General features: G+C 38.1%; 1 protein-coding gene and 1 long non-coding RNA gene across 2 annotated transcripts; one reads left to right on the forward strand and one right to left on the reverse strand.

Moving 5' to 3' along the window:
- Window positions 1-8,294: 8,294 nt before the first annotated feature.
- UFM1 (ubiquitin fold modifier 1) lies at window positions 8,295-18,379 on the reverse strand. The gene is made up of 6 exons (XM_060637295.3): window positions 18,257-18,379; window positions 18,112-18,168; window positions 15,358-15,415; window positions 11,775-11,814; window positions 10,538-10,570; window positions 8,295-9,041 (listed from the first exon to the last, which is right to left on the reverse strand). Coding segments are annotated over exons 1-6 (258 nt in total). The 5' UTR covers window positions 18,259-18,379; the 3' UTR covers window positions 8,295-8,973.
- A 15,306-nt stretch (window positions 18,380-33,685) lies between these two features.
- On the forward strand, window positions 33,686-53,725 carry LOC132680300 (uncharacterized). Its single transcript, XR_009610620.1, has 2 exons — window positions 33,686-33,865; window positions 53,425-53,725. It is a non-coding gene; the product is annotated as an uncharacterized LOC132680300 (long non-coding RNA).
- The last annotated feature ends 18,364 nt before the right edge of the window (window positions 53,726-72,089 follow it).

Genomic DNA, 72,089 nt, shown 5'->3' on the forward strand with positions numbered 1-72,089 from the left:
ATTTCTGATTGGATTTGTCAATTGTATTCACATAGGCAAGGATGGGGGCAGGCGGCACATTTTGTGCTTCGTATGTATATTTCACCTATAGCCTTATCTGGAAAGCTGCGACTGACCGGCAGCATGAGATAGGCTATCATAGGTTGAATTGCGTCCTCTTCTCCAACCACCTGCATAACAACAAAACAACCAAACAAAAGGCATGTTGGCACCCTAAGGTCTAGTCCCCAGAAGGTCATCTAATTTGGAAATTGGGTCATTAGATATGATTAGTTTGGTTAAGGTGAGGTGTTTAGTATTGGTCTTAATTCAATATACTGGTTTCCTTTAAAAAGGGCAAGTTAGGGGTGCCTGGGTGTTTCAGTCGGTTGAGCCTCCGACTTCGGCTCAGGTCATGACCTTCGTGAGTTCGAGCCCCGCGTCCAGCTCCGCGCTGACAGCTCAGAGCCTGGAGCCTGCTTCCGATTCTGTGTCTCCCTCTCTCACTACCCCACCCCCACTCTCTCGCTCTCTTTCAAAAATAAATAAACACTAAGAAAAAATAAATAAAAAGGGCAAGTTAGAATAAAGAGTCAGATAAACACAGGGGGAGGAAGATGTGAAGAGACGGGGAGCAGAGCGCTGTCGACCCGTCAAGGAGAAGGGTGGAATCCTTCAGAGCCATCGAAAGGGACCAGCCCTTCTGACAACTTGGTTTCAGACTTCTAGGCTCCAGAACTGTTTGTCAGATAATAAGTTTCTATTACGTAAGCCACCCAGTTTCTGTTGCTTTGTTACAGCAGCCTGAGCAAACCAATACTGTATATAGGCTTACAGTTTAAAATTGACATTTCTTACTTTTGACATCATCTTGCTACACTGATACTGTCACTCTAGTTATTACAAGAACAATTGCAGTTGAAAAATAATTGGAAGACACCATTATTCTACTTAGTGCTCATTTTCAGTGAAGTTTCTGAAAAGCATAACTATGTGCAGTGCCTGTATCTGTCCTAATAACACACTATTTTATATTAGCCTATTTGAACAATCTCCTAATGTGGTGCTTTGGTTCTCACCAGAAGGACTGAATGGATCAGGTCCTTGACTTCAGATTTCCTCCTGCTTCTTGGCTGGGACAGTAGTTGTGCCAAATTAAACTTCCGATTTCTGGGGGCACCGATTTCGGCTCAGGTCACGATCTCGCCGTTCGTGGGTTCGAGCCCCACACTGGGCTCACTGCTATCAGCCTGTCAGCACAGAGCCCACGTCAGATCCTCTGTCCCCCTCTCTCTGCCCCAACCCCGCCCCCGCTTGCACTCCCCCAAAAAATAAATATTAAAAAAAATTCTGATTTCTGAACACCCCCTGAGACACGTCAACACGAATTTACCCACTACTCTAGCCAGTTCATACCCCGAAATACCTAGCATGCCTTGACCTTTCCATTACCCACGGACTTTCTGATTCTTGACCAGTCATCCAGTTTAGAATTTCTAGTTCTATCTTAATTCCTGAATTCTAAGTTTTTACCTATTTTTGTCCCTCTCCTTTGGTTACTACCTTGTTTCCTGGCCTTGCCTTTTTTGTTTTACATACAGTTTCTTACCTTATCTCCAGACTCATGGACCTTGGCCTCAGGGCTCTTCTACTCTTTGCTGGACACCATTTAAATCATCTGGTGTAGCCTAAATTTTTGCGAGTAGGAAGCTGTAATGGGACTTTGTCAGGCCTTAAACAAAGGATGGGAACATCCAATCATACCTACGATGGCTGAAGTAGCTAGAAACTGCTGCCATCACAGCCTCTCTCCAAGCCTTTTGGAGCATGGAGCATGGAGCTGTGAAGGGCAGCGAGCGGGTCTTCTCCATCTTTGCATGCTTGGCAGATAAATGCCAGCATGGGGCACCCGGGTGGCTCAGTCAGTTAAGCCTCTGACTCTTGGTCTCAGCTCAGGTTCATGAGATTGGGCCCCATGTGAGATGGACCCCCCCCCCCCCCCCCCCAATCAGGCTTTGTGCTGACAGCGCGGAGCCTGCTGGGGATTATCTCTCTCCCTCTCTGCCTTCCCCCATTCATGCTGTCTCTATCTCTCTCCAAATAAATAAATAAACATTAAAACAAAAATGCCTGAATAAAGGAACCAAAGAATTTCAAATAGCTAGCTATGAAGCAGCAGGAAGAAATAGGGGTGCAATTGTATTCATGCCATCCTCCTTTTTCACTGGCTTTAACACAGAAGGGTTAACGAGGTCAAGAGAGTGAGGAAGAAGAAAATAGGCAGAAGAAGGTGGCAAGTGGGAGGCACCGGCTTTCTGGGTTTTGAACTACACTAACTCCCCAGGGCCCCAGTCAGAGGGGCCGTGCAAAGCATTGGCTAGGAGGGCATGTCCAGGGGCTGCATGGGTAAGGGTAGAGTTACATCTTCACTGCTTATTAGTTGTAGAACCTTGGGAAAATTACCAATCTCTGAAAGTTCTAGCTTTTTTTTTTTTTAATGTGTATTCATTTTTGAGACAGAAACAAAGCACGAGTGGGGGAGGGGTAGAGGGAGAGGGAGACACAGAATCAGAAGCGGGCTCCAGGCTCTGGGCTGTCAGCACAGAGCCCCATGGGGGCTTGAGCCCACAAACTGAGATCATGACCCGAGCCGAAGTCGGTCGCTTAACCAACTGTGCCACCCAGGTGCCCCTGAAAGTTCTAGCTTCTTAATCTAAAGTATGGCGAAAAGATATTATTGACCTATAGATTACAATGAGGATTCAATAAGCATGTGAAACATAAAACCTTGTGCCTAATACATGGTAAAAGCTCAATAAATATTAGTTGTCCAGATGCACTATTTTTTTTAGAAAGAAGTTAATAGTGATTTCTCCTTTATGGTTTAGGTTTAAGGCTCAAGGTGCCAGGTGGACCTTTCTCACATACCAAGAAAGCAAACAAAAAATGATTTAATAATTCAACAATAACAACAACAACAACAACAACAACAACATTTTTTAAGGCATTTTTGACACTATGCCACAACCAAAATGTCAAGTAAAATAGTCTAGCAGATAATAATGCATTTATGGCAGAAGTCACAAGGGATTAAGACCTCTGTGACTCACTCATTTATTCATTGCTGCGTAATTTGCACACTGAAGGAGAACTCAACGAGCCCTAATCCAGCCATACATTTATCTCAACAATCAGGGAGGCAAGTACTTGAGACGTCAAAATGTTTGTCGCACTGACAACAAATACCACATACAGTTTATTTCTAAACAGCTCATCAGTTGTAAATTGTGCATTTAAGACATAATTTATTAAACCCAGTGTTACACAGCCAAACAAATATTGACATGATGTATCATCACAATATGCTCTCAATAACAGTTTTTACATTGCTAACGAGTTTTGCCAGAAAATCAGAGATTTATGCCAAAAACTGGCTCTCTGTGTTTGTCTGCCAAAGTTGGCCGCTGTTTTGCATCCAAAGACAAAATTACAACACCCTCTATATCGCAGAGTAGATAATAGAGCCATAAACCTGCTCCTCAAGTGTTCACAATTCTCTTTGTTGTGTGCATATGTGTGTACACACACACACTAAAAAGGAGTCTGTGTTTATACGGATTATGGAATGTTAAATTTCTCCAGCAAAGTGAGATCACAGAAATGTTCAAAAGCAAGCAATGAAGCCCGTTCCAGAAGTATCCTTTCTCATTTTAGAAAAATATTTAGTAGAATTCTAGGAACGCGATAGCAAAACATGTAATGATTTGCAAGTTAGACTTTATGATCATAGAGCCTTAGGAGCCAATCTCATTTTGACTGGGGATACATTAACCTAACTCTTAGCTTTTTTCTTCTTCTTTTTTTTTTTAATGTTTATTTTGAGAGAGAGAGAGAGAGCTCACAGAAGCACACACTTGTGCGAGTAGGGGAGGGGCACAGAGAGGAGAGAGAGAATCCCAAGCAAGCTCCATACTGTCAGCCCAGAGCCTGACGCAGGACTCAATCCCATGAATCCTGAGATCATGACCTGAGCCGAAACCAAGAGTTGGATGCTTAACCAACTGAGCCATGCAGGCGTCCCTAAGTCTTGGCTTTCTTCACAGTAAAGAGAAAAAATTAAAACCAGAATTTTGCAGAGATTAAGGATTAGATGAGATGATGTGTGAAGTGCCTAGCACTGTGCCCAGAACGTTAAAAAAGGGCCTGATGCACATCTTCACTTCCATCTAATTACTTCTTCAGTGGATTTACAGCAAAATTTGGAAGAGCCAAAGCAAGGGAAATGAATCTTAATCATATTTCATCTCCAGTATTTGTCAATTGCCATGAGATACCAATAATCAATATATATTTGTTAAAAATAGAATGTTTTCACTTTTAAGAGAGTGATTAATTCATTTCTGAGTCAGTAAATTCTCTGCTACAAGAAGTGGTGAGAAATGTATTTATTTACCAAATATTCTAGCTAAAGAAGTTACTAGACATGAGCCACAAATAGTTGCAATTTTCAAAGTTTTCATTCTTTTATGCAGTCTTTCAATCATAAAGTACTTCTTGAGTATCTGTTATGGGCAAGATAATTAAATGTATACTTTAAATCAGAGATAAATACCATAGTTCTGTCTCTAACAATTGCTATAATGGGTGAACGTACAAAATGCAGTGGTTGCTTAGACAGTTAAACACCTAGCTTGGCTTGGGAGGACTGAGGAAAAGCTCCAACGGCTTTTAAATTCGAAGAATCAATCCTAGGTTTTTCAGGAAGACCAATGGGGAAAGTAAAGGCATGGAGGTGTGAGACCAGCACAACAGAGATACTAAGTGTTAGGAGTTCAGTGTAGCTGCATTGCGAATTGGAGGAGACTGTAAGAGAGTGATGGTTAACCTTTAATCGATGACTCTAACGAAGACCAGTTCGTGAAGGGTCTCATATAGAAAGTACAGATTTTGATTCAGTAGGATTTTGACTAGTGGAACCACACGATCATACTTCCATGTCAAGAAGCTCATTACAAGTGTGAAAGGGGAAATGGAGAGACTAGAAGCTTTTCTAATAGTATTTATGAGACGATGAGGCTTTTCGTTATACTAGGTCTTGAGCTATATTTCATAAATGGAATCAGTAGAACCTTGTGATTGGTTTGCTATGGCAAAAGAAAGGGAAAAAAGATCTAATGAGTTCCAAATACCTGGCTTAGGCAGTTTAGAGGAAGTAGCTGATAGATTGTATAGACTGCATCTCTTGAGATTATTTCAAATAATGGTTTAATTACATAGCCTGGTTTAAATGATTTATGTATCTCCTGCCTTATCAGAGTAGTTCCAGGACTTGTGTACTGGAAGGGCTTATGGGCAACAGTCTGGTCAGAAGAGCAGGTTACCATCTCATAGCTGCGTCTGCGAGATACATAAAATTATGAAAACATCAAGTGTCTCTTGGCGCTGATGAATACGGGGCCACAGTCCTGCTCCCACTACGCCACCCTAATGGAGTAGCACCAGAATCATGATTTGATGGACTTTTACTTAATGTCCTGTATTTTACCATGTTTACCCTATCAAATTTATACCACATCTTGAAAAATAATGCCATTCAGGATTACTATACACAGATTCAGTACTCTGAAATAGGAATTGAAGGCCTACACATCCCTTTTGTATTTTTAAATTTATAACTCAATATAGATACAAATTTGGTATATTGTGGAGAAAAAAAAGATTCTAAAAAATTCTCCTGGTATGATCTGGAGGGTTCCAAAGTCAAAACAAAAGGGGCTAAAATTCAGATCTCAACTACTGCAGGTCTCATTCTTTTTCTGTAAAACACGGATACTTTGGAATTGTTGTGAAGAATGAGGTAAGTGGAAATAACTATCAAAACATTTGACACCTAGATGTTCAATACATTTCTTTTGGGTGAAATGTATGTATGTGTACATACATACATACATGTGTACATATATATAATCACAAACTACAGAATATGTAAATATACATATGCATATACACACACATGCATATATATAGTTTACACATGTAATTTGCAGCTTTATAAACAGCCCTGGGAACACTTAGCAGTCAATTTAGAACTGCTCCATTAAAACAGATTAATGCTTCCAAATTCAAAAATGTCTTAAGGTCCTGGAGCACCTGGGTGGCTCAGTTGGTTAAGCGTCCAACTCTTGATTTCGGCTCAGTGATGATCTCACGGATCATGGGTTCGAGCCCCACATCAGGCTCTGTGCTGACAGCATGGGGCCTGCTTAGGATTCCGTCTCCCTCTTTCTCCCCCTCCCTGCTCATTCTCTCTCTCAAAATAAATAAGAATAAACTTAAATATTTCAAGGTCCTTGGGAAAAGACATGGTAGATATTTTTACTATCTCAACTTGGGGAGAGGGTGGCTTAAATGGGACTGAATTTTCTTCCCACTAATTTTTCTTTCAACTAATGTTAAGTAATAAAATATCCACAACTATTGCACTTGAAATACTTTAAAAGGAGGCTTACTACCGGTGAGAGACTATTAGCTAGTATCTCTGCACTTAGCTGCTAGGGAACCAAGAAGTGGAATGTATACTTTCCAAGACCTAGAACTGTGTCCCCTTGGACTTAATTTTGTCCATCTGCAAAGTGAAAAGGTGGGCTTATCATTCATTCTCAAACACAGCTGCACAACAGCAATCACCAGGACTGCTTCAGTAAACAGATATCCTTACACACCTTGTCAGATTTAATGATTTCAAAACTTTAGCAGTGGTTTCCAGACATTCGTAGTTTTAATTCTTTAGGTGGCTCTGATAATCAGTTAGGTTTGGAACCTAGACGATTACTTACTCTCTTTTGTGCTCCTGAAAAAGAACTGGCATTTGGGAGCATACACTGATTTCTAGGACCTGTGGCCATTAATCATCTTGCTTCCCTCCCCGTTTTGCAACATTTATTATACACCAGCTCTACAGGTGTGTTAAGAGCTTTAGTAATGAAGTAGCAAGAGAAGACAATACAGTTTATGGTATGATAAAATGTATTTTTGTAAGATATTAGTTATGTACCAACTATGCATTTACAAAATACGACACTTCAAAACATTCTGCATACAGAACTTACAGACCACATTTATTTAATAACAAGATGTCCAGATCCTTAGGAAAATGTATTTAAAGACTTACTACAACAAAATTTCAAAATCAAAGAACAAAAATATTAAACAAATTACTTCATGGCACAGGACATCATAAACTTGTGTAACACAGCAGGCAGATTTTGTTGTAGAAACAGGATGGAGGGATATCTAAACAAAAAAAAATTCAGGGAACGGGTATTCATAAATTTCTGGTTAACTGAAGCTTAATAATATTAAGAACCAGGGGTCTTTGAGCATCAATTTTACTTATAAATATATAAACCTCCCAAAACATTAGAAGTATATTCTCCTACCTTTACAATTCTGAATGATGTCGTTCATTTGTTAAGTATCTGACAATATCTGGTTAATTTCCTAAACTTAACTAATGATGTCACCCTTGAGATGGCGACCCTGTTGCGTTTCCTTGTACGTTTTTTCTCTAATAAACCTAGGGCTTATGACAGGAAAGATAACTGAAACACACTTCAGATAAAAACTGGTCTGAGATACTTCATTCATGAATAACTCAGCAAGTATTTATTGAAAGCCTACTACATCTCCAGGTCTCAAAAGAGCAAGACAGACACAAAGCCTGCCTCCAGAGAGCTCACCATCATGAATATCACAGGCCAAGCACTGTTTCTGAATCGCTATGAGCCTTTCATCTTTTAAAAGATTTGCATAGATATTGATTTGCACTACTGACTTACCATAAAGGGAATTCTGAAGTTGTTGTTGACACAGCCTACACTTTGCTTTCTCACTTTGTCTTTTGCTCCTTCTGACAATGTCAAGTATCTTCTTTTCCTCTTCAGTACTCTACAGCATACCCTCTGTGATCCAGGTGGCTTTTTCTGTGACATTTGCTACAGCCTTCTGTTCCCCTTCACGGCTGTCTTTTGTTCTTTCCTCCTTATTAGAAAAGTGGTCACTGGGGCTTCCCCAAGATTCCCTTCCTGACTTCTTATTCACTTGAATGACTAAACATTTCCTTAAATGTTGGGTCTTTAGTAAGTATAATAACCAGCATTTCCAATTAGCATTTCCCAGAGCTCTGTTACGAACTCCAGATCTAATACTCTCTTCCTGAATGCTATTTAGAAATATCATCCTCAGTAAGACAAGAGTTTCTTAAAGGATCCTGTTTTAAAGGCTGTATTCAAAGAGACTGATAAAGGATACATAACTCAGCAAAGGACACTTCTTTATTCTCAATTTTTACCATTACAAGTATTGGATTCTGCAAGATCATAGTTAAAACTGTTTGGTGCGGGTTATCAATTTTACGCCTAAGGGCTAGATCAAAAAAAATTCAATTTGGGGACTTCTGACATAGTTCAAAAGTTAAAAAACATAAATGATAAAAAGTTAAGATAGCTAAGTATTCACCGGTATGTCTATATCCTTTGTCATAAACCACATACAATTAAGAATTCAACTATTTTTAAATCTGCAAGTCAGATGCTATCAAGCAAACTGCCACGTACGATCCATAATCCTTTAGTTTTTAACTCAAATAGGAAGATTCAGTCAACTTTAATTTTCTAAACGATCTCAGAAAGAGTTCTCAGAAGCATCCACCACTTACAAAACACAGCTGGATAATCCATTTACCCCAAATGAACTACGTGTGTGTGTTGTGAGGTAGCAACAATAGACTATGATCTTCTGTGGAGATGGCGCCCTCTGTGCACAAGCAGCCCCTCCTCAAAGGAAGAGTCTGGATAACAGGAAGGGACAGTCGCCCTTCATTATTTCATCGACTACTGGTGTTCTCGTAGTGTTTCAAACGCTTGATTTCACTTTCACGATGATACCAATATTTATTTATTTGGAAAGGTAATCCTATGTTCCGAGTAGCAGGTATTAACAACTTCCAACACGATCTCTAGGAATAATTCGCAGTTCGGAACCGTGCTTTAGGAAAACATTTCCTACACAAACAAACAAAACATAAAGTTAGGTATTCAAAAAATGACAAGTTGTCTTAAACGTTGCAACAACTATTGTTAATACAAGAAACAACGCAGTACACAGTAAGTCGGTCTGGAAGCTCAAATATCACCAGAATCTAACTCCATGCTTCCTAACGCTCGTTCCCATTCCTCTGAAATCTTCACAACCCAACCAAATATCTGAAAATTTTAAGTAAGAAACACTAGCCACGAAAGTGCTAACACAAACACTCAGCAGACAACAATGTAATTTAAATTAACCATCGAGACTTGCTAACTGAACACACGCTAAAGTGTCTAAGGACAGAAAAAACAGTAAATCTAAATTATAAATTACCACAAATGACAAACGTTTAGAAACCTGATCTGACCTATCTCTGCTCAACTGCTTGTGGAAATTTTCTCCACGCTCCATGAAGTGTACAATTCAACTTTTAAGAGTAATACATCAGGCAACAAGTTAGAATAAGTGGCAACTCAAATTAATATAAACTGCTGAACATTTACAGAGTAAGAAAAAATAAAACCTTTAAACCTAAGTTTAAAGGCATCTACACAATAAAATGGCTCATGATTTTCGATAAATGACCTTTTTAACTTCATAACACTATATACTTAAAACTACCGATTTAAATAAAAATAATTACAATTTTAAATCCCTCTTCATTTTCTCTATAGCTGAGTTTCAATTTCAAAGCCTTATGAGGGCAATATAATTTTGTGATAATACATTAGTACTTTAGTATATAATAAACCGAACTACTACTCAAATTGAGATCACACTGATCACATCAGATTAAAGCATGATTAATTTTAAAACACTGTAACTAGACTATACACCAAAAAAAGGTACATCTGGATTAGGTACAATTAGATGCAAGTAATTAATTATAGTTAAGTAATTAATTAAGGTACAATTAGAGTATAAACCAAAAAAAGGTACATCTAAAAAGCATAAAACTACCTGTTAAAAAGTTCAGGATTGCTTTTACTCTGCTTGCTTGTTAGGACATCGACACATAGCCTTGTAGAATACTAAGCTTGAAGCTCTGAGTGTGAACTAAGTCCCCTGAAATTTAAATGACTGCACTTCTTTGAACCAGTAATAGCCAGCCCTTACTGAAGGCTTCAAACTTTTAAGTGCTTCCCAGGTGCCATCTCACCAGCACCTTATACAGGTGGGTCGAAATCATTATTCTCATAAGAGTACAATCTTACCTTCAGACTCTTCGTTCAATGTATCAAACACCTTTAACGCTTATTAGTGAGGTTTTTCTCTTGTAGCTCAAAGCATATATAGCTGACACCCACAATGAAAGAAATTATTTCTCAGATACATAGGTCAAGACTGCTAGATAATCCCTAAAAAAACAGCTATTAGCCTGGAGAAAATCTAACCAAGTCTCGTTAGAAGGAGTTACCAATTGACAGACAGAGCCCCACCCACGTCTGCATGGTTTCAGACAGATACTCACCAGCAGTCTGTGCAGGATTTACTCCTATTCCATCTAGAAAATAAGTTGTTTTATTTCTAAAGATAAAATGGTTCAGTAGTAACAAGTAGAGATTTGCTGCTACTGTGTATACAGGCACAAGCCGAACAATTTAAATCCAAAAACATGAATGACCAATCTTTCAGGTAAGTTACCCGTTGAAATCCATTACTATTATGCGTTTACATACACTGTTGGATTAGGTAAGAACATCTGTCAATGAGACGATCCTGATGAATTCCACAGAAAAGAGTTTATTCTATCACACCACACACAATGTAAAATAAAGTCAAAAGCACCTTCGATATGTCATTAATCATTTTCATATTGCTCCTGAGGCAGACAATCTTAGGCCAGAAGAGCCCACAAAATCATTTAATTCAAGTTGCGGTGACACCTGATAAAGCACACAAAGCACTTTCGTAACAACTATTCATTTGTAAATCTAAAACTTTCTCAGGAAAATAGGCTAGCTTTCTTTTCAAGCAGAGCAACACTTCAATGTGACCACAGGCAGAATGTTTCAGAGTGAGAAATTCTGTGTATCTAAACTAAATCATGCTGCTGCACATTAAACCCATCTTCTCTTATTAGGCTGTCTTAACTGTCCACGAACCATCGGCCAGCACCCATAAGTATTACCTTCTACTTTTGCAAGATAGTGAAAGCCTTCTAGCAATCTTTACTCATCTTATTTCAGTATTTTCTCGCAGGGCTAGTTCCATCACACTTCTGACCAGTACTCTAAGGTATTCAGAATTTAAACTATACATCTAACTGAATAAAATCCTCATTATTTCCGCCTTTTCTAAAAGAAATAGTGTGCTGTCAGGAAAGCAGTAAAAAGCTATAGACAGCAAAGGTATATCCCCCACCTAACTTCCCATATTCTAAAAGCATCTACAACTTATTAAACAACAACACACCTTGTTAAAAAAAAAAAAAAAAAAAAAAAAAAAGAAAAGTTATTTTTAGTAATAATCTGGCATGAAGTGGTAAGGACACAAGACACTGTAAAATGCTATACAATACCAAAAGCTAAAGAAACTGAAAAGAGCTCATTATAGACAATAACCTTGACTTCGTGTTTATAATCATGTATATCATTTATGTTGATATAAATTTTGTTTTTTTGTATTTAACTCGATTTTAATTAATTTAGCCTTTTAAAACAATTTGTATAGCTCTCAGGTAATGAAGTTTTAAAATGAATTCTTACCATTGGTAATAATTGCACTTGTTGCTGCAGGAACTTTAAACTAAAAGGGAGAAAAAGGAAAAAAAAGACTTCATACATACATGCACAAATGTATATAAGTAAAAAATACACACACACACACACACACACACACACACACACACACATATAATCTACAAAAGATGGTTAGCAAGGATGAGGTACATATAATAAATTCTATTATCCTCAAATGTGATTTGTATTTTAGGATAAGCAATGTCACCAAAGAAAACACTGTAATTTTGTTTTAGTTTTAGTGAACAGTATTATTTTCTAAATACTGCATTTCACTGCATCTAGGACACCATGGATCGCAAAATGCTTATTTTATGCAGTTAAATAACAGGAAAAACACTGTCAATGAATTTATGACCTGATGATTATCTACTCTTCCAGATTTAGATACATTACTTTTATCATACATAATTCTCTTGCATAATCAAAAATAAAAGCAAAACAATTGCTCAGAATATTCCTAAAAGTTATTTGTAGAAATAGTAACGTCAAATAAATGCTCTCTTGTGTTTAATGGAAGACCAAAGTTCAAATTCTTTCCTCAAATTCTCTGTATTTAATGTATTGCTGACTTAAATTTCACAGGATTGCAATAGTCTAATTATGTCACCAGGAAATAACAACTAAGTTCAATTTGGTGTGCAGGTGATGTCAGGTAGACAATTATGTGACTGCCACTTGGCTAATAGTGACAGGAAGACTCTGCTGATCTACTTCCAGAGGTGTAAAAAGGTGTGTTTTCTGAATCAATAAAATGTGGTATGGAACTTATTGGTAGCTAAAGGGAGAATTCTTCCCTTAATGTTCTGGAGACCAGTAGTGGTCAGAATGTGTTCATATACTCATAAGTTCATTCATTTATCTAACAAATATGTATTAAGCACTTCTATGCTATAGATTAGTTTTACAGATATTACAGTTGAGTTTTGTGATCAAGTAAGTTTGGAAAACACTAAATTAAATAATATAGTTTATTTAGCTCCAAGAAGGAAATGGTGAATGAAGTGTTTCCCACACTCTTTCACTGATTCTAGGTTTTCATGGGTTTGTTTGTTTTTGGTGGTTTGTTTTGGTGGTCTGGGAAAAATACTCTAGGAAATGCTGTTCTGGGTATTTATAATGGTCACATATGCATAGTTAAGAAAAAAAACTAAATGCTTATTGTAATTTATAAATTAAAAACTGAATGCTTATTTTAATTTATAAATTAAAAACTTAATGATGCATAAGGACAACAGCCTACTACTGGATCACGTACCTAATAAACACTTAACTTTACTGTCCATATGGTACATTCTTAATTGTAAATGTCCTTTCCAGAATTTAAAAAATTTAAATAAACCTCACTTAAAGTAACTTCAAAATATGCTTTAATACGTAAATATTAGAACACCTCAGGGGTGCCTGGGTGGCTCAGATCGTGATCTCACGTTTCGTGGAATTTCAGCCCCGTGTCGGGCTCTGTGCTGACAGCTCAGAGCCTCAGACTACTTCAGATTGTGTCTCCCTCTCTCTCTCTCTGCTCCCCACCACCCCCCCCACCTCACTCTCAGTCTCTCCCTCTTTCTCAAAAAATGAATAAACATTAAAAAAAATTAAAAATAAATAAAATAAAATACCTCAAAACTTATTTACAGAGATTGTAATACTTAATAAAAATTTGCACAAATACCCAAATCAATTACAGGGCATCTCAGATTTCTAAAACTTTAGGTATTACAAAGTTTTAGTTACTCTACTATTTGTCTGAGTCTTAGATTATGTCCATTTTAAGATAAGCTGTGCATTTTTAGTTATATCCATATAGCAGCAGCATATTTATGAACATTACAAACCATAATTTTTCCCTTCTTCAGAATGCAGAAACGACAGTTAAGCAGTTAATCTGGGGCAACAGCACCCGCGATATAAAATTCAGCAACTATTACGTTCGTTCTACATTACTGACAAGTTTTCTTCTGTGTGTAGGATGTACTCCATGCTTCTAAGTTTTCATTTCTTTTCTTTCTCAGACCCTCTAAGTCTGATTTAGGATGTTAAAAGGCTATTCTCAGTTTTTGACAACTCACTACTTAGTTAAATTCATTCTTGGTTATTCTGGGGAATTTTCTTATTTTTTAAAGAGATTTGACTAGGGATTTAAAACAGACTCTCAGTTTGTCAAGTCAACTCTTGTTCTCACTAAAAGATCCTACAATGTCTTATCTTGTGAAAGACGTTCTCGTTACTGCTTGAAAGTTATAACCTTTTTAAATGTGGAACATCCATGATTCCTAATAGTTACAAGGTATCTTAAAACCTTAATAAATATATGCAGCTGTGTGAAGTTTGTAAGTGTATTTTCTATTGCATGTCTGTTATGAATTTATACTTTCACCAGAAGACCAAGTTCACAACAATGCCTGTGCCTTACAAAGAACCACATAACTGCAAAACACAAGAATAAAATATTAATTATAGCTCAAACGGATCTACTTCTTAAGGTCCCAGTTTGTGGGATCTGCTATACCCCAGGACCAGGAATATTTCCTACAAGTGATCTGTGCAGCAAAAAGTAACACTGATGCTGTATTCACATTTGTTTCCTACTTTTATTTTACTTATTCAATATGGGTGAAGAATAGATTAAAATGGACTGCAAAACAAGTACTACCACTTTTCAGTTTAATTCTGAATGAGTGATAAATGATGTCAGTGGTCCCTGACAAGACCAGCGCTGACAGGCTGGCTGATCACCCATGAATAACAAGTTCAGGGCAGGATTGAGGAGCAAGCTGATTTCTTACTTAGTTACTAAAATTATTTTTCTGTGACCATAAACTTTTTTGAGATTGTGAATCAAAATGTTTGGATTTGAGTTACTCCAGATTTGTACAGAACTTTTAACTTCAAAAACTATTAGTAAATGTTATTATATTTTTATTCAAAATCACTTAATTAGATAGAAAGGACAGATGTTAACCACTCTCATTTTGCAGATTATAAAATTTGAAGAGAAGAGAAACTGAGAGGCTTGCCCATGAGTTAAAATACGTTTACAGAATGCCGTGTAAAATAACGTTGCTGTTTAAAAATATTCCCCTATTGGGGCACCTGGGTGGCTCAGCCCATTTAGCAATCGACTTCAGCTCAGGTCATGATCTCGTGGTTCATGTGTTCAAGCCCTGTGTCAGGCTCTTTGCTGACAGCTCAGAGCCTGGAGCCTGCTTTGGATTCTGTGTCTCCCTCTCTCTCACAAAAATAAACATCAAAAAAACAAAAAAAGAAAGAAAAAAAAATTTCCCGATCACCAAACCTTCCAATTTCAGTAAAACTTCTCCTGAATTTCCAATGGTTGCATTAAAATACATGTGTCGATTTAACTCATTCTGTATCTGTGTCTTAACTTCCACTCCATTTACATCTGGTAAGTTGGGCTTAACTTTTTGATACCATAAACCTAGTAATGAATTCACACAGAAGTGGCAGGTCAAAGCGCATGCAAAACATAAAGACTTTTGAGAGACACTAAGCTGCATTCCATACAGGTTGTTCCAATTTCTATACTTACTTCCTCTGCCGCAAACTTTAAGACTGCTGTGAAAGGTGTACTTTCAGGAACACTAAGTCTGCAAAAGAAGAATTAAGAAGAATTTTTTAAAAAGCTCCTGGACAAAGCGGTCTAGTGAGGCTAAAGGCTGTCTATTTTGATTGTACATGATGTTCACTAACTTTACTATTTTTTTTAGTCTTTATTTAGAGACAGAGACACAGAATTCGAGTGGGGCAGGAACAGGGAGAGAGGGAGACACAGAATCCAGAGCAGGCTCCAGGCTCTGAGCTATCAAAACAGAGCCCAACACGGGGCTCACAAATCGTGAGATCATGACCTGAGCCGAAGTCAACACTTAACCAAGTGAGCCACCAGGCGCCCTTAAGTGTCCAAATCTTGATTTTGGCTGAGGTCATGATTTCAGGATTCATGGGAATTCACTGCTCTCCACACTAACAGCTCAACATGTAAGCTCTCTCTCAAAAGAAATAAATAAACATTAAAAAAAAGTTAAATATTGTTTTCCTACAAATTTTAAGAATTTCATTTAATGGTACCCAAGTACTAGTTACCCTTTATTTTGAAAAGAAACCAGAATAATTACCCCTACATACACGTTATACATATTTTACAGACACACACACGTACATGTATATATTATATATACATGCACACTACATACACACCGAAGAGTAGGTATGCCTATTAAATCCATTCAGTTACCCATATTAACTGAACTGGTACAATGTTCCAGGCACTCTTACAGATACTACTACTGTCCTACTGTCCTTTCCCCCTCCCTTCTTCTCACTTTTCTTCTAGAATATTTACACATGGATGAGAATAATCCAGCATAAAGGGAGAAACCAAAGATGATGAGAGAGGGATCTCTGGAGTCTATCTACTTTAATCTTGAGAAGACTAAAATAAATGAGATCCAGAGCCCAAGAATTACAACAGCTGGCTTTTCACAGGAACAAAGTCATGTTTTCCTTTGTAATAAGATGGTGGACAGAAACTATGGGCTTATACATACGAGTAGGTTTTGTCCATGTGGTGATGGAAAGATGAATTTTTTCTGATGGCTTCAGAAAAAGGAAAAATAATGTAGAAAATGTGAATAGAGGGGCGCCTGGGTGGCTCAGTCGGTTGAGCGTCCGACTTCGGCTCAGGTCACCATCTTGCGGTCCATGAGTTCGAGCCCCGGGTCGGGCTCTGGGCTGATGGCTCAGAGCCTGGAGCCTGCTTCCGATTCTGTGTCTCCCTCTCTCTCTGCCCCTCCCCCATTCATGCTCTGTCTCTCTCTGTCTCAAAAATAAATAAATGTTAAAAAAAAAAAATTTAAAAAAAAAAAAAAAAAGAAGAAAATGTGAATAGAAATTTCTTAAAAATCCTTGCAGAGAATAAAGGAAAACAAGCAACCTTGGGACATGTAGTACAGTGTTAGGTACTACTGGGCACAGTTAGGAACTTTACATCAGGCTAATTGTGTAATTTCCTCTAAAAACATTCAGCTACACACAGAGAACACAGTGGTTGAGTTCAGACTCGGCGTGTCACCAAGCAAACCGTACTGGGAAGACGAAGACACCAGAAGTGATGGGAATGGACCACCAGGGAGTGACTAGACCACGGCCTCTAGGAGAGTAAAAAGGAAAGGAGTGGCGTAAAGCACGGGGGAGAGGGTAGTGACAGATTTAGAAAGAAGTCTGATCAGTGAATTAAAAGAAACATTTTTTACAGAAGAGAGATACAAGCAGAGAGTGTGGTCAGCCACAAGAGAAGACTTGAAGGTGCCACTTTAGAGCTGCAGCAGTTACTGAAAATCTTAAGGTGCCAGGTTGTGGTCATGAATATTTAAGACAAGGTGGGGAAAAAAAAAAAAAAAAAAAAAAAAAAGAAAGAAAAGATCCATCTGGAACTGAAAGGATCCAAAGAGCTTAAGGCCAGAAGCTGCATGGGTCACAGGTAACTAAATGACTCAGGACGATGACAACTGTTACTGTTCAGTGAGGTAGACCCTGATATTGATTGCATTAAGTATGCTTAAAATCCTATTGAAGTCTTGGCTTTTGCTGCATTTTATGAGGCTCTTTGTAGCAATAACCTCAATAAGGTTTATCGAAAATCATAATAAGTTCCCGGCCAGTATGTAGTTCAACCTGGGCCAAACCATCCTACAACTGCTAAAGGAGAAAAAAGGGCCTCGCATGGACAAACTGCCCGGGTTCTGCATTTGCCACTCCTGCTGATTATTCTTTACTAAATCCCAACATACGGACTGTATGATTTGAGGCTCATTACTTTGTGACACCCGATGGCTGAGTCACTCACACACTGGAGATCAGCAGTCGGACAGTAATAAAACGTTCAAGTAATTTCCGAATCGGGATTGGGTTGTCTTCCCTACTTCCTGTAACAGCTGGTCAAAGTGGTAAAAGGCTTTTCCAATCATGAGTTGACAGGCACTGTTTAAGGACCCCAGCAGATCATCTGAAGCCCGTCTTCAGTCCTCCCGTTCCATCGCCCAGCCGGGGAGTCCCTAGAGAGGTCAACTATCGGCGGAGTCGTTCCCGTCACACAGCCCGGCGGCCTCGCGTCCGGGCGAGCTGACACTCGGAGGACCGGGCACGGGATCTCTCCTCTCAGGCTCCAGGAAGAGCGAGGGCGAGGGCAAGCGGCGGGATGCAGCCTGCTCGGGTGGGAGAGGATCTGAAAACTCGGACCCAGCCAGCCTGGTCCCGCCCGGCCCGCCCCGGCCCCGCTACTCACACTTTGTAAGGCAGCCGGGGGTCCGACGTCAGCGTGATTTTAAAGGAAACCTTCGACCTGAGGAGGAGATCCGGAGACAGTTAAAATCGCGCAGCGGGACCAGAGATTGGGATTGGGATTGGGATTGGGGTCAATAAACACTTACATGGTGGAGCCGGTCCGGGGACCTCCCGCCAATTCCGCCGGGTATCCCACTTCCTCCGCGGTGGCGCCGTCGCCACCTCCCCATTCAGGGCCACGTCTCCCTCCGCAAACCGGGGGCCTCCAAAGATGCTGTTGTCCAAGGCACTGCCTGAAAATGGGCTTCTGTTCCTCGTGCTAGGTGGAGCCTCCAAGTTACAAAGAGCTACTGTTTTTGCACTTAAAGCTCTAAGACTAAGGAAGGGATGGTATGGAGGAAGAATTTTCTAAATACAGTTATTTTCTCCTGTAGTTTCAGTCGGGCAATGTAAGTGTGGGCAGAGGCGGTGGGGCTCTAGGTCCCAGCTGGCAGGATGGGGCGGAAGTAAGGGCAAAGAGTAGGAGGGTGCAGAGCGACGAGTCCCGAGGGGCGGGGAGGTGGGCGGGGTTGGGAGGGCGGTGTTCCACCAAGCTGCTAAAGCAACCTGTTCGCGGAAAAACTGGTGTGACGAGTTCAAGAAGCTGGAATCATCGCCCCGCTTTAGTGTTAATATTCTTCTGTCTTTCCAACAATTCAATACTGTTACATCTTATATTTCCATTTTTTCCCCATTGCACTTTACAATACCGACGTCTGATTAATTTCAACAGACAAGAAAGTAATCAACTTGGTGAGAAAGACTAGATCCCTGAACTAGAAGAACTTGGATTGTAGGTGGGAAAAGCAATCCAAGAACGGAATTCCAATAGTTTGTTGTGTGATGTAATATGATTACACCAGGGAGCTAGATTGCCGATCATCAGCATATTTATTCAGTTTAATAACAAACTCTGAATCCTTTCTATGCAGCAGGTACTAGAGCTAAACGCCGGGGTTGCTGGAATGAGTTAAGATAGGTGCCAACCCTCTACAATGTAACAGAACTTCTTGTATAGTGAGGACAAAGACTGTATGTCCTCTAAAATTTACTACAAATCTAAGCATCTGTGTTTGCAAAATAAACATCCCTTTCACAATGTCTGTAGTGCCCTATTTAAGAAATATTGCAATGAATGACAAAATAGGAAACAGGTAGGTACTAAAATAATGAGGAGGTCTAGTTTATCTTTAGGATATTGTGTTAGGTTTTTTAAGGAGAGATATCCAAGAGAAACAGGGAAGCAACTGCAATACGAATGTTAAACACCAATTTCTTCTTTGCCATAATTTTGTTATCAAAGTGCTCTTCCGTGGGGACATCTCCAGGCAGAGAGAGTGCTGACTCTTGACTTAGGAAAGAAAGGCTTCAATGGTCTCATGATAGTCATTGTCTTCTTCACTTATAAAAATGTGGATCTTACCATAGAGAGATAGAGGCAAACGTTGACTGATAGATTTGGGGATCCGCAGGTATAGCATTAATAGCTGAAGCTATGGGATTATTTAGTATGACTAAGATTTTTGAGAATAGCAATAAGGAGACACTACTGATTCTGTCTACCTGGTGTCAGATAGTCAAACATTGAAGAGATCTGAGTTCATACTTACAGTCTCTAGTTCTAAGAATACATGTCATGTAATTTTAAACAATATTTGCAACTTGCTATTTATAGTTTTGTTTCTGTTCATGTATAAAAACATGTGGCAAAATCCTGAAGAGAAAAACATATTTTGTTTAGACAGTATGACTTCGGTACTTATATTCTACTGCCTCTTCAGAAAACATATTAAATATATATATTTTTTTACCGTTTATTCATTTTTTGATAGAGACAGAGAGTGAGTGGGGGAGGGGCAGAGAGAGAGGGAGACAGAATCTGAAGCAAGCTCCAGGCTCTGAACTAACAGCACAGAGCCCAACGCGGGGCTCGAACTCACCGGCTATGAGATCATGACCTGAGCTGAAGTTGAACGCTTAACCAACTGAGCCACCCAGGCGCCCCAGAAAACAATATAATATATCAAAAGAACAGGGGGAAAACACTGTGCTCAAAAAGATATTGAAAAACACCTATTCCTAAATGTCTAGTATTCTTTCCTGCCTCAATACCCTAACTCTCTTACCCATATATTTATCTCCTCAGAGTCATAGCATAATTTCTAGAGCCTAATGAGTTTTATTTTTCTTGATACGAGAAAAGAAATGATAAATAGATTCATTTTTACTTACTATCTTTTGTTGTTGTTTTTTTTAAACTTTGCTACGGCATTTAGCAAAATTTGGCAAATATAACAAAAGAAGAACCTTATTTACTGCAACGTTGACATGCTGAGGTACATTTAATGACTGTAAACAAAAGCAAACTCTGGATTTTAGGAGGTAATTGGCAAATGCAACATTTTAAGACAACAAACAGCATAAATGGCCTAATGTGTTTTGGAAGGAATCCAATTTGTATCATGTAGAGGCAGAAATGATTGTAGAGTGCACAGTGTGACCATATTAGAACTCATTAAATATAAATGAAACATATTAATGTTCTGTTTGAAAAAGCATATTAATTTCTCATTAAGATTTGGTCACTGAGACACTTTGAAAGTATTAAAACCAGTGTCACATATTAATTATATAAGAATTGTATCAGGGGCTCCTGGGTGGCTCAGTCAGTTAAGCATCTGACTTTGGCTCAGGTCATCATCTTGCAGTTTGGGAATTTGAGCCCCACATCTAGCTCTGTGCTTACAGCTCAGAGCCTGGAGCCTGCTTCAGATTCTATGTTTCAGTCTCTCTCTGCCCCTTCCCCTCCTGCACTCTGTCTCTCTTTCTCTCTCAAAAATGAATGAAAAATTAAAAAAAATTACAAATTGTATCATCACAGGACCATAAGAATATATCAAATCATTGATAAAGGTAAATATACAGATAAAAATAATATGTTATTACTATAATGGCAGTGGGTAAATTCTAAGTCTACTATAAAAGTCCAAAAGAAAAGAATTAAAAATAACTATAAATAATGTTAATGGATACATAATATAAATAGATGTAAATTGTGAAAACCAAAGCAAGAAACAGCCAATGAGAATATTCTCTTACATTTTCATAGCATTTTGTTCTTTTTAATGTTATTTTGAGAGAGAGAGTGTGTGTGAAAAGGGAAAGGACAGAGTAAGAGGGAGACAGAGGATCTGAAGTGGGCTCTGTGCTAACAGCGGACAGCCCGATGTGGGGCTCAAATCCATGAACCATGAGATCATGACCTAAGCCAAAGTCAGATGCTTAGCTGACTGAGCTACCCAGGCGCCCCATATTTTGTTATTTTTGAAGTGGTTTTACATTCACTGCCTTATTTGATGTTTATGATAAACCATACAAAGCATTCAGAATGGAAACTATTATCTTTCTTTTAAAATAGGAAGATAGGGCATGTGGGTGGTTCGGTCGGTTAAGCATCCAACTCTTGATTTTGGCTCAGTCATGATCTCAGTTGTGAGATTGAACCCCATGTCCAGCTCTATACTGACAGTGTGGAGCCTGCTTGGGATTCTCTCTCTCTCTCTCTCTCTCTCTCTCTCCCTCTCTCTCTCTCTCTCTCTCTCTCTGCCCATCCCCTGCTTGCACTCACTCTCTCAAAATAAATAAGTTAACATTAAAAAAATAAAAATGAGAACCAAGAAGAGGTATGGTTAATCCCAAGATCACACGCATGGTTTGTGAGAGAATAGAGAAAAAAGGAAAACATAGTTATTGATATCTCTTTACAAAATTTATCCTAATTTGATCCTATACGATGTTTATTTATAGTATCAATTATCTACATACAAATCATTGCATTGATAAATTCATTTGATGAGCTTCTCAAGGAGTTCTACTCAGTTTTTATTTCCAGTACTTAGAATAGTATCTGGCATATAGCACTACTCAATCACTATTTTTTAGTGAATTAAGATTAACTTAAAAATGTTAGAGACTGGTAATGCGTCCTAATTGCAGTCGTGTCCTTAAATTTTATTACCTACAATCCTAAATGCTCTTAATGTAGTAGATTATGCATTTTGATTCTTGCATTGTTCTTGAGGCTTATCTATTCAAAGGACAGGACTACTCAATTTAGTGCTACTGGTGAAAGCTGAGGTTAGACAAGGCTAATTAAAGATTCTTATGCAATATGATGATGTAAAGCCATTCAAATAAAAAAAAAGTGTGTGAATATCCTCACGTGTTCCCTCACCATTACTTTGTGTGACCGTGTTTATTCTGAGTCAGAGACCCTGCATTAGAAATCCCATTATTGACCCTTCTAGGAGTGTATAGTTCTTCGGGATGAAGGATTGCTCTTTGATATTAACCTTCCTTGCAACTTTCATGGTGGTGGCGTGTAAAGCGGGGTAGTGAATGAACTAATGACAAATTGCCATGGGGGGGTTCTGGGTTTGGTCTGTACAGGGCAGGGAAGCAAGTGTTCTACTTGGTGCAGATATAAATGGCTCGTTCCTGTTACCCTCGTCACATCTTCATGTGTTCTCTTCACCCCCTGTAGCCATTTGAGCTGGTGACCCTTGGTGTAAATAATATGATTTAGAGGAAGCATTCGTAGTTGTAATTCCATTGGCCAGAAGAACCACATGAATACTTAAAATATGTTTTGAAGTTATAATGTAGAGATTCAAAATCTTAAAGGCCCAAATAACTATGTGAAAACCTAACCTATTGTCCAAGAGTTACGTCATGAAGAGGATTTGCTTTGAAAAGTTTGACTTGATAGAAATACTGTAGATACTAGAATGATCTAATCTAAATTATTCTAAAATTAATTGCTACAGAATTTAAGTGTTCCAAGTAGCAATTTTAGAAATCTTGCTAAGGGCATCAGCTGCCTGCTGTGACCACATTGTCATTGCCTGCAATTCTGAGTGCCTTTTAGGTATGTCTGTTCACATTGGTTTAGTTGATTCTATCCAAAATCTACACTAATTCCTTTAATATTTCCTTTTGTTCTCATTCACAGCTTTCTCTTGCTTTCTGAGGCATTAGAATAACTTGTATCTTAAAAACTTTTAATTTTTTAAAATTGTGTGTGTGTGTGTGTGTGTGTTTGTGTTTTATTTTTTGTTTTGGGTTTTTTTGGGGGGAGGTTCTTTTTTGGGTTTGTTTTGCTTACTAGTTTAATGGTGGACTTATGATGATAAATGAACAGGTCACAAACTTGTAATTGATAAGGATTTTTTTCCAGAAGCTATCAGACTATTATAGAGAAGTAGAATATTTTTCCTGTGTCGTAAGCAGTAATCGGGAATATGATCTCCTTCATTTACAGGAGAATGAAATATAGTTCCATCTACATCCTACTTATTTTGTGACTACCAAATAAAATTTGCTCATAAAGTTTTATTTTTCCTACCAGCAAAAACAGTCATTACTTCCTAAGAGATTTAGTATATCCTGGCTTTTTTTTTTTTTTCCCCTTTTTTTTGGTCCTGACTCATTGTTAACATGAACTTAAAATTTCTGTTACAAGAAATATATGCCATTCTATTAGATATTTGCATAATGTAATTTTTCTCCTGCTCACTTCTAGGTCTCTTCAAATAATGCTCATGAATATAGTAATTTTAATTTAACTTCTAGGTAGCATAAATGTTCAGTTAAAGACATATCCAATATATCTTGTCATAACATAAAATTCAAACACTGTTCATAATACATTAAAACATTTCTTACAGGAAGCATCATATGGAGTGTTTTATTTATAAACTAAGTGATATCAGAGAAAAGTATTAACTTCGATGCCAATTATAATGGTACAAGCTTATTATTATTGTCCACCTTCCTGGACTATTTCTCAATCCTCAGGTTATGCCTCAAGAGCTATTAAACACACATTTATATTTCCACTTGTATTAATCATGTTTTCTGTTTTCCATATTCTGTGATATTTTGACATCTTGAAAGTCTTGCTACTCATGGAGCCCTTTCAGAGCTAGCCAATTCTTAAAGCTAGCAAAGGCCTCAGCTGGGAGCACACCTCTCATCTACAAACCGGCCAATCCCCAAGAGCCTATACCCCAACCAACCCCTTATCCAGCTCTTAACACACCAGCCACGGTATGCTGTGCCCTAAATCAGCCCAGGTACCGGGCAACTAGAGACGACCTTTATAGCCCAAAGTAGCTAACTCTAACCTGTTTGCCCTACCCTGCCTTGCCTTTCCCGTAGAATCCCAATAATGGCTCTGGCCTAAGCTTTCTCCCTTGCTCCTGCTTCTGCCTCCTGCCCCAAATCTGGTATTTTCCATGTGGTCCTGCATAGCGTGATATGTCTCCTTCTCTTGAGAAATGTAGTAAAAATCTTTCAATGACATTAGCCTGTCCATGTCATCACTCAGTCACCTCTAGAAGTTAAAATCCTATGGGCACAATATTGGGAACACTGTTTGCTAAATAGGCTCGTTTATATTTTCTTTAGTAAAGGAATAGCGTAGTTGATTATCTGGTAAAATTTCCAAACTGGATTTCAGAATGGATTTCAAGAAAGTATAGTGTTAACAATCTCTAATGCAGCCTCTTAATTTTCTGTGAAAACACTGATGAAAGAAGGCATAACACAAAACGGGAGTGATGACTGCACAGCAATTTCACTGGATACCAGTCAACAGTAAGCATTCTGCTTTTCTTAAAGATGTTGCCTTAGTCACAGAGCTAATGGGGGTTACAATGATAAATACAACCCATGGTTTGTGCCTGCTGCACGTCTAAGCCAGAAGATACAAACAGAAGCAATAGGAGGGGGGCTTAGCCCATTCTTCTATTTTTTCTTAGTTGTTAAGGAGTTAGCTAGGTCCCTGAGCATTTAGTTGTTTGATGTCTGTACCAACTGTCAGTTATAGAAATCTGTCCCCTCTGCTGCAATGTTACTATGTTTTCTAAAGGGGTGTTTTCCTTGGGAGAGTAAGGAACCCACATATTTTCTCTCCTAATACCAGCCCTAGAGAAGGGATTAGTCTCTCCTACCTCCCTCATCTCTGATTTGAAAGGTATTTGCCTCTATTTATTTCTTCTTTAAAATTGTTAGCTTAATCCTACAATTGGTCCAGACTGTCACAAAAGATAGGGGGAAAAATGCATTGTTTTCAGGAAGCTTCTGTTTTCAGCCCTGTAGTATAAACCATACCTAAGACAAGAGAGCACAAGGTCCTAGCTAACATCTTAGAGGAGAAGAAGGGAGAGTTAGGGGGAAAAAATAACAAATAGAAAAACCACCAATAATGTACTCTGCCCCAAATGTATAATTAAAATTTGCAAATACTGGGACTTACTCTTCAGAATAACAGGAACCAGAAACTCTGGCTACTGTAAAGTCACCTAAATAATTTGGATGGCTTGTGATGAAAAATTACTCTTGAACTGGATCAAGATCTTAGATCACAATATCTCTATCCATATCTGTATCTATATTTATCTATATAGATATACACACATACGCATTTATGTAATGTTTGTATATTATGATATCATGTGTTTCATGTGTACGTGTGATTAGACACAAACTCACATAAACGCCATCCAGGAACACAAGCTGTCTTGTCCTTGGAGTACAGTTGAAATCTCCGAGGAATCTCTGAAAGGAAGAAAGGGTAGAATGGGTAACGGAATCCAGAGCTCAAAATGTGCCCATCAGTGTGCTGTTGCTAAAGGAGATGGTTTAGAAGTATCCCAAAGCTGGAGCTTGCAATGAGCATAAGAAGCATGGAGCTTCGCAGCAAGCGATAGAGCCAGTGACGGAGGAACCAAGCAAGGAGCATAGGGTAAGGGCACCACCCTCTTCCTATGGAGAATTGAGTACAGGTTCTTAGGAGAGGCCAGGGGTATTAACTTAGGGACTGGGAATACCAAGCAATGATGGAGAGATCTTAGGCTCAGAAGACCTGTTCTGGTGCAACCCATCTATTACATCCTACCCCAACCTGAGCCACTGGAGAAAGTCTTCAATAAAAAAGTAAAGCACTGGGTGTTAGATGTAAGGGATAAATCACTGGATTCTACTCCTGAGGCCAAGACTACATGTATGTTAACTAACCTGAGAATAAAAATAAAATAAAAAGATAAATCACTCAGAAACAGTCTAAACTACAATCCTGATACAACAGAGATTTAAAAGAGAGGCATCAACCTCGACCATAGAAGGAATCAAACTTAAATAAAAACACATACATTACTTGCATGGTCCAGGACTCCCTCCTGGGCACTAGGACTCTTGAATGAGGTAAAACCAATCATCTTTGGACACATGGCTCTTAATTCAGGGCACAGAGGTACTGATGGAAAGAAAGAGGCTGTTAAAATGGCCTCACAAAATTATAAGAGAAGGAAATAAGCTACCAGGAGTGAAATTCAAAAAGAACAAGTCAACAGCCTCTCAAGAAATGGAAGAGTTAGACTAAGCAACAACAACAACAAAAATCACTCTAACTCAAAAAGAATAGTTATGCACAATGAAAAGAGAAATTTTGGAAAATACAAATAATGAATTCCAAAAATAAAAATTTACTGATTAAACTGAATTTAATAAAAATTTACTGACTAAACTGAATTTTTAAAAGAAAGGAAAATAGAAATAAAATCAGTTGAAATCATAATTAGTTAGCTAGAACTTCTGCTTCTGATCATAACAGAATAATAGGAACCAGATCTATTCCTGTGAATTAAACAACTAGAAAACTAGATAAAATATATAAAACAATGATTTACAGGTATCGGAAAACAGGGAGGGTTCGTTCTCTGGTTGCCACAGCTTGCCACTTCTAAAACACAGCATAGGGAGAGGAACTCGAGTAGATCCCAGTGGTCTCAAGGAGCTCAGGAGTCAGAGACCAGAATCCAAGGAGTCAGAATCCCTAAGATCTATAAAGGGTCTTTCACTGAGTTCTGATCTGCACAGGCACAACCAGAAATTCCTCAAGGCTAGGAAGAGGGGCAGAGGGGGTGTGGACTGAAAAGCGATAAGCCTAATAAGTGCCTGTGCTCACAAAGAGCTGAAAGTAAGCAGTGTTCCCACCTACCAAATGGAAAGAGTTTAATACACAGTCCGTTAGGTAGAATCTTCCAAAGGGTTATGCCTTAGTAGTAGTTCTAAATTAACTTTAGATTAAATACTGAACTTTACCCACATCAACAATCTTTAAAAGCAAACATCAAAAAGATTGAATTGATTCCAAGTAATTTACTTATATGCCACAACATCATCCAGGATTATTAAAGAGTATAGCCAAATCTAGCACCCAGAAGGTTCAGCATCCAATAAAAAACTAACAGGCATTCAAAGAAGCAAGTGAAAAAAATCAGTCAATAAAAACAGACCAAACTAGCAGACATAATGCAATTGGCAGATCATGATCCTAAATACTTGTTACAGGGGCGCCTGCGTGGCTCATTTGGTTAAGTGTCCAACTTCAGCTCAGGTCATGATCTCACGGTTCTCGAATTTGAGTCCTGCATTGGGCTCTGTGCTGACAGCTCAGAGCCTTGAGCCTGCTTCAAATTCTGTCTCTCTCTCTCTCTCTCTCTCTCTCTCTGTCCCTCACATGCTCACTCTCTGTCTCTCTCAAAAATAAATAAACATCAAAAAAAAAAATACTCGTTACATGTCTGCATAAATTCAAGAAGATAGAGGAAAACATGAATGTGACAAGAAGAGAAATGGAATATGTATCTTTCTGTCTAACTATCTGTCTGTCTTTCGACTTCCAGTAGCATGATAAATAGTTCTCCATCCCCTCACTTTCAATCTGAAGGTGTCCTCAGATCTAAAATGAGTCTCTTGTAGACAGCTTATAGATGGGTCTTGTTTTTTTTTTTTTTTTTAATCCATTCTGATACCCTATGTTTTTTGGTTGGGGCATTTAGTCCATTTACGTTCAGTGTTATTATAGAAAGATATGGGTTTAGAGTCATTGTGATATCTGTAGGTTTCATGCTTGTAGCGATGTCTCTGGTACTTAATCTGTCTGTCTTTCTATCTATCTCTCCAGATGAAACATCTGGATGAAAATGACAATATCTAAAATAAAAATCTTACTGGTTGTGGTTGACTGATTAGACACTGCAGAAAATGTAGCAAAATAAAGCACATAAAAAATGAATAAAACATCTGTGACCTATGGGAAAATATAAAATATATATAAGAAAGAGGGTGCTATCCAGAAGGTGATGGGTACAGAAATTTATTTGAAGAAATAATGGCTGAAAAGTGTCCTAAACATAATGAAAATTTTAAGTCCAGGAATCCAACAAGTTCAAAAACCCGAGTAGAAGAAATAAGGAAGAAAGAAACAAAAAGCAAGGTACAGAAAAATCAAAGAGCTGCAAACCACAAATAAAGAAAATCAATGTTAAAAGCAGTCAGAGGGAAAAAAAAGGGCACATTATATGCATAGCAACACGGATAGGAAAACCAGTCCACTTTTTGTCACAAAGTTTGAGAGCCAGAACATGATGGAGTGGCATCTTGAATGTACTGGGAAAAAAACAAAAAACAAAAAACAAACCCTGTCCATTAAAATACTGTACCCAGAAAATTCTTTCAAAAATGAAAGTGAAATGGTGAAATGGAGGTTTTTTTCAGATAAACAGAAGCTGCGAGATTTCATGCCCAATAGTCCTGCATTCCAAGAAATACTAAAGGAAGTTCTCACAGCAGAAGTAAAATAATACCAGCTATCGGAATGAAGTTTGGATCTATACAGAGCAATGAAAAATGCCAGAAATGATGGGTAGGTGGGTCAATACATGACAGTGTGTCTAACGTTTAGATATTCTTTAAAAGCTATTTGGTCAAAGGAAAAACAATAAAAACTTGTGGTGTTTGTAGCATATTCAGAAACAAAGTCCTTTAGGACAATGAGCGGTGGGTAGGGAACGGAAGCATAAGGCTCTTTCAGTATAAGTGAAAGGGATATTACTTGAAGGTAGACTGTGATAAATGAAAGAAGTATGTTGCAAAAGCTACAGCAGCCACTAAAACAAAAAATAAAGAATTATAGCTAATGAGCCAATCGTGGAGATTAAATGTAATTGTAAAAATTCAGTAAACAAAGAACAGATGTGACAAACGGAAAACAAATAATAAGGTGGTAGATAGAAGCCAAACTATTGAATGTAAATGTCCTAAACATATCAATAATCATGCAGAGATTAAGATAAGCCCCCGCTGAAAATAAAATGGGAAAATTTGAGATTACTATATAGCAACCTGCTGAAAAGAATTCTAAAAGAATTCTAAAGGAATTGCTAAATGTATACGAGAGACTATAAAGCCCTAATATAAGGCTATTTAGCTCATGAATGTTGTTTAAGATTCTATTTGGGAGGAATTTACACAAATGTTAGAGAATGAGAAATCTGAAAATTTGGAAGGAATGCAGTTGTTGTTTTGTTTTATTGTGATTTCCAGCATCATAATGTGTTAAGGATTGGGTGGTGATCATTTTTATAATTTTAGATTTTGCCTGTAGCTAAGCGGGAGGAAAAAAGAAATAGTTCATCTGTTCCATTGTTGGGATACTTTCCAGATATGTTGAATTTCCAAGCAAGGCTCTTGACTTAGAATAGCTTCTAAAATTGAAAGTTTTTGGACTGTTGAGAATTTCTTGACCAGCTGCTTGGCAGCTAATGGATGATAGATTCAAAGATTTTTCGAAGGATTTTTTCTTTTTTCTTTGTAGCGAAGTAAACAGATTTAAACATTTGGCTAAATAGTATAGTTTGGACTGAATATAAATGACACAGAATGAATCTTAATTGGTTTTATATTCTGGGAGCTATGGAAGTATGGTCTAGCAGTCTGAGATTAGGAACACAAGCCAAAATTATTAAAATTCTCTGGCTACAAAGATATTAGTTACTTTGCCTTCTAACACTTTCTTACTTGCATTTCCTGAATTTTTATCTTTCCTGAACATCATACAATTTTGTTTCTTAATAGTTCATCTGCCCTGATAAAATCCAATATGGATGTATATTGCAATTCCAAATGTTCTTTTCTCAAAATTTTAAGTTTCTCTCCATTTTGGAGTCTTAAAATGAATCACAATTTTCAGAGGAATGAGACTTACACTTCATGACTTGTTCACAGCGTTTAGAAAGCTGTTATTAAGACGTGTCCTATTTACCTTTTAACTACTTTTTATTTTTTTTTCATTCTTTTTTTTTTTAACGTTTATTTATTTTTGAGACAGAGAGAGACAGAGCATGAACAGGGGAGGGTCAGAGAGAGAGGGAGACACAGACTCGGAAATAGGCTCCAGGCTCTGAGCTGTTGGCACAGAGCCTGACGTGGGGCTCGAACTCATGGACCGTGAGATCATGACCTGAGCCGAAGTCGGCCGCTTAACCGACTGAGCCACCCAGGCACCCCTTAACTACTTTTTAAATTCCCTGCTATTTGCCAGCTATTAATTAGGTACTGGTAGTTACACCTTGAAGAATTGTTACAGCCATCAAAGATGTTACACTCCTTGCAATGACCTCTTTAGGACATTGTAAGACATGGGACACCACTGTCATAGGCAAAATGAGTTTTGAAAATGATTTTCAATCCTTTTTTTTTTTTACACGTAAATTCTACAAGTGAGTAGGCTTTTAATTATGTTCTTAATTTTAAGAAAATGTACCATGTTTTCACTCATGCTTGGGCTAATTGCAGCAAGATCATAATAAATCAATTATTTAAAGCTTTAGGGGTAAAATCAACTTTTAGTAAAAAAAAAAAAGAACAAACAAAAAAACCATGCAGGGCGCCTAGGTGGCTCAGTTGGTTGAGCATCTGACTTGACTCAGATCATGGTCTTGCAGCTTGTGCGTTTGAGCCTCGCCTTGGGCTCTGTGTTGACAGCTCAGAGCCTGGACCTGCTTCAGATTCTGTGTCTCCTTCTCTCTCTCTCTCTCTCTCTGCCCCTGCTTGTGCTCTCTCAGAAATAAATGAATAAACATCAAAAAAAAACATGTTATTTAACTTTGGGTGAACAAACTACAGTTTTCTGCAACACACATTCTAGCAAATATGATTTCCTGTAACAAATATTTTTGGAGACAAGTTTCAAGTAGCAGTTCTTGGAATCCTCATTACAAACTATGTTACAGGAAATACTTTGGCTTTGGTGGTGAGCAGACATCGACATATGGACTCAAAATGTATATTTTTAGATGTATAGTATATATAGCCACACATATTACTTTGTTAAGGGAAAATTAAAAAATAATTCTGCAAGTCTCAGTCTTTAGCGCCTTGATTAAAAGGAAAGTAAAAATGAAATAAATAGCTTTGGCAACTGGTCATCATCTATGAAGTAAAGTTACCGCAAAAATCAATTTAAGTACATGTTTCTTTAGTATTTCAACTGACCAGCTTCTCTTTCCGTGTGAATTGTTTTCACCCAGTGCAAAGTGACAACAGTGTGATAAGATGACACTTACTAAAATGCTTTCACTAAAGAGACTGTTTTTAGGTACCTGGCATGTAACTTTTTAATGTCTAAATATGAACAAACTTTTTGCAATCGTAAAGTATGAAAAAGTAAATAATCAGTTCATAAAGCACATGCATGATTATTTTCTCTCATACATGATAATGTCGATGTTGTTCTCATTGCTTTTTTTATTCTTCAAGACATTATAAGAAAGTATAAAACTAAGTTTCTTAGATGGCTTCCATGATTTGTCATCTTTTTTAGCAATTTAATTGAGGTGTTTCTGATCGATTCAGATTAAAGAAGAAAGAAAACAGAGTTGATTATTCTTCAACTGGCAGGACATCATTGTAGAAGACAAAAGACAAAATATAAGTAGATTTAAATGTATGCTAATATGTAATTATTCACTAATCTTTTTCCTAATTGGTAACAAGGCATAATGGCTAAGTTAGTGATTATTTTCTGAAAAAAACCCTTTTAATACTTCTTAGAAAATAGGGAATCATGGCTTATAGCCTCTGGCTTCAGTTTAATGTCTATCTGTGACCAAATTAGAGAATATGAAGTTCATGAATTCCTTTTCCTCACTGCTGTGACTAAGATGACAGCTTCTGGAACTAGACAACTAGCTGCAAAGTCTTGTCTCTAGCATACTGTTTTTCTAAACCCACTAGCACTCATGTGAAACCTATCTAAGAGTAATGTTTTTAAGCATGTAAAATAAAATTTATGGGATTACAAAAGGAATCAACTATAAAGACACAGAGATACAAAAGCTTTTTCGAAATGTATTCTATTACATTGCATGTGCTTCCTGAGTACATTATGTAACAACGCAGTGCACTTAAACACATGCGGGATAAAATTAATTTTATTTATTGATGCACAATTTGCATATAAAACGCATAGATTTTAAGTATGAAGTTCAGTTAGTTTTGATAAATATATACATTTGCGAAACCAGAACCTCATGAAGATATTAAATAGCTTAGCCTTTGCTATTGTAAATTGGAATTATATAGTATGCTCTCTTTTGTTCCTGTCTTCTTTTGTTCGGTATAATGATTAATACTTGCTATCAGCATATTGCTGGGTAGTATTCCATTGCACAGATATACATGATTTGTCTACCTATTTTCACTGTTGTTTATGAGCAATTGGGTTGCTTCTAGTTTTTTGGCTATTACAAATAAAGCTTCTGGGTGCCCGGGTGGCTCAGTCAGTTAAGTGCCTGACCCTTGATTTCAGCTCAGGTCATGATCTCCAGATTGTGAGATTGATCCCCAGGTCAGTCTGAGTGAGAAGCCTATTTAAGATTCTTTCCTTTCCTCTCTCTCTGCCCCTCCCCTGTCTGTACACTCTCTGTCTTTCTCAAAAATAAATAAATAAAAAAGAAAGAAATATAAATAAATAAACCTTAAAGTTTAAAAAACCAATCAAACAAGGCTTCTATGAACATTTTTGTATGCATCACCTTGGTCACATGTATTTTACAGATCCTGAGTAAATTTCTAGTGGTAGAATTGCTGGGTAGATATAGGGAACTTAAAGGAAACTGCTTAAGAGATTTCCAAAGTGGTATTGCCATTTTACAATCCCATCAGCAAGTATGAACTGCAAATTATTTCTTCCCCCTGTGAACACTTGACATCGTCATTAAAAAAACTTATCCATTGTAGTAGTTGTAGAGTGGTAACTTATGGTGGTTTTAATTTGCATTTCCAAGATATCTCGTGAGTATTTCATGTGCTTGTTGTCCAATTGCATATCTACTTTAGTGAAATGGCTATTCAAATCTTTTGCCTATTTCCTTATTGTGTTATTAAGGTCCAATTTTTTTTCTTATGGTTTTTTAGCTGGTTTAAGAAACCTTTGCCTAATCCAAAGTCATGAACATGTTCTCCTGTATTTCCTCTTAGGAGCCTAATAGCTTTAGCTTTTGCATTTAGGCTCAAAGCAATTTTTGTGGGTGGTTTAAAGCTAAGGTTGAGGTTAATGCTTTTTCATAGAGGTATCAAAGTGTTCTCGAACACCTGCTGAAAACAAAACAAATTAAGGGGGAAACAATAACCACCCTCTTCCCCATTCTATTACCTTGGCGACATGGCTGAAGACCAATTGAATGTGTATGTGTAGGTCTACTTAGGGACTCTCTGTCCTGTGCTTCTGTGCTCTGTGTCTATCACTTTGTCAAGTGCCACACTGCCTTTATTACTGGAGCTTTAGACTAATTCCAAAATCAGATGGTGTAAGTACTCCAGCTTTTTAAATTATTTTTCAAGATTGTGTTGGCTGGTTCAGATGTTGTGGATGTCAGTGTAAATTTTTACATTAGCTTGGAAATTTCAACAAATATCTCACTGGAATCTTAACTGGGGTCGTATAGTCTTAACAGGAGTGTGGGGAGGAATGGCACCTTGTTAATATTGAATCTTCCAATCCATGAACACAGTGTCTCTCTCCACCTTTTAAAGTTTCTCCCAAAAATATTTTAAAGTTTTCTGTATAGAGATCTTTACATTTTTGCTGCATTTATTCTCAGATATTATTTTGAAATATTTATTTTATTATTTAAATTTTAAGTGCAGTTGTTTGTTGTCAGCAAATAAATATTCAGCTGGTCTTTGAATATTGATCCCATACACTGTGATTTAGCTAAATTTACTGATTAGATCTTGTAGGATGTATTTTTGTAAATTCCTTGGGAGTTTTTATAAACACCATGTTCTTTATAAATAAATCTAGTTTTACTTCTTCCTTTATGATTTGTATGCCTTTTTTTCTTTCTTTCATTCATTTTTTTCTTTTTTCTTGTATTTTTCTTTTTTTCTATTTTTTTTTTTAACATTTCTTCATTTTTGACACAGAGCGTGAGAGGGGAGGGGCAGAGAGAGAGGGAGACACAGAATCCGAAGCAGGCTCCAGGCTCTGAGCTGTCAGCACAGAGCCCCATGCAGGACTCAAACCCAGCAACCGCGAGATCATGACCTGAACCGAAGTTGGTCGCTCAACCCACTGAGTCACCCAGGTGCCCCCTTCTAACAAATTTTTAAATTGTACTTGCCAGGGTATCCCATAACATGGTAAATAAAAGTGCTGATGCTGAACATTCTCACCTTGTTCCCAATTTTAGGGGAAAAACATTCAATATTTCACCATTGATTTTGATATCAGTTATACAGATTTTGCAAATACATTTCATTAGATTGAGATAATTCCCTTCTCTTCCTATTTAAAAATAATTATATTGCTGAAGTTTCCTTCTCTTTCTAGTTTGTGGAGATTTTTTTTTTTTCCCTGAATGAATATTGCGTTTTCTGCCTCCATTGAGACAATCATATGGTTTTTCTCTTTTATTTTATTGATGTGGTGAATTATGCTAATTTTCTAATGTTGAATCAGCCTCTCATTCCCGGGAAAACCTCTGCTTGGTCATGGGGCTTACATTTTGTGCAATTCAATTTTCTAACATTTTGTTGATGATATTTGAGTTCTTGTTCATAAAGTAAATTGGTTAGATATTTCTTTTCTTATAAAGTACTTGTGAGGTTTTGGTGTCAGGGTTATTCTTGCACCCGTAAAACAAGTTGAGAAGTTAATATGCACTTTAAACATTGAGGTAGTTTTGACAAAGCCACATGCATGTCGTATTGGCCATTCAATTCATTTTTGTTTAGTGTTTACATGGTTACATGTGATGAAAATCCCAGTTTTGGGGGCATCTGGGTGGCTCAGTCGGTTAAGCATCTGACTTCAGTTCAGGTCATGATCTCATGGCCCATGGGTTCAAGCCCGCATTGGGCTCTGCACTGACAGCTCGGAGCCTGGAGCTTGCTTCAGATTCTGTGTCTCCCTCCATCTCTGCCCCTCCCCCGCTTGTACTTTGTCTCTCTTTCTCTCAAAAATTAAAAAATTTAAAACAAAAGAAAATCCCAATTTTCAAAGGCATGTAAATAAATTCTTATTTGTTCAATATAATCCAAATACCTCTTCCTGTAGTCTAGAGTAAATGAATTTTTTATTAGGAAATTATGTGTTTTTTAATAATAAAGATATATTTGAAATTTGAGATATGATAACCTGTCTAAAAATATGTCTTGCACTCACTGCCTTTGAATATCTGAACCGTAATCTGTGAGCTTTCTAAAAAGAATAATTCTAGATTGATAAGAGACTAGCCAGTGAGAGGATCTATAACCGAGCAAATTTGGGGACCCTGCTGCCACTGGACCCAGCTCACCTTCCATTCCATCACCTGCCTTGTTCAAGTGGGCTGGGAGCTAGCATTTTAAGTGTTCTAACTGATATAGTCCCATAGTAAATATATATTTAGACTTCTTTCATCCAGAATGGAAGTTTCGGAGCCTGGGGATAAATACAGGATGTCGGTAATAAAGGATGGATATGGCAGATATTAAATAAATACAAATATATTACGTAGTATAAGGGTAAACATTATCGTAGCTGGCCAATTTGAATTTTTAAACAGAGACAGTTATCCTTTAGAGATTTATATTACTTGATGGAAAATGTACAGTTTTCATGAGTACCCTTTGTATCAACTGTGTAGGGTTTATGCAAAAACAAAAACAAAAACAAAAACAAAAACAAAAACAAAAAACACCAGAAGTTAAAATTTTTAGAAAACAGGACTAAAAGAAGGAGGGAAATGATTGTGTGACTTAATCTTTCATATGCAATCACTTTATTCTTTCATTGATACAATACACCCTCTTTGAAAACCTGCTATGTTCAGTTTCTGTGCTGGTATTATTAAAACACCCACCCCTACCTCCTCTATGCTCAAACACAAATAGAAACAAAAACAAGAATCTCTTTATTTTAGGTTCTTGTCAAAAAAAGCACTTGAGCAATCTCACTACCTCACTTCCTATACATCCAGAATAAGAGCTATGAAAGTTTTATAAAAGTTTTCTACATTACGTCATAAAAGTTATAAAAGTTTTCTACATTACGTCAAATGTAGAAATTCTACTAACTTTTGATTTGTTAATATAATTGTATTTGATAGAGCATATATACTGATTGAAAATATTTACAGTTCTACTCTTTCAGATCCCTAAAAAATCAGGACTCTAAAAATCATGTGAAAATTAGGGGTTCCTGGGTGGCTCAGTCGCTTAGGCGTCAATCTCGGCTCAGGTCACGTTCTCATGGTTTGTGGTTCGAACCCACGTCGGGCTCTGTGCTGACAGCTCAGAGCCTGGAGCCTGCTTCCAATCTGTGTCTCCCTCTCTCTGGCCCTCCCCCGCTCATGCTCTGTCTCACTCTCTCTCTCTCAAAAATGAGTAAACATTAAAAAAAATTTAAAAACAGTATGTGAAAATTATATATTGAACATGTGTTTGCAACATTTTTCTAGAATGAAAACCATGACGTATTAGATAATATTCTTGGGCTTAAAAATTACTATTAGTTAGAGATTCAAAATATACACACTGCTTTTTAAATGATGGACTAGTTATCCTAGTCTGACATTACAAAGATTCTCTTTGTCCCTTCTTCCTGGATTGCCTCCTTCTTTTCGGCTCACATTTACTTGTGAAATTATTTCCATCACTCAGATTGAGAAAATGACTGTCACTCCAAACAGCATTCTGGCATGTTCTATCAGAAGTTGCTGCCTCCAAAAAAGCATTTTGAGACAATATGAACATTAAGTGCTCCGTCTGCCTTTTTTTTGTGTGTACACCTTCAATCTCACTTTTTTCCAGTCCCTAATCCCAGCCCGTAAATGTTCTCAGAGCCCTTTTGTTCTTAAAAAAAAAAACAATTATCCTTAAAATTTTCCCAGAGCATGCTGTTTTCTCCTTCTCCTCCTCTCCCACTTACTCTACAAAGTCTTTAAGGTGGGTGCCAGATACTTCTTGCTTTCATTCCCTCTACCCTCATTCATTCTTGGAAAAGTGTATGAATTTTGTTCTAGCTTTTCTGTTGGAACCCTTCTCTTGAAGTGCAACAATGATCTATGTTATTTGTGACTTCTCAGTCACACAGGACGGAAGCTCTATTCACCTTAGAAACTATATTCACTTTATAGGTGACAGAAGCTCTATGCACCTTTCTTAAAAAATATGCTTGCAAACGTGAAGGGTCCATCAGGGTTAAAATGTGGTCCCTGTCAGGAAATCTTTCTTTATTCTGTGGCAGGGTGACCCTTGGCATATCACAATTTACAACATCTTTGCAACTTTCAAATCCCAGAGAAGGAAAAAGTCACATTCCTGACGGCAATATTTCAAACTTCTTCATTATTATATTTTTAAGGTGATCTGTGACCATTGATCTTTGACGTTACTGTTGTAATTGTTTGGGGCACCACAAACCACCCCTACATAAGACAGTGAACCTGCTCGATCAATCTGTGTGTTCTGACTGCTCCACCAACCATTCCCTTATCTCCTTCCCTCTCCTCAGGCCTCTCTATTCCCTGAGACACAACAGTATTGACATTAGGCCGATGAATAACCCTACAATGACTTCAAAGTGTTCGTGTGAAAGGAAGAGTCACGTATTTCTCACTTTAACTCAAAAGCTAGACATGATTGAGCTTAGTGAGGAAGGCACTTCAAAAGCTAAGATAGGCCAAAAGCTAGGCCTCTTGTTCCAGACAGGTAACTGAGTTGTGAATGCAGAGGCAAAGCTCTTGAAGAAAATTCCAGTCTTTTAGGGGGCCTGCGTCTCCGGTCCCTACTTCTTTCCCTGGCTCTAATGCTCCTAATCTGTTTGAACCCTGAATTTTGTTGACTTTATCATCCCACTCACTTGGGTGAGACAGAAAGGCTAGAGGGAGCTGAAGAGTCAAGAATTCTCTTCTGTCAACAAGAATAAGGCTGTGGCAAAGTGTTTTCCCCTAAAGAGTAGATGTTTGTTATGGAGAAGTTTCTAGGAGTATATCTCACAATGGTTTCCTTCTTCTCCCTCAGAGATAGGCAGAGACCTCTGGAGGGTAGATCTTCACCATGAAAATCTGGTGAGATTTCTAAACATAAACCCCATACAAATGTAGGGGATCCCTAGGACTGTGTCCTCCAGAAGTTTCTTGCTGCCAAGCTAGTCTATACCTAGTTTCCAGCAATTCATCAAAATTACCAGTTAAGTGTATCCATCATTGTGTGGCTCCAGCAGCTTTTGAATTAGTAGATCTCATGTATGACTCTTGATAGACTCTTGGGATGTCTATCCCTCTAGAACTTTCTTAGGGGGGGGAATTTTTCTTGCAACCTGAGTTCTCAGATGGGTCCAAAAAAATAGGTGACTTTCAGTTTGCTTAGCTTTATTTATTTATTTTTTTTATTGCAAAGATGGGAGTGAAGGTGTTTAAGTTCTTCACATATCAGAGCAGAAACTGGAAGGCTGCAATTTACTTATGGACTTTTTCATAATCAAAGCAGGAAAAAGAAACTCAAATTCTTTTGTAGATTGTATATGTTTATGATATATCATTAATGGAGGCCTTGTCTTACATTGTTTGTATCTCCAATACCTGGAGTAGTAATTGACCCATATTTTGATGATTCGTATATTAGAGTTGACTATATAATCTAGATAATGAGTTGCTTAGTTCCTGTTGACCCCTCACAGTAAGCGTTTTCTTTTATTAAGAGAGACAAACCGCTTTCCTAGAAATGAAACTAGGGAAAAGGTTGCTCATCAAAAGATAATTGAGTAACATAATGGATGGCAAGTTGAATTACCACTTTGTACCTATTTTTGAAATACACATTTAGGAGACATTTCTTAAATCCATAGAGTTTGCAAAGTAAAGCTGCATGATAAATTTTTATTCAGTCGATACTATTTCTATAGAACTGATGTAATCTGTATGTATTGCTTTCTGTAACTGCTAACATGTGTAAAAAGAAAATGCTGGAAAACTTCAAGTGGATGAACAGGTATCAGCATCACCTGGATGTCTTGTTCAGGAACACATTCTCAAACCTAATTTTCAGACTAGGATTCAGTGAAATTAGGAGGAGCGAGACAACCTGCTTTTTTATTTAAGAAGCACTCCATAAGGAGCTGATACGGGTCACCTACTCTTTTAATATGGTGCCCCGGAGAAAGGCATTGTTCCACGGTCGCACGTATTGCCTCATGTGGTTTTTAGACAGAAGCTGGAGTCAATTAATAATTGAATTTTGTGTGGGGCGCCTGGGTGACTCAGGTGGTTAAGCGTCCAACTTGGGCTCAGGTCATGATCTCCAGGTTTGTGAGTTCGAGCCCTGCCTTAGGCTCTGTGCTGACAGCTCCGAGCCTGGATCCTGCTTCAGATGCTGTGTCTCCCTCTCTCTCTGTGCCTCCCCTGCTCACTCTCTCCCTCTCTCTCTCTCAAAAATAAAAATTAAAAAAAAATTGAATTTTGTGGCAGTAGTCTGAATTTCCAGTATTTTATACTGTTGATTATGTTATCATGATTCTAAGACAAGCTGCATGGGAGGCAGAACAATCATCTTATGATGAGCACAGAAGGGGCCCCATGCGTGTGGAGTTGGAATACCTTCCCTTTCTGGAGGGAGGTGGGTTACAAAGGTGCTTGACATAGTCAAGACACTTGTTTCCCTTTAAAATTTACCTTACATTTGTGCTTAAACACAAGTAAGAATTCATTTAGCATATTTAATATCTGTACTATATTATATATTTCCTGAGAGAAATGACTTTGTCCTGAAACAACATAAGGGTAAATGTTACTCTTGCCTTTACCGGAAATTACTTTGCTTATGGGCTGAATGAAGTAAGAAAGAATGGAAATGCAGGCATATGAGGGAATTCATTACCATAAATTCAAGTCTCATAGAGAATTGATGTTATAAAGCTTGAGTGAAATAAGGAAAATTTCTTTTGTAGGGAACAGGTTTCTGGGAACTGGTGTGTTTTAGTCGGAAAGAAACCTGGGATTTAGAACCACTTGGTCACACATTTAAATCTTGGCTCCGATAATTAGGACATTAGCTGTTTACCCTCTTGTGTCTTAATATCTTTGCGTTTCATCTTTTCATTGTTAAATAGATAATAATAACATAGCTTACAGGGTCAATGTGAGGATCAATATTTTTGTTAACAAAGAAGAAAGAGGAGAAAGGGAATGGAAGGATTTATTTTCTTCTCCATCATTTATTTCTCTGCTTCTTTTCTTGTATACTAATCTTTTCTGTTTTTTATTTGAAAACAAAATTATAATTGTATAAAAAATTTAATTATTGTGTCAACTGTCTACTAATCAACTTCTACAACTGAAGTTAGAATGCTGGTTTTCTTTTCAGAAGAGAAATTCCAAATTTCAAAATCTAAGATTTTTGGGGGGGTCACCCTCCCTCTTCTCCCCAATAACCAATTATCCCCTTGGAAACAATATGGTCACCACTGAGAATGCATGGACTGGAGGGACTAGAACAGGACATTTAAAAGTCCTAAGGAACAGAACAAAGGAGTCTCTTCCTGTCTCTCTACCTGGTCTCTCATTCCTACTTTTTTTCAGCAGAAGGATTTTTCTTCCTGTCTCTGAACATGAACCTTCTCTTTTACACTGGTTCCTTGGCCCCAGTCTCAGATATACATCACCTCATAGTCCAGGTTTTTAAGAGACAGGTCCAGGTCCAAATTTCTAGGAAATAAAATTCAGAGGCCCAGGATTTGTCCAGTGTTTTTCTCTGATTCCATCAATTGTGGACACAAATGTGGATGTGTTCATGTCATTCTCAGCCCAAGTGGTTAGGGGAGTGAAATGTCTCTAAAGGAGGCTTGAGTAAGTTCTGTAGGGACAAAAAAGTTTTCCCTTCTTTTCTTCTAGGTTCTTTGGCTTGTTTAATAATGAAGTTGATATAAGACATGTTAACAGGAGAAAAACAAACACAATTTAATAACATGTATACCTTTTGTATGTGGGGTGACCTGATAAGATGGGGGCTGGTGGCTTGGGCAGTGAAAGAATTCACCTAAGACAGAACAAAGGAGACAGACATTTATTGATTACACCGTAAGGGAGCAGCAGACAGGACAGCAAGGAAAGACTGTCTCTGGTAGGGGGACTGTAGTTAAGGGGGAGGAAGAGAAGGAATGAGAATGTCTGGAACTTTCCTTTTGGGTACCTTGTGCCTGGGTGTAAGTAACCCTTTGCTCAGGTATGGCTTATGGGTATTTCAAAGTCAGTTGCCTAATAGGCCTGTTTCTATTCAGCCAGGGGGTCACTGTGGCCCTTGTACCTTACACAGGTTTCCACTGCTCAAGCTGGTTGCTTAAAAGCAGCCTCTACACTGTCTACATGGGAGAGACTTAAGAAAATTGAGTATCTTCCCCAGTGTCTGAAGCTATCATCTTAATTACCATCTTCAGTGAAAGACATATTAAGACGTTAAGGGGGAGAAGTCAGTTATGGGAGGTTAACAACAAAAAAAGCATGGTTAAAAGGGTAAGGTTGTTGTGCAGATTGAAGTTGCCTTCTCCGTTGATAAGAGTTTCTGGAAATGTGTGGTCATCCCCCTCTTTCTGGTACAGCCAGGAACACACACTTGCAAATGGAGATTTCCCTTACACGTGTAAATGTCTCCTTCAAGAAGGCAACTTTGACTTGGTTTTCAGAGCTTGTTTTGTGTTTGCAGTTACTTAAAAATAATCAGCCAAAAATATTCCTTATACCAGAGAGGCATGCTTTGGGGTGGCAAATTCTGCTCCCCTATAGTTCTTTAAGAAGTGAATTATGGGGGCAGAGAGGGAATGTTTTTCATTTCCAGCAAGTAGTCAAAGCATAGTACCTGAGTTCAGACTGTGGAAAGTTCGGATATGGGAGTTTTTATCTTTTGGGATTTGGACATCCATTTCAGTGTTTCAGCCCAGTGTAGGGGCAGGAAAATTTTCCTTTCTTCCCTTTTCGGTTCTTTGGTGGGTCTAATAACTAAATTGACCTAAGAGAGATTAACGGGAGAAAAACAACTTGAATTACCTATGTGCGGGCGACCTGTAAAATGTTAAGAGCATCCAAGTAACTGAAGCTTGCATGACCTTCTGAGCTAAGGAAAAGGTTGGGGATCTGGAGATACAAAGGGGAGGGGTGTTATTTGCAAGAAGGTAAGAGGAGATATTTGGAAAACAGAATTTGCCCCGTTATGCAGAAATGTTCCTTAGGTAAAAAGGAATCTCTGGTAATAACAGTCTTCCTGGTACAGGCCCCCTTTCTGATGTAAATTTAGGCAGTTGAGGGGGAGTTCAAGAGATTTTCTTGAACAAGCCGATTTTGATTACTTTTAGCTTAAAATAATCTTTATGCCAAAGTGGTGTATTTTGGGGAGACTTGCTTTGGACCCCTTCACTAGACATGATGAAAGCAGGATTTTAGTAAAATAAATCTAGTCATGACATAAACAATTAAGTGGAGATAGGAGATTCTGGATAAATGTAGATGAGTAAGGAAGCTATTGGACTCGTTAGGAAGAAAGTAATCACTTTAATTAGGAAGGTGGCAAGTTATAGTAGAAATAGCTCAAGGTTTGGTGTCAGCTCTAACAATTCAACTTACTCATCTGTAAAATGAATACAATCATACCTAATTTGCAGGATTATTTTTGGAAGATTAATCATAATGTAGGAAAAATACCTGGGCTATGTGGAGAACAGACTAGGAATTCATTCTATACATAGAATATTTCTCTTGCCCTCTCCCTCATGCTCACTCTGTCTTACTTTGTCACTATCTCTGTTTCTAAAAAAAAATTTTTAACATTTATTTATTTTTGAGAGATGGGGAGAGACAGAGCATGAATGGGGGAGAAGCAGAAAGAAAGGGAGACACCGAATCGGAAGTAGGCTCCAGGCTCTGAGCTGTCAGCACACAGCCTATCACTATCTCTGTTTCTAAGCATCGTTTTCTCTTTCCTTAGCATACAATTTGGGCTGAACATAATAACTCTTTATAATTTGAGAAAGGTCTGTATTTCTCTAAGACAAACTGACATGTCCTTCCCAGCTGTCACTTTTCCCTTTTCATTGCATGCATTCATGTTTAGGTGCAGGAAGAAAAGTCCTTGATTAGTCCTACTGATTTAGAAGACCAGGCACCATGGTTTCCATCAATAATAAGGAGAGAGATCATCACTTGGCTTCATTGCTGTCTCACCTGGGAAAATTCGAGAAGTCACTGATTGGATAGTTACACCAAAATCAAAGATCCAAGTCTATATGTGCTACAGGTACACATGTCACTGTCTATAGGACTGCCCTATTCAGGTCTCAGCTTGCATTTGGGGAAAATGTGTCAAACTTTATGAAGATGTTTGTTTGGTCCTCCGCTTAATCCCCAGAGGCCACATCCTGGCACTTTCAAAAAATCTCTAGCCTTATAACCACATTAACACATTAAAAGTGTTTTGTTTTAATGTTGCAGGAGAGGATACTGCTAGCTCAAACAATGATTTGTGGGAGATTCATAGCTAAGCAGCTGGCTAGTCATAAAAAAAGTAGCACCAGTCCCAAGGAATAATAATAATATAATACAATGGCCTTAATAATTAATATCGTTATCATAATATGGCCTTTATAAAGAGGCCTGTCATGTATGCCATGCACTTTTGAGTGAACAACTGTGCAAAGTTGTATACTTTCATCCTGAGGAGAACATTTCATTATAAAGAGGCCACAAATGTTGCTGCCTGATGGGCTCAGATTCTAAGTGCAAGTGAAATACTAGAATAGCTGTAGATTTTTTTTCATGAATCATTTTTCAAGATGTCACATGCGGAGTATGCCTGCTACAGACTGAATGTCTGTGTCCCCTTCCAAATTTATATGTTGAAACCTAATATGTGTGACGGTATTTGAAGGTGGGGCCTTTGGGAGATGGTGAGGTCATGAGCGTGAAGCCCTCACGAACAGGATTCGTGTCCTCGTAAAAGAGACCTCGGAGAGTTCTCTAGCACCTTCTGCCATGTGAGGACACGCTGAGAAGTTGACCACCTATGGCCCGGGAAGCGGCCTCTCTACAGACACTGAATCTGTCAGGGCCGTGATCTTCGACTTCCCAGACTCCAAAACCGTGGACTAACATAATGCCATTCTGAAATGCCACCCCCTACTAATCAATGACTGTCAGGAACAATTCCAGTGTGATGGTTTGAGCAGTTGGCAGGACACGTAAATGACTGCAGCAACACTATTTGCTCTCCACACTTGAAACGCAAGCTTTGAGGGCATTTTTGAGAAAAAAAAAATCACACTGGAGGTTCATTCTGCCAACGTTCATATGTACTAGCTCCCAGGAAACATACTGAAATATGGTAATGACTGCCAGTGTTTTAAGTGAATAAGTAGACTTTTAACTTCTGGGTTAGATTTTTAAAGAATGACCACAAAGTATTTACTACTTCTCCTATTCAACGAGTGGAATCTGTTTCCTCAACTCTTAGATCGAGAATGACCCCATAGTTTCTTTTTATATTCTTATAACTTTTATTTTCATTTTTCCTGTTGTTTGGGTTGCTGCATCTTTCCCTAAAAAAGTAAACAAAACAACTAGATGTTATCCTTTTTATGATTTTTTTTTTGAATTTTGTGGAAGAGAAGAGTAAGGCCTGTTTCCTTTCTATTTCTAAAATCTTCCCCATCACTTATGAGATGCTTGTAGAATTTTCCCATCACCTTTGATGTTAAAAATCTGCTTCCACCGTGAGTTTTAATTCATCTATTCCATTCTTAATTTTTATTGATATTTCTTTTACTCATCAAGCACATTTTCTTTTTTTCCAGCTGCTATCCAATTCCCTTTTGATTCTGTTCTTGTCTTCCTATTTCATCCACAAGTTGTCTCATAGATTTAGTTTTCTTCCATTTAAAACAAATAATAATTAGAGACTTTGAAAAATATTATATATTTTCCGCACTGAATTTGGACATTTAATTTGCAAAGTTCCAACCTCTTATGTAACAAAATAACTTTTTAAGTCTCATAGTATGCTTTATTCTTTCAACAATTAGTTCAAAAGTTCAGTAGTTATTTTGTAACACTGTGCTAATTGGTTGTGATAAATTGGTGAAAGCAACATAATCTATTTACTAAAACTTGTATAGGGAGTGGACTCTCCAACACACTCTTTACCAGTAGATAAAGTGAATATTTTTACTGTGATTGTCATAGGTAATAGAGATTGTCTCTCTCTCATAGAGAGAGAGAGAGTATTACTTGATTTCTGTTTGAATATTTTTCTTAGATCTGAAATCAGAAGGATGATTATGTGCCCATCCCTTAAAAAACATTGTGGTGTCCAGTATTACTCTATTTAGCTAGCACCGTTCAACAAGTCTGTTTCTAAGAAAGAACCACATCTATATCTGGTCAGGTATTCCAGGCGTCAGACACCAGGACAGAGTTGCAAGTTCAAGAGATTTATTAGGGTTAATCACTGTGTAAGACAATGGGAAGAGGAAGCAGAAGTTGGCAATGAAAGCCTTCGGAAGGCAATGCAAGTTGAACACCTGTGAAAATAAGGGAGCAGGAGGAAGGACAGGGTAAAGAGGACCTCACACTGCAGTGTAGCTCTGAGAAAGTCTCAACTAATCCAGTGGGAACCCAGATGAAAAGACTCTCTTCCTGCCTGGGGCAGAAAAGCTAAACTCTAGAACCTCCTCTGCTGTATCATTGTCTAAGAGCTTCCCAGGAAGACCATAGCCCCTGCTCAAATGCTATGATGGATCTCAAAGTCACTGCAGCTGAAGATGGTTAGTTAAATGCACTCCTTCTGGTAGGTTCCCTCTTGAATAAAGATCTGAGGTGTGCATTTACATGGCTGCATTTACAGTTTACTCCTTGCACTATGCAGATCTACTTCTCCATATGTGGAAACAACTCTTCCATGGTTTCTGTCAGCTTCTCTTTCTGAAGAAATACTTGAAAGAGGGAAGTTTGTGGGATTAACAGTAGTCCCTACTGCTTTAGTTAGTCTGGTAGCTTACAACTGGTACTTACTATCTCCTTCCTCCTCTATCCTTTTGTTATCTTAAACCATGTCCTTTATAGGCCTTGATGGCTTATCCAGTGGTATGACCCAAGCTTTCTTTCTCAAGAGGCTAATATACTGGTAACCACACCACTCTCAGGTCAGTATAGTTGCATTTGTCCATTGAAAGTCACATGTAGGCACGGGATTACCAAAGAACCACGTTGCTCCCTTCTGTTTTGTGACAGTAGTCTTGCTGATCAGCATCAATTATCCCTGCCAGATGGTGACTGTTATTCTAGTCTACTGTTTCCTAGACCCAAGAAGATCAAAATGACCAGGGCCTACAGTATAGTCTCAGCTGAGTACTTCCTACCACTTTTGGGGAGCAAGACCTCTAACCCTGCAAAGTCCAGTGTTGGAAAAATAGAAAACTCAATGTCTCTTGGGTCATGACGAGAAGTGGATAAAGGGCCACTATTACATTCATCGTTGGTTCCTACATTCATGTGTTCTTCTTAATGGGGGCATAGTGCCTTACAGAGGTTACTGATTCATGATTATACTGCAGCCTGGAGTATAACACCTAAATTTTTTCCATATGGTCTCTCCAAGCTGTAACTTCATCTATATTTTAGCAAACCATTCTTATGCTAACAGTCTGGAATCTTCTTAACGTGCTGGTGTTGTATATAATAACATTCTTATACCCTCTTCACAGTGAAGTAGGTCCTCTGGTTAGATGCTCTATTGAGTCAGCTTTTATGCCAATGTATCAGGCACTGAATAAGACTCTGGGTAGTTATGTTTGCTTTCTATAATCATACTTGGAATATATTTTCCCTTCTTGTTTGAATGAACCAAGGGCCCTTCCAGTCTGGAAGGGATGTAATGTAGTCAGCTTGTCATTAAGTAACTGGTTGGTCTCTTGAGGACCAGTGGTCTATCACTGGTATATTGCACGTTCAGAGGCAAGAATAACTAGAATGGGCTTAGGAAATCTATTCTGCTTGGCCTATGTATAGCCTCCAACTCTCATCAAGACCACTTCAATCATGTGTCCTTTATACCCATTGTAGTGTGGCTGATGATGAAGGCCACGTGATGTCAACTTACAAAAGCACTTTGTCTATTTGGTGGTTTAGTGCCTCTATAATGGTAGATACTTTGTGGTAGACATTAACATGTGATAGAAAAATATTCACAGTTGATGCCCACCTCTGTTAATCTGAACGGATGCCTCTACTTCAGATCTTCTTGTCTCTCATTCTCCAGTCATTTTCCTTTTAGGTCTCTGACCAGCTGTCACTGTCCATGAGTCTGTATAGATTATCACCTCAGGCCACTTCTCTCTCCACCCAATGTGATCAAAACAAAATGGACTAGATGCCTTACTTGAAGTCCCATCCACTGGGAAGATTTTCCCTCACTACTCTCGTTCAAAGCCACCCCTACATGTAATTGTAGTGCAGTCACTATCCATTTTCAGCTGTGTCTACATACCAAGCTCATTCGTTGTAAAGCAAGATTGGCATGATTATTTATCTTCAAGGAAAAATTAGGGTGAGCTTGTCTAACCATGGTCGGTGATATGTGGGTCTGGGCTACCTACTCATATATCTTAGTCACGTACTCTGATGCGGCTTGGATTCGATCACATATGGGCCATTTCCATCTTATGATGGACTACTGCCAGGTGTGCCCAACTTTATGACTTATTGGTCTGATAGAACTCAGTCCAAAATGTGATACATTGTCACCTGCTGCCTTTTAGTTAAGGGTCACACCCATACTAGAGTCTAATAGCATGTCAGGATCTGTTTCTTGAATAGTGCATACATTTCTGCTATAGAAGGTATGTCCTTGCTTCAGAACATCAAGGATCTTGTGATGATTCTTCTACTAGGGCTTGAAATAACTCCATACTGCAATTTTTCTCCAATATAACCTTTATAATGTTAGAGGGACTATGGCTTGTATGGTCAGAGATAGAGACAGACAGCTTGTATCACAGCTTGGACCTGCTTCTGGGCCATTTCTTGCTCTAGGTCCCACTCAAAGCTAATAGTCTTTCATGCTCCTGATATATGGGCTGGAATAAGCCCATATTCCTATCACAGAAAGTGTAACTTCCAAAACCCATGAAACCCAAACAGATTTAGCAGTATTGGTCTTGCTTCTCTTTTTCTTTCTTTTTTTTTGGGGGGGGGGGCGGGGGTGGGTAGGGTGGGATATTCAATAAAAGATACGAGGTGCAACAATATGTCTTTCACTTTGTGATTAACATAATCCCGGAACATATTTTCTGGGATTGCCCCTGACCACTGGACACCCAAAAGCTTTACCAAATAGCAGGTTCTGGAATCTTCATGGAGTTTATTTCTCACTCTTTGGAGTACATGTGTCTTATTAAGGCCTCCAATTATGCCTTTGCTTCTCTATCAAGATGTCATTGATGCAGTGCATCAAGCCCAATGTTCTTTGGGCTTGTCCAGACCACCAAGTTCCCTTTAGACTGTATTATGACAGAGGACAACACAGTTAACATATATAAAGCAAATAAATATTGCTATCAGTTTCATAAAGCAAAGTATTTGTCTTTCCTGATGGGGATAGAAAAGGACACATTTACCAAATCAGGAGCTACATGCCATGTGTCTGCTATTCTAAGTAATCTGTTGTAGTATACTCTTCATATCAGAATATTATATCAGATCTCTTATTAGGATAGTCTCATGACCTACCTGAGACCATACAATTTGGCAGCTTTAATCAAGGCTGCTACTTGGTTGAGCTTGTGTTAATCTTACAACCACTCTCAGGGACCCGCTTGGTTTCTTTAGGGGCCAGGCTGGCAGGTTAAATGAAGATATGCAAGGGATCTTCCTCCTTGCAAACTTTAGATCTCTAAAGGTAACCCTAATCTCCACTAACTTTCCTTGAATGTGTTATTGGGAGAGGTCACTGAGAGAACTTGACCACTAGTTGACCAGCAAGTTGGACCTGGCAACTGGAGGTTCCTCACCACCTTTCTTGTCCTTGGAAGGTGCATTCTGCTTGACTTACTTATTCCCAAAAGCTGCACCAAAGACAGCCTTGAGATAGTGATGTGGTGTTGAAACCATCTGGCTAGTGTAGAGATCTACTTATCTTGCAGCTGCCCAAGACAATCCTCACAGGTAAATTCCCTTGCTTATTAAAACTGCTACTTACCAGTCTGGAATGACTGGTGTCTTTCTTGAGTCTCTTCCTGCCCTCTGCATGGGAACTGGTTTCAAATAACACCCAGGATCTTCATGAGGTTACAAACTAATAGTGATATCTTGGCTAAGGTGGAGGGAATAGTGATTTATTTTCAGAAGTTTTAGTTTGGCCTTCCCCAAAGTGATAGTTCTTTTTATTTTATTTTATTTTTTAAATTTTTTTAATGTTTATTTTTGAGACAGAGAGAGACAGAGCGTGAGTGGGGGAGGGACAGAGAGAGGGGGAGACACAGAATTAGAAGCAGGCTCCAGGCTCTGAGCTGTCAGCACAGACTCACAACTCACAAACCGTGAGATCATGACCTGAGCCGAAGTCGGTCGCTCAACTGACGGAGCCACCCAGGTGCCCCTTATTTTATTGTTTTTAAGTTTACTTATTTATTTTGAGAAAGACAAAGACAGTGCAAGTGGGGGGAGGGGCAGAGAGAGAGGGAGAGAGAGAGAATCCCAAGAAGGCTCCACACTGCCATTGCAGACCCTGACGCAGGGCTCGATCCCATGAAACCGTGAGATCATGACCTGAGCCAAAACCAAGAGTTGGATGCTTCACCGCCTGAGCCGCTCAGGCACCCCCTCCACCCCGAGTGTGATTGTTCTTAAAACACAGGCCAAAGCCCTAATGAAGGTGTTACTCTAGGTAGAGTGGCTTCTCCGACTGAGTAAGCTCAGGATTCCACTTATTTTTTTATTTTTTAAAAAGAATTTTTTTTATTTTAAGTAATCCCTACAGCCAACATAGGGCTCAAGCTTTCAACCCTGAGATCAAGAGTTGCGTGCTCTACTGCCTGAGCCAGCCAGGTGTCCCAGGACACCGTTTATTATCTGCCCCTCAAATGCTTCCACTTAACAGGGGTGTCATCATGATATTTGATATCTTTTGTTATCAACTTAAATAATGTGCCCAACAACAGTGGAAATATCTGGGTTAGTAATTTTCCAAGTGCATTCCGCAGTTTGTGAAAACCTTATGCTCCTAGTAATACAAAAATGTTACTTGCCTAGACGATGGTTGGGCTTCTGAATGCTGGCTTCTTTTAGAATGGAATGCAAGAGTAATGGACACTGAGTAAGTAAACAAGAACATATGCTTTGCTTTCTGTCCTTTATGTACATGTATAGGGATGATATTGGCAATTTCTGGGGAGTAATATTTAAATTTTTTTCTATGTATGTTGCAAAAATTTTTAAGCTTCTGTTGATATACTCACACATAAAAAACGGTGTTGTATCTGAAGATTTTGTTAAGAAGAACACTGATTTTTGTGTACCTGAAATTCCAGAAAGCATTAGAGCTGTATGATGAGAGTACCAGTCAAAAACAATCTCTTCTTCCCCTTACCAGTAGATCATTTCAACCTCTAAACCCAAAGGACCCAGAAGGCAGCCTGGGATGGGAGACAGAAGAGCTACGTGTAAAGGGAAAAGAGAAAAGCTTACCATATGCCTCTTCCCAATGCAGCTTCCAGCTTCCAATTGAAATAAAATCTGACGAGAAGGAAGGGGAAATTTAATCTCGATAAAATATCTAGTTTGACTATTTCATTAGACTCGATGTACAGTTGCTAAAGTGAGACTTTTATGAGATTAAGTGATTAGGAGAGATTTATTAAGCAAAAGTGGCCTAAATAGCCATGTGATCCACCTGAGAAGTCAACCAAAGGGTGTGGAAGAAATGCCAGATTTAATCAGGCACCAGAGAGAAAAGAGTAGAGTTTAGTTTTTTGCTGCCACACTATGAAGTCACACTCTTTTAGCACAATAGTTAGATTTGTGGAAGTGTAAGAATCACAAATGAACCTAGATAGTGAAGCAATTTACAAAGAATAAAAAAAAAGCTTACTTCTAAATATGTCAAGTTTGAGATACACGTAAGTCATTTAAATGAAGGTATAACACAGTGAATTAATTACGTGGGGTTAGAGCTCCGAAAAGAGGTCACTGTTGGAGATCTTAATTTGAAAGTCAGCACGAGTAGTATTAAAGTCATGGAGGTGGATAAGTGCAGTTAGGCCAAGAGTGAAGACCTGAGACAAGCGGACTTGGAACAAGGCAATGAAACTTCTTACATTTGGAGATCAGAGAGAAGAAAGGAAGCTAACTTGAGTTACTGAGCGGAGGTATTCAGAGAAGTAATGGGAGAATGACCAAAGAAGTCAAGAGAAGGCAGGAAAATATTGGCAAACATGTCAAATGTTGCTAAGAAGTTGAGAAGGGAGGGGCACCTGGGTGGCTCAGTCAGTTAAGTGTCCAACTCTTGATTTGGGCTCAGGTTATGATCTCAAGATTTGTGAGTTTGAGCCCTGAGTCAGGCTTTGCACTGGCCATGTGGAGACTGGCCGGTCTCCCTCTGTGTTTGTCCCTCTCCTACTCACGCACCCACAGGCACGTTCTCTCTCTCTCTCTCACACACACACAATAAATAAATAAACATTAAAAAAAAAAAAGAGGTCAGGAAAGGATTTGTAAGTGACTTGCTGAAGAGCATGATGAAGGTCATCGGTGAAGCTAATCAGGGATGTTTAAGTAGAATGGCGGGATCAGGATTTGTATCACAGACCATCAAAAAGCAAGCGCTATGTGGGAAAAGGAAGAGAAAAGAACACAGTGTGCAGCCGATTCAAAAAGTTCTCCTGTGAAGAGGGGTGGAGAGATTTGGAAATAACTACAAAGGTATATGGGCTTGTGAAATTTGCTTAAGGAAGGGATATCTTGTAGCGTGTTTGAATGATGATGGAAGGGACCAAGTAAAGAGGGACGGTTTAAAGAAGCAAGACAAGAAGGTTCAGCTCTCAGTAGATCTGGAGAGGGCATGTGTTTATGGGATCAAGGATACATGCGGGGAGAATTCCTTTTGATAGAAGGAATACAAAGGCAAATATAATTAATGAAACGAAAGTGATCCCGGTTTGCAGGATCCAGCATATAGACAAATAATTTGTTCAAAAAATAGTTTTAGTGTTATATTCCTTCGGTTGGATGGGGACTCAATTGTTGTAAAGACACCAATAACATAACAGTCACATAAAAAAGTTGAGATGGATGTGCTCATGAACTAGAAATGAAGAAATCGAAAAATCTATCATTACACTGTGACTTCAATGTTTTACGTCTCTACTTCTTCATCTAAACAGCAGGTGTCCTTCAGTATTTTCTGAGCATCTGCTGTAAGCCCAGTCCTGGGTTATAGCTAGATATTTATTTTGGTTAACCTACAACTGACAGAATTCATAAAGCAGAGCTATTAATCTATTTTATAGATGAAAAAAATGAAATAAAGAGACAATAAGTTACCTGAGGCTCTGGGGCTAAAAAGAAGGCCAACAGGGACTAAAAATTTATGTTTTCATGATTGTAATTCCCCTTATACATTACAGGAATGTTGAAAAATATAAATATATTGTAATCAGTAAAATACCTTGTACTATTCTCAGTATAAAGTCCCAGTATGTGTTTAGAATGGTTTTTTAAAATATGCCAATAGCAGAGCTATCGTGTATGTCTTGAAAATTTATGTAATGAGTCGGGAGTAAAAAAAAAAATCATCTGCAAATATTCGGTATTTTTCACAGAATTTGCATTGATTTTTCCTTATTTTCCAGAGCCATCCCTCGCCCTAGTCACAGCCATCTGGTTTCCTTCTACATCTTGCTATCTCAGTAAAGCTAAAGGAACAAGCTGATCTGCTGGGAGCAAATCAATTTCTCATTATCCTTAATGTGTGAAGATGAGACTACTGACAGTGATCACAGTCTTTGTCTACGGATAGGGTTGAAAACTTGTGTTTACATAACAGAAAATGTTTTCATATAGAAGAGCCGGAATAGGCATACATGGCTGTGGGATGCTGTGTCTTAACGTGGAAGCTAATTCCTCTCAACAAATAAACTTAGCATTTCTCAACGTTGAGGGCTAAGAGGCCTCTTTCTGAGAATGTGGAAGAATTCGAAAGAGGTGTGCATCTATCAAGTACTTCAGAGTGCTTGAAAGAATCTGTCTGGCAGAATTTAGAGGTAAGAAGATCAAAGCGAGGAGGGCCAGTGAAAAAATGAGATAAGGTTCCTATTCTCATGAAATACACATTCTAGTAGAGGAATACATAATGCAAACAAATAAAAACATGAAAAGACTCCAGTGGTAAGTCCCATGCGAAGAGTTAACATAGGGTACTGTGTTGAATATGACTGATGACTACCTTATTTCGGTGGTTGAGAAAGGCTTCTCTGAGGAGGTAACATTTAGGAAAGAACGCACTTGCAGGGATACCCCACATGCATACAAAATAGGTAGAAGGATGCTTCGGGAAGAGGAAAGAACCAATACAAAATCCTATTTTTTTCAATTTTTTTAACGTTTTTATTTATTTTTGAGACAGGGAGAGACAGAGCATGAACAGGGGAGGGTCAGAGAGAGGGAGACACAGAATCTGAAACAGACTCTAGGCTCTGAGCTGTCAGCAGAGAGCCCGACGCGGGGCTCGAACTCACGGACCGCGAGATCATGACCTGGGCCGAAGTCGGCCGCTTAACCGACTGAGCCACCCAGGTGCCCCAAACCAATACAAAATCCTGAACCCATTTTGGAACTGGCAATGATAGCAGAGCTAAGTGAAAGTGCCCATAGCTTGCAGATTCTGGGTAGCTGCCGTGAGATGAAGTTAGAAAGGTTGGCAGAGACCAGATCTCATGGGGCTCTGAAGGCCAGAGTAAGTCGTCCAGTTTTTACTCTCATGTGTGTAACAAGCCTATTGGACAGTTCTGAGTAGGGGAAGAAAGTAATCCGATTTAATCTGGGAGATACACGGAGGACGGGTTACTGGGAAGTTGAAATATAAGCAAAAAAGAATCTATAGTAGCCTTATACGCTCACCCGTCATATAGCGGAGCTTTATGTAAATTTGTACATAATTTTTTAAGGTTATACTGCTAAGGAAAAAACATGGTTGAAAAATCATAATTTTGTTCTATATCACCATCATAAAAATAATTGCAAAAATATTTCTTACTCCACCCAAATACATCCTGCTATGTAGTCTCATCAGTTTCTAAGTGGTTCCCCTGCATCAGATACGTGAATATTTGCTGAGTTGGTCTGTGGTACTCATACTTTTATTATTATTACTCTTAATGTCTCCAATTCACTCTGTTTCTTAGATGCATTATAAATTTCCATGTGTCCCTTTGCCGGAGGCTGTTAATGTTTTTAGTGATATAATTTTAAGAATGTTGGCTTTATTTCTATTCATCTCTGTGCAGTGCATACTCCATAGCCTCAGGAACTTGTGCCCAGCTGTAAAAAGGTGTAGGTTATTACATTTTTGTAATTCACAGTGAGACACTTCTATTTTACAAGCATGTCTACCAGAAATGTCTTTGTTTAAGACACATGGACACCTGGAGACTTGAAAACCATAACAAATCTGGAAACAGGAGCCAGAAAAAATTATGCTGGGGATATCGTCTGAGTTACATAATAATGGTAAGAAATGAAAGATATTCTAAGACTGTTCTTTTCTGTTTGTCCTTGGCAATCAGCACACTATTATTGTCGATCATAATAACAAGCTAATATTTCCTGCGTGCTCATTCCTATATACTGGCTGAATATACTGGATACTGGTTTTACAATCATCTTATTTAATTTTTCCAATGATGAGCTTCTAACCACTACTCTAATCCCTATGCGCCAAACATGTGCTGCGTACGTTAGGATATTGAGTTAATACAGGAAGTCGTTAGTCTTCATCAGCTCATACTCCGTGAAGCAGGTAATTCCATTGCAGTATGCAAATATTCTAACAGCTCTCCATAGCAGGAACCTGGGTTTGAATTTAGCGTGTTGCCGCTGTAGAGTGAGGTGGCCTAGTGTGTGTTCGCCATCCAGCCTCGTGAGTTAGATGTGAGCCTTATAGAGAGATAGGTTGTAGGAAGAAGGAAAAACCTCTGCATTAACAAGGGACTTAATGAGACACGGGAAACAAGAAGAGAGGCTTTTGAGGTCAAAGGAGAAGGATCACTGAATACACAAAAGCCCTTGGCAGCCACCAAGCTACAGGCTGCTACTGAGAATTGGAGGAGATATCTCTCGAAAGGCTTAGTATGAGGCAGCAGAACTGTCCTTGTGACACCTTTTCCCCATTTTTCAATAGCAAATTGGGGAAGAGAGGGAGCACAGTGAGTCATCCATTGATTTTATGGGGAAGGCAGTGTTTGTGGTTAGAATGGTCAGAAACTTTCTCTTTGCTCCCTTTGGAAAGGCGAAAGGAGGGCAAAAAGAAAAGGGATGTTTAGCATCCTCACAGTAATTCCCCTCCCCCTCCCAAGCCAAGTGAACGCAGGAAGATTCCAGTTAATCATTTATAGATCTGGGAGGTCTCTCTGAAAATCTGCAGGTTAACTCTGGAACAGAGGTCCTTATAGGAGTGACAACAAATCCAGGAAGATGATGGAGGTGAAAGCAGAAAATCCAGTAACATTTAATTGGAGAATGTGATGTCTAAGGTGTCTTTAACATGGAAAGGTGTCCAGGTGATAAAAGTAGAGGCCATTTCTGGCAGCAAGAACAACTTAACTTCACGTAGTCCAGAATAGGAAAGAGGATACGCAGCCAAGTTAGAGGTGAAGTATGGAAAGTGTTAACATTATGACAAGACTTACATGCCATGCCCCAAATTTTGAATTTTATCATGTAGAATAGTGTCACTACAGATTTACTTCTTTGTGATCCTTCTGGCAGAAGTTTATAGTAGAAACTATTAACCTGGGTGTGAGAACTGCTAGGAGGATGAAGGATGGAATTCATGGATATATGATTATTTAAAGTTGTATGTGAAATGCCCCGCGTACATGTCTATCTTCGTACTGTAGACAAAATGTTCTTTATTCTCATTGGAGAAAAAGCTCTGGGTTTCCAATAAATGTCAAGACCCAGTGGATTAAGGGAAATACATTAGGAGTCAAGGAGAGCACTTAGGTGGTTGTCACTATAATGCAAGAAACAAATGATCAGGATCTAAACCAAACAAATGACAACACGGTAACACTTTTTTGGGGGCAGGGAGACAGACTTGGGAAGGAAGCAGGTAAAGGATATCAATGTTGACATGCTGAATTTGAGATTACTGTGAGCCTTGCAATCAGATTTGCAGTAAGCACTTGGATATATCCCTTGGGAGTCTTTTAGAGGGAACTGGGTTGGAAAAAATATATTTTGGATTCATGGGAATACAGTTGCATTTGAATTGAAGTTGAATCCATGAAATTGGTGTGCAAAAGCTAAGTGGTATAAGTTATCTGGTATTATATCCTGAGGTGTTTTGTTTCCCCAAGTCCATTTGTCCTTCTACTTCCCCCTTAACTGTGGGTCATACTCCAGGGCCGCATTCTTTCTCTTCTTTTCCTTCTCTGTCCCGAAGATTCTTGTTTTTGTTTTAGGTGTCAACGTAAGACTTATTTCCTTTACTAATGTTCCATTCTCTCAAAGTAGCCTGAAGAAAGCGAGTTGTATTTTTTAGAGTGCCTTGGGATTTATTTCTTAACTTCTTACTTTGACAATGGCTTTAAGATTTTTACTTGCTTTTACGGTTGGCATGTGAAACTGAGCATGAATTTCTCTAAATACCCATCCTTCAGAGATGTGGGAGATGGTTTAGTTACCTCAGAGAGCTAATCTGCAGGAAATTGTTTGCCACAGTTTTGAACATCTATGAATAAGTTCTGTTAGCACACATAGTACAGATTTCTTATTTCTTGTTTATTATTGCACACTGAGAACATCAAACTCCTACCGAGGATGGATTTAAACAAAGGACGTGAAGGAAAAGCATATGCATGTTTCCTTAGACTATTGAAACGAGAAGTTCCAAGACAAAATAAATACGGATAACATTGAAATTTGACAGTAATGACTTGGGAAAATATTTTGAACATTTAAAAGGATATATAAACTTGATTTTTACCACTCTTTCATCCTTTGGCAGTAAAATTGGGTGGTCTATAAAATGTTTGCTTGGGGCAATAGCTTGAAACATCAATTTCTAGGTCCCACTTTTCCTCCCTTGGGACCATTTCCCACCCAGATCACATAGGACAAAGACACAAGCATTACCAGTGAGGAGTCTGATTGGGGATCTTCCTAAGAGTGATGAAATTCGAGTTGGTAGATCTAGGATGTCTCTTTCTACCCTCAAGCTATTAGCAAAAGTCCTTTTCTTCTTTCTTAATTGTCCTTCTTTGTATCTTTCTTTTTTTAATGTTTATTTTTGAGAGAGAAAGAAAGAGAGAGAGAGAGAGAGACAGAGCATGAGCATGAGCAGGAGCAGGAGCAGGAGCAGGAGCAGGCGAGGGGCAGAGAGAGAGGGAGACACAGAATCTGAAGCAGGTTCCAGGCTCTGAGCTGTCAGCACAGAGCCCGATGCAGGGCTTGAACTCATGAACAGTGAGATCATGACCTGCTCCGAAGTCGGATGCTTAACCAACTGAGCCACCCAGGTGCCCCCTTTTCTTTGTATTTCTTATATTTATGTAAATGAGGGACGTTTTCCAATGAAGGGAAGCCCCCAGTATAATCCATAATAAAAGTAGGTGGTATATTCCCTTCTCATCTCTATTGTGCTGACAGAACTGAGAAATACATTTGGAATTCTTAAGTCTTGGCAATATAGTGGGAAAAATATGGCAACGTAGCATTGAGAATCAGGAAAAGATATAGATTATTTTCATTTTTAATTGTTATTTGGGAATTTCGGTTTCTTCTGACCTTAGGAAAAATACCGAAAGTTACATGAAGCATGGATGGGCTCATCAGCTCCCCAAAGGCTACACAGTAAAACCATAAAGGCTTCCCATAGAGACTGTAAGTGGATTTCTGGCTAAGGGTAGGAAGGAGGAATGTGTTATTTCCAACTTCAGGAAGCATTGGAGAATGTGTCCAATTTAGTGCTTGTAGACTATTCAATATGTACAACTATAGAGCCAGGGGTTACAGAATTTCAGAAGCAAACTTTAGATGGGGTAAGAACATAAGCTACAGTAGAAAGGAACCAGTGGAAAAATGAACACAAACCAGCATTCAACCTCGTGCTTCTCACCTGCCACCTATTTAAGTAGATTTTTCTTCCTTCTCAGTTGCTGTCACTGGAAGGAAAAAACAAATGTTAAGCCTCTTCTGTGATCCCCTGGGTTTACATAGTAATCACAAGGAAGGGGAACTCAGAAATATTTTTTTTTGATTGAGGTATATTTTATCTAGCATATTAGTTTCAGATGTATGATTTGATATTGTATCTATTATGAAATGATTACCCCAATAAGACCAGTTAGCATGTTACATACATAGTTACAAAAATTTTTTCTTGAAATGAGGACTTTTAAGATCTACTGTCTTAGCAAGTTTCAAATATGCAATACAGTGTCATTAACTATAGTCACAATGTCATACACTATATCCTCATGACTGATTGATTTCATACTCCCCTTTATCTATTTCAACCTCACCCCACCCCCACCTCTGAAAACCACCAATCTGTTCTCTGTATCTATAAGCTTTTTTTTTTTTAGGTTCTACATGTAAGAGAGATCATATGGTATTTGTTTTTGTCTGACTGTCTTCACTTAGTATGATGCCCTCAAGGTTTGTTGGCCAAATCGTCCATTTGTTTGCCAAATGGCAAGATTTCATTATTTTTAATGGCTAAATAATATTCCACTATAGATATATAGATTTAGATGTAGATATAGATATAGAGATAGGTAGATATATAGATGATATAGATATATTTGCCTTTGCAAAAGCAGTCTGTTCCTCAGGTTGGATAATCTCAATTGACCTGTCTTCAAGTTCACGGATTCTTTTACCAGCTCAAATCTGCAGTTGAACCAGTCTGAATTTTTTCTTGCAGTTGCTGCCTCTTTCGAGTCTAGAATTTCTATTTGTTTCTTTCTCTTTTTTGATATTTTCTATTTGCTGAGCCATCTTTCTAATACTTGCCTTTAGTTCTTTAGATACCTTTTTAAATTAATTGAACACATTTAAAATAAATTATTTCAAGTCTTTGTTTAAAGCTTTTTTTCAAAATTTAATGTCTGGCCATTTTCAGGGACCATTTCTATTAGCTATTTTTTTTTCTGGTGCCCAGGCTGTATTTCCATGTTTCTTTTAATATCTCATAAATTTTGGTTGAAACCTGGACATTTTGAATAATAAATTTGGCATCACTGGAAGCCAGATTTCTATTTTTCCCATGGTTTGTTGTTGCTGTTTGTTGTGGTGGTTATTATGCTTGTTCTTGCTGTTGTGTGTTTAGTGACTCTTCTAGATTCATTCCATATAGTTTATTTTCTTTGTCATTTTGTGACCACTGAAATCTCGGTTTATGTAGGTTATTGGTCAGCCAATGATCTGATAGAGATTTCCTTAAATGGCCGTAACCGTTAAGTCTCTCAGTTTCTGCGGAGGGGCTTGTGTGTGTTTAAAACCTGCCTTGTTCTTTAATTTCTGCTTGTGTGGAGGCTTGAGGTCAGTCAAGGGTGAGCCTTTAGTGAATTCTCGGGTCTTCCCCAGAGCCAGGAACATGTACACAACCTTTCATGTGTGTGGCATTCTAGATTTTCCAGGAATGTGTCAGAGCTTCTCAGACTATCCTACGGACATCTCATTACCTCAACTATGTTAGTAAGCTTGTCATTTGTTCTCACTGTTACTGCTGCCCCAGGAAGCTGCAGTGTTAAACAATCGTCACTGATTTTTTGCAACAAATTCCCCATGGAAGGACCTGCCATGGGGCGCCTGGGTGGCTCAGTTGGTTAAGCGTCCAACTTTGGCTCAGATCATGATCTCATGGCTTTTGAGTTTGAGCCCCGCGTCGGGCTCTGTGCTGACAGCTCGGAGCCTGGAGCCTGCTTTGGATTCTGTGTCTCCCTCTTTCTCTGTCCTTCTCCCGCTCATGCTCTGAGTTTCTCTCTCAAAAATAAATAAACATTAGAAAAAGTTAAAAGAAAAAAAGAGAAACTGCCACACTGAACAAACTCCGAATCAGGTAAAAAACAAAACAAAACAAAAATCAAGCCTGTGAGTGGGATTTTCCAGACAGAGAAAACAGTTATTTAAGATTGGGGCTTTGGAAGAGCTCCAACCCCAGTCATCCTCCAGTGGCTTCTAGGTTACTGGTTTAAATGTAATTATAAAGCTGTTGGTTTTGAAGGATACCACAGAGCTGGGAAGGATGTATGGGAGTTGGACGAATTAAAATGCCATAATACTATTCTTACCAAGGTTCAGCCTTTTTTCTTCTTGGACAAATGTTTTCTTGATTGTTGTATGCTTCAAGTTAATTTCCAGAGTTCTACAAAGGTTTATTTGGAAAGATTTTACCAATGGTTTCATAGATTTTATGGTGGAGAGAATTTTTTAGGTTTTTTGCTCTTCCATTCTTGCTGATGTCATTACTGGGAACTGTCATTTTTTACTGGGATATTAAGAAGTCCAGCTACTAATAAGTCCAGACCATGGAAAAAGGGGAAGACGCCTACTGGAGAACAAATGGCCACCTATGCGATAGCAATACTTCAACAAAATGCCTGCCTGTTTTACCCAAGAGAACAAATACTAAATTAGGAGCAGCCTAAGCTGACTCCATCAGATCGAGATAAAACATGTTGCATGTTCTAGGCAGATTAGAATTTGTAAATCAAGAGGAGTTCCAAATGCAAGTTTTAGGTTTGCATGTATATAATTTGTAACCATGTAATCATATTCACTTGAATCTACTTAGAGATAAAACGTGCAAAATATAGGTTGTGTCTTAGTGTGACTAACCAGGCAATAATTAGACAGGATAGGATTTTAAAACACAGAGATCTTGGAGGTAAGCCTCAGTATAGGGATATTTAATACATCAGTGTTCTTCTTTTCTCTGTCTTGTAGGAAAAAAGAAACATATGTTGAAAAATAAAGCAGGAAAAGACTGAGGTGAAGTTATATGTTATTCCTATAGAGATTTCCTAGAAAATCTTTTCTATCTGAAACTATAAGGACAAAATATGAAGCCCTTTCACAGACCAGAGGGGTTACTTGGAAACAAAGTTGAAGAGCTATCAGAGAAATCATTGAAATCTGAGGATCAGTGAAGAGAGGAACAAGAGTCTGTAAGGACTGACCAAGAAGTCAGGCTTGTCAATATATCAGTGGATTGGTTAAAGAAGGGAATGCGATATGAACAAAATGATCAGGCCTATAGCCAGAGGTCAGGTGTGAGTTTCCTAACAGCAATCGCCTTCAAATATTCATGTACCCGCTACGATAATTTTGATCAAATAGGTATTCCGTACAGATTTTCAAGTTAATATAAAAACAATTTTTAATAGGCTTTTAAGTTTAAATAGTTGCAAAAGATATAGTTTCCATCCAATTGGAAATATTATTATTTAAAAAATAATCCATTTACATAACTTTTTTTCAATGTATGCAATGAAATCTAAACACCGTGGTGTTTTGAAGTAAACCATTACCTATTTTTAAAGTACTTGACCAAGTTCTTCTTCAGCCATTGGAAAATAAAAAAAATTTTTTTTCCTGTTGGCGATCTTGCTTTCACTTCACTTATGTTAAAGAATGTTATCCAGTGTAATAAAAGTTTGTGCTGGAAAGTCTTTTATTGATCATTTTTTCGTATTTCTATACAACACAAACATACATCTATATTCCTAAATTTCTCTGCAATCATAATGCTCTCCATTAATTTTTTTCTTCTGAATTGGTACAAGTAGTAAACCATGAATGGAAATGATAAAAATATATATCAAAAACTTTAATAAATACAAATTAAGTAAAAGTTTTACTGGATATTTGCTTTTTAATGAGATGCATGAGGCTTGCTTTTCCATTTGTTCACATATTTATGGGTAAACATTATGACCATCACAAATAAACATGTTCAAACAATTTTAGTAAATATTATAGAAACACTGAAAATTAAATTATGGTAAGTATCTTGTTAGAGAGACAACTGAAAGCTGTTGGGATTAAAATCTTTACATTTAATGTGATCTATTACCAGTTGTGTAAGTCATACAAATGTAAGTTCATATTTTTTCATTATTTAATTTTTTTTAACGTTTATTTATTTTTGACAGAGAGAGAGACAGAGCATGAGCAGGGGAGGGGCAGAGAGAGAGGGAGACACAGAATCCAAAGCAGGCTCCAGGCTCTGAACTGACAGCACAAAGCCCGATGCGGGGCTTGAACTCACAGACCGTGAGATCATGACCTGAGCTGAAGTCAGATGCTCAACCGACTGAGCCACCCAGATGCCCCTCATTAGTTAATTTTTAATAACACCATATGTGTGTCTAAAAATTATTAGTTATGATAAAGCAAATGGCATGATAAAAGGCCTCTTTCAGTAAGTGTGTATGAGCATTGCGTGTGTTTATTGAATTATGTTGTTCTTCATTTGGGAATAATGGGAAGAAAGCATTATGTATTAAAATTAGGAGTAGCTATAATATTTTTATTAAACATCATAATAAAATTTTCCTATGTGTTCAATGAGAGGTATGTATGTCTCTCTCTATGTATATGCATATGGATATATTGCTGCTAAAACCAATCGATCCAGAAACTACAATGTAACTTTATCTTTATTTTAAATTTGTAGAAAACATTAAACATTTATAAGAAATGAGATTAGGCTTGGCTGCAATTGGAATGAATACTTCATAGTATGATTTTTTAAAGTAGGTTTTAACTACTCATTGAATAATGCATATCAAATATGAAGAGCAATCAGAAGAGCTGAAGCCAATTGCTTATATTTAAAAGTATTTTTGAAAAAATCAGTTTAGTGTTCAATAATTTTACCCATGCTCCCTTTGTTTTGCCCTCATGGGACTTTCCTTTCCTTGCGTGTTGATACACACACTCTGATCGGGCAGCTGAACAGTCTATGTCACTAAATCAGTAGTGCCCGTTGACATTCCTTCCATCTTCCCACTCCCTACTCTGTCTGAATTTATAACAGCCCAACCATAGTCAAAATATACTCTTTCCTGTGATATGCTTTCATCTTTAACAGAATAGGTATAAAAGCGATTTCTTTTTTTTAATGGCTCACCATCTCAACATGATTTATCTTAATTTCCAATGACCTCAATAAATATATGGAGGGTGAATTAGAGACAAAAATGCTATAAATCAATTCCTTGAACTCCTCCCTTCCGATTACTGTGCCCTCTTCCACCCTGCCTCAACCGTTCACTCCCATTCCCTGAATTCTTACATAGACCTTGTCATTACCAGTAACCGCAACTGCTTTAGAATCTCAGTTCCACTCATACCATTCTCTGAACAGCTCCTCTCCCCCACCCCCTTTTTTTTTTTCTGGCATATTTCTCCCCAGTCTCTCAAGTGCTACAGTCCTTTAACCCAAAGGGGCCATTCATCGATCTCATTACCTTTCACTCTTTTTCACTTCTTCGGTACCTACTTTGTCTTCCTGTCTGACTTAAGTCCTCATTAAGTCGATCATTATTAGAGTCATTCCGTTGCATTTATGCTTTATATCCTTGTCCTTCTCTCCTTTCATTAGACTTGCTCGTCAAAACCACAACCGTCGTTAAAAGCAAATGTCTGTCCATCATGCATTTGCATCCGTGCGACTGAATGTGACTGGAGACAATGACGCGAACACCATGCACATTCTCATTTTAAATTCATCACTATAGACCTCGAATGGTTTAAGTCCCAGGCAATTGCTCCATATTCTCTAGGTCATAGACTCCTTTTCCTAGAAGACTATATTACAACCACCCCTCCCATGTCATTTACAACACCTCCTCCCCAGTCCGCACACCCAGCCGATGATCTTGTTTCCTACTTTACTCAGAACATACAAGCACTCAGAAGAGAACACCTACCTATTAGCATTTGCACAAACCTTCCTGCCTACCGTACCATAAGTGAAAATATTCATGAGCTGGTTTCAAATCAATCCTCACATTGTGCACTGAGCCCCCCTCCCCTATTGCATCCAAGGATAGCAGCCCAGCATTTCTCCTTCCTCCCAGTGTTAAATCTGCAGTGAGACTTAAGTCCCATTAGTGTAAGCGGATGCTGTTATCTCCCCTAGTTAAAAAGAACCGCCTTATGACTTTACTCCCATGCCCACTATTGCCTCATAAGCACGAGTTTTCTGCCCCTCAAATATAACAAGCCAATCTTTAACTTAGGGCCTTTATACTGTTTTCTCTGCCTTGAATTCCCTTCCCCTACACTTTAGAATGTTCGGCTCTTTATAAATTTAGATACAACTCATTTTAAAGTTTCTGTCATCAGAGAGGCCAATCTTAAACTTCCAATTTAAAGCAACCTCTCTGTTCATCTATCTCAAAACCCTGTTTATTCACCCTGATTTAATTAGGGCATTGTTCACCATCTCACATATTGCTTCCATACTCGTCTCTTGGTCTGTATTTTCTTTCTACAACATGACCTCCACTGGAGTAGGCATATTACCTGTCTGTTCTCTACTATGTCCTTAGGAAAATATTTCTCAACCTTTAAAAAAATTGCACTCCATATACAGTCTTTTAAGGTATTTTTTCATTATCATTTCTAGCCTGTGAAATTTTTAATACCATAGTGTGTTCTGGCCCTTTGGAGGTTTAAAAATTATATAATATTTAAGTTTTTTGTTTGTTTGTTTGTTTCCCAACTCCCTCCAGACCAAAGTTTGCCTCCTTGGGGGGCAGTATTGCCTTCCTTTAGCTTGTATGGTCTGAAAGAATGTCTGATATGTGCCCAGTGTATGTTATAAATATAACCCATTTTAGCTATTTTTAAAAACATTCCCTTGAGAGACGAAAACCCTTATTTCCCAGGCTAACATATAGAGGTTTGTTCATTACAAAATTATTGAACAATCATAATGTATAAGGTAACAGAGGGGGTGACAGTGTTTCATAGAGTAATGCCAAAATCTCATGAGAAAGACTAGAGTGTAAGCAACTGAGTACAATGTAGGATAGAATAAAGTAAGCGCATAATAGAGGTTTAAACATAGTTTTCAGGGACTGAAGGGGAAGAAGAGATTAACTCACACAAAGAAAGAAATAGCTAATGGAGGGAAAGGCAGAGGAGAGAAATTTCACTAGACAAGAAAATTGACTTCTCTTGGACAAGAACAAGAGTCTTGAGGTCCTTAGACTCTGAGTTGAGAAACTGCACCAGCAAGTAATCGTGGTAAAGAGAATGAAGGACTTGATGTTGGCAATGATCTTCTTTTGAATGTTATTCTGTTGGCACTAGTGAGTCTTTGAAAGTTAAACTACACAGAGATTCAAAAAATATAAGAAGAAATTATCACTCTAGTTTTTGTAGCCTCTTTTAGAATGAGAAAATCTGTTGCTATTTAGCATTTCATATTTAGGCTTCCACATTGCCACCAGATTAATTTACCTAAAGTGCACATCCAACCATGGGTGTTCTCTGTTGAAAAGGATTCAGTGATGGGGCGCCTGGGTGGCTCTGTCAGCTAAGTGTCCGACTCTTGATTTCAGCTCAGGTCATGATCCCGCTGACAGCGCGGGGCTTGCCTGGAATTCTCTCTCTCCCTTTCTCTCTGCCCCTCCCCAATCACGCTCTCTCTGTCTCTCTCTGTCTCTCTCTCAAAATAAATAAAAATTTTTAAAAGGATTCAGTGATTTCCCAGCACACGGCGGATAAAGTATTAGCTCCTGAGATGGGACAAGGTTCTTGTTCTCCATAATCAATCTTTTCTTTACTTGTTGAATTTCATCTCTTACCATTCTATGCCTCAAACTCTGTTAACCAGGAAATTGTAAGTTCTTATAGTTTGCAACACTGCACCTCGCTAATTCCCATCTAATTTTCCCGGTATTGCAGTTTTGGTAAGTTCTATTTAATATAGAAAATCCATATTCGCTTTGGTGAAAACTTCAATACAGTCCTCTAAAGAGTAACCCTGGTAGCAAGTTTTATGGTGGTATTGTTTTATATCAATGAGCTTGGAAGTATAGACTGATGTCTGCTCTCTGATTCAGACTGGAGTAACTTTAAAAAGTATTTACACTTTTCTTTCATATAGCACTAAGATACCATTTTCAATTTGAAAATGTATAAAGTATGCCTATTTTTATAAGAGATCGCTCAGTTAGCATTTTTAAAAATGGCGTACCATACTTGTTGAAGAGTAACTAGTGTGAGCACGTGAGTCTCTTTCCTTGGACAGTCTTGGATTTTGCAATATTTCTCCTCAGTTTCTTTAAACTTTTAGTTCCCATATACGAACTTGTAAATATACAGTCTTCAGTTTTGCTAGATTTTGCAATTCGTGTAAATGCAGCCCTGTAACAAGTACTCCCTTATGTCGGGCTCCTCTTGAACAGTATGCACGTTTGTGAGGTTCGTCCATCTCTTCCGTGTAACGGTCTTCATTCGTTCTCATTGCTCTGGGGCATCCGGTTGTGCGAACGCGGCATGATGTATTTATGCCTACTATTTTTGATCGATTTTTTGGCTACTTTCTAGTTTTTGGCTATGCTGCAGAGTGCTGTAATGAACATCTGTACATGTCTTTGTAGAGGAATGTAAATACTCAACTTGGAGTGGCATTTTCTAGATCATTGGGCATACACATGGTTAGCCTTAGTAGGTACTGGTAATTTCCCGAAGCAGTGTGAGAGAATTTCTGTAGTCCACATCCTCAGAGTTATGTGCTATTGTCTGCATTTTTAATTTTCGTCATTCTGGTCACTGTGTAGTTTTAATTGGGGTTCACTGTGGTTTTAATTGAATTATTTCACTCTTGACTAAAGAAGTTGAGGAACTGTTCGTATTTATAGGCTATTTAGATATCTTTCTCTGTGGAGTTCCAGCTCAAGTCTTTTTCCATTTTTTTCGTATTGAGTATATGCCTTATCCTTATTGATTTTCTGTAATGTAAGTTTGTTTTTATTTTTATTGATTTGTTCTGCTGTTCGCTATATTATTTCCTTGTTTTTAATTTCTTTGAGTTGAATTTGCTGTTCTTTTACTGTGCTTCTTGAAATGGAAGCTTATATCACTAATTTTCAATATTTCCTCTTTATACTATATCCATTTATTTTGAGTCCTTTAGACACATTTTGCGATGTTTCCTTTGCTATCATTTTATTATTATGAAATTAAAATATTTCTTATATCTTCTGAGATTATTCTTTTGACCCATAATTATTTAGAAGTATCTTATTTAACTTATAAATGTTTAGGGATTTTCCCATTGCTTTTCTATTATCATTATTATTCTTTTTTTTTATTTTAGAGAGAGTGTGAGCAGGGAAGAGGTTCAGAGGGAGAGAGAGAATCTTTTTAAACATTTTTTATTGTTTCTATTATTTATTTTTGAGAGACAGAGAGAGAGAGCAAGCAGAGGAGGGGCAGAGAGAGAGGGAGACAGAATCCAAAGCAGGTTCCAGGCTCTGAGCTGTCAGCACAAAGCCCAAAAGGGGGCTCAAACCCACAAACTGCAAGATCATGACCTGAGCTGAAGTCGGACTCTTAACCAACTGAGCCACCCCGGTACCCCGAGAAACAGAATCTTGAGTGGGCCCTGTTAAGGGCTCAATCTCATGACCCTGGGATCATAACCTGAGATGAAATGAAGAGTTGGATGCTCAACCAACTGAGCTACCCATGTGTCCCTCTATTCTTTACTTGTAGATTAATTCCATTGTAAATCAGAGACTTCAATTGTTTGAAATTTATTGAGTCTTGCTTTATTCCCCAACCTGTCACCCATTTTGGTCTGTGCCTTATACACACTTGAAAATGTGTATGTGTGAGATTGTTACTTTCTTGAAGATGAAGGTTGTAAGTAGAATTTTCTCTGTGTCTTTGGTATTAAGTGGTTTGCTATGATGAACCTCATTGTTGCCTTCTTTCGATTCATAAAGATTTTCAATCTGGTCATTGACTCTTTAATCAGCTGTGGGAAATTATTGCCCATTATGTATTCAATATTGCTTCTCTACCATTCTGTCTTGGTTTTCCTTCTGGGACTCCAGTTATACACATATTAGACTTTTTGACTATATTGTATAAATCTCTTAGGCTACATTCTGTCTTATAATTTTTTAGTTTTCTCTATTTTCAGTCTTTATATCTTCTCTTAACTGGAATCCAATGTCACTTATTCTGTTTTCTGCCATGTCTAGTCTGCTGTTTTTAATTTCATGTACTGTTTATAGTTTCAGATTGCCAACTGTTTTAGAGAGTCTTACTTTTTGTTTATTCTCATTTTTTCCCATTATTTTCACCTACCTCTTCCTCTATTTACTTTAAATTAATAATCATAGTTATTTTTAAAGTCCTATTCCACAGGCTTCCAGTTATGGAATGAGTAAATCTCGGGAATAAAAGGCACAACATAAGGAATATAGTCAACGATATTATAATGACAATGTAATTGGACAGATGGTAGTTACACCATGGTGAACACAGCATGATGTATAAACTTGCCAAATAACTAAGTCATACGCTTGAAACCAATGTATCATTGTGTGTCAACTAAACTTAAAAAGTAAGTAAATGAATAAATAGTATATATAGTATCCATAGAGGTTTTTTAACTCCATGCCATGTACATTGTTTAAGGAATTATAGAGACAACAATCAGTGTTATTTTTTCCTAGGTATAGTTCACACTTTCCTCTGTTGGCAGATATGATAATATTGTGATTATATAAGTGTTATTATAATTGAGCTGAGTCAGGGCAAGGTGGCAGTTTTACTTAGACTCAAGTGACATCTATCTCTATTTGCCTCATCTTTCCTTCTAGCAAGACTTTGTCTTCTTAGAACTGTAAATCCGTGAGAAATTTCCTTCTGCTTTTACTTTTCCAGTTTGGGTACGGCCCACATGGGCTTCATAGAAAAACCAGTAGTTCCTTCCTCTTCTGCCATGGAAGTTGTGGTCTTTGGATATTTTAAGTTAGTTTTTAAGCCAGTCATACATATGGACTCAACATGTGACAAATATCTTGAGGAAGAGAATGCTCACGGATTTGTTGCAATCCCCTCTGGTATGACTTTGTGTCAGTTGCATGTTCAGACCATCTCTAGAGGACTTATTTATTTTGCCCATAATACTTGTAATATTTCTTACTTTTAGAGAGATCTGTGGCCTATAAAGAAAGGGGCTCCTGGGTGGCTCAGTCAGTTAAGCCTCCAACTCTAATTTCAGGTCAGGTTGTGATCTCACAGTTCTTGAGTTCAAGCCCTGCATCCTGCTTGGGATTCTCTCTCCTTCTATTTCTGCCCCTCCCCTGTGCTCTCTCTCTCAAAATAATTAAATAAACTTAAAAAAAAAAAAAGAAAAAGTATAGGATCTCTGGAAATATCTAGAGGATGGTTATAACAACAGACACCTAGAATCCTGAAAATGGTCATGCCTCAAGACTGTGGGAGATTTGACCCTACCTAGTAGGTTTATACTCCCAGTCTCCTGTGACACTTCAGAGTCGCAAATGTCCTAGTTGGTAAAATAGGCAATTTATTTGAGCATCCTCTAGATTTCAACCCAAATAACCATCAAAATCTCAGTTGCTTTGTCTTCTTTTTAGAATATTTCTCTGTCAGTAAAAAGCTTGATGCTCAGTTCGTGCCTAGGCATGGCAGATTTGGATAGGAAATAAGAGGGCCAGCAGTGATTATGTAGGGAAGTATTTTCCTTGCTTGGTATTTAAGGTCATCTAGTGCTTTTTGATTCCACAGCTCTATGATGCTTTTAAAATGTCATTTTAAAACTTGTAAAGTTTTATACAAACCTATTGTTACTAATGGGAAGGCTACCACCATCTAATACATTCGATGAAGAAAGTGAAATTCTGGCCCATTTATATTTTTAAACTTTGCTATTTAAAAAAAAGGGCACCTGTTGGGTGGCTCAGTCGGTTGAGCATCGACTTCAGCTCAGGTCATGATCTCACAGTTCATGGGTTCGAGCCCCTCATAGGTCTCTGTGCTGACAACTCAGAATCTGGAGCCTGCTTTGGAACATGAATACAATATTATTAACTACTTACAGACCTTCAAATTTGCCAGTTGTCCTACTAATACATTTTCTTGTCCAGCAGCCAGAACTTGAAATTTCATTTCATTGTCAGATCTCCTTAGTCTCTTCAAGTCTGTAAAAATTCTTGAGCGTTTCTCTGACTCTCACGGCTTTCATAGTTTTGAGGCTCACTGCCCAGTTGTTTTGTGGAATGCCCCCCCCCCCCCAATCTCATTTTGTCTTCTCATGACTAGACTGAGGTAATACATTTTTGGTACCAAAACTACAGATGTGATATTGTAACCTTCTTAGAGCATCATGCATGATTATAAAATAAAGGTTTTTAATTTTTTTTAGTGAGATTTATAGAAGTATACCTCACACAAATCAAAACACACCCTCTCCAACATACAATTCTATGAGCTTTGACAAATGCATGGCTGGGCAACCAGCACAACTATGTAGACGTGGAAGAGCTTTTTTTTTTTTTTTTTAAGATTTATTTATTTATGTATTGAGAGAGAAAGAGAGAGAGTGTGCGGGAGAGGGGCAGAGAGAGAATCTCAAGCAGGCTCCCCACTGCCAGTGCAGAGCTCAAGGCAGGGCTTGATCTCACAAACCTTGAGACCATGACCTGAGCTGAAATCAAAAGTCAGAGGCTTAACCAACTATCCAGGCACCCTAAACGTAGAGCAGTGCTAGCACCTTTCAAAAATTCTCCTCTCAAATACTCTACCTCTCATTCTCTAGCAACCATTGATATGTTTTCTATACCTATGTCTTGCCTTTGCTAAGTGTAGTATATAAATGGAATCATGCAGCATGTAGTCTTTTCGGGTTTTCTTCTTTAACTTAGCATATTGTATTTTAGAGTTATTCACGTTGTGTGTGCCAACTATTCTATTATGTATTGTGACCATAGTTTGTTCCTTCATTGACTAGTTTTTGACTAGTTGCAAAACCTCTGGGTTGTTTCTAGCTTTTGGTGGTTCTGAATAAAGCTGCTGTAAACCTTTGCATATATCGCATTTGACTTTAAAATATAAACATTTCATATTTTTCTCATTTTGAATGATTTCATTTCACTTATTAGTAGTTTTAATAAAGTACATTTTCCTCTAGTGGCCTTAGAGATCTAATGCATGAATGCATAATAGATACCATCCCTCTTATACAGATCTGTATACTCGTGCAGGTGAAACCCACTTCAGAGCATAATTA

This window comes from Panthera onca, chromosome A1 (genome assembly GCF_046562875.1).
Source record: "Panthera onca isolate mPanOnc1 chromosome A1, mPanOnc1 haplotype 2, whole genome shotgun sequence".
Classification (NCBI taxonomy): domain Eukaryota; kingdom Metazoa; phylum Chordata; class Mammalia; order Carnivora; family Felidae; genus Panthera; species Panthera onca.

What these genes read in the sequence shown, in the direction of transcription:
- UFM1 (XM_060637295.3), bottom strand. An exon ending in TAAAGTTTGCGGCAGAGGAA is followed by an intron (nt 11,815 to 15,357) that starts GTAAGTATAGAA and finishes TCTCCCTTTTAG; the next exon opens with TTTAAAGTTCCTGCAGCAAC. An exon ending in AAGTGCAATTATTACCAATG is followed by an intron (nt 10,571 to 11,774) that starts GTAAGAATTCAT and finishes CTTATTTTCTAG; the next exon opens with ATGGAATAGGAGTAAATCCT.